This window comes from Halictus rubicundus, chromosome 2 (assembly GCF_050948215.1).
Source record: "Halictus rubicundus isolate RS-2024b chromosome 2, iyHalRubi1_principal, whole genome shotgun sequence".
Lineage (NCBI taxonomy): Eukaryota > Metazoa > Arthropoda > Insecta > Hymenoptera > Halictidae > Halictus > Halictus rubicundus.
In genome coordinates, this window is record NC_135150.1 from 16,490,259 (window position 1) to 16,562,347 (window position 72,089).

At 45.4% G+C, this 72,089-nt stretch overlaps 1 protein-coding gene across 1 annotated transcript; it reads left to right on the top strand.

Annotated features, from left to right (window-relative positions):
- Positions 1-3,641: 3,641 nt before the first annotated feature.
- LOC143362698 (uncharacterized) lies at positions 3,642-56,696 on the top strand. Its single transcript, XM_076803083.1, has 3 exons — positions 3,642-4,997; positions 52,449-52,618; positions 55,886-56,696. Exons 1-3 carry the CDS (start codon positions 4,046-4,048, stop codon positions 56,207-56,209), a joined length of 1,446 nt encoding a protein of 481 aa, XP_076659198.1. The 5' UTR covers positions 3,642-4,045; the 3' UTR covers positions 56,210-56,696.
- Positions 56,697-72,089: the final 15,393 nt, after the last annotated feature.

A 72,089-nucleotide genomic window follows, 5' to 3' on the forward strand; every position in this document is an offset into this window, starting at 1 on the left:
AAAATCTCTAGTGGAAGCTGATCCAAGATTAAGTATACAAGAATTATCGAGAAGCCTTGGGTTCACATGGTCAACTATACAAAGGCACCTACACGAAATGGGAAAGGCATATAGGCAAGGAATATGGGTACCGTATCAATTATCCGAGACCAACAAGAATATTAGTCGATTAATTTGCACTTCATTGCTATCCAGATTTCGTAGAGATCCATCTCTTAGCAGAATCGTTACCGGATACGAAAAATGGATTCTTTATGATAACATAAAGCGTTCCAAGCAATGGCTTTCTGCAAATCAAACCGCAATATCAACCCCTAAACCTAGCTTATCACTTAGAAAGGTGTTACTGTGCATTTGGTGGGACTGTCGTGGCATAATTCACTTTGAGTTGTTGAAATCTGGAGAAACAGTTACTGCTGAGTTTTATTGTCAGCAATTACAATGGCTGCATTCAGAACTATTGAAAAAGAGGGCATCTTTAGTCCACAGAAAAGGTGTAAAACTGCAAATTGACAATACCCAGCCCCATACAGCGAAACTCACTCAGGAAAAAATCAAAGAATTGCAATGGAAAGTTTTACCGCACCCCCCGTACTCACCGGATGTTGCTCCCTCTGACTATCATCTTTCCAGATCTCTGGAGCATTATTTAAGAAATAAAACATTCACTTCTGTAGAAGATGTAAAGTGGCACCTTGACTCATATTTTGCTTCACGAATCCTGGATTTCTATGAGGGATTTCTACGGCAAACTGTCCTTGATAATGATGGAGATTCTATAATAAATTAAGAAATAAAAACTTGAATTTACTACAAAGTTTGTTTTATATTTCAAAATAATTGATCACTTATGGGTCCCCCTAATATATTCATGTTTTCTTGTATATTGAAGTACTATAGTATTGGAAGTGTAACAACCAACCAAATAAATACTCAAAATATGAAATGTAAATTGTTATTTCGTTTAGTATTTTTCTCTAGAAAGTACGGTGCCGAAACCACAAAGTGTCCAACGATTGCTCAATTAATTTTTACTTTCATTTCATTTCTTTTTCGTTTCGGTTTCCGCAAAGAGCGCGTACAAAACCGTACGTTCGCATAAACACGCACGATCTAAAAATACGTTACTATTACGTTGCTTGCCTTTATACGAACGTCCGATCGTAAATAATTTCAGAAAGATCGGGATAAGGGTGAAATTTATTTCGCCGGTAAAGAACTTTCGCGTAATAAAAACGCAGTGGAAACGGGGTTTTAAGGCTTGTTAGCGGAAACGTTCGCTCGCGTTTTACGGCACCGAAAAAATTCGAGAAACGCCTGAAGAAGAGGATAGCCTCGGGGGTTTCATAATTTTCGCGGGCGTCGGAGTAAATGAACGCCCGCGCGGGCGGATTTCGACGGTGAAATATCGGAGTATTTAATTCATCGGCGACCGGGTCGGCGGACTCTTCCGTGTTCCCGAGAGGTTCCCGAAGTTCCCCCGAACCCGGAAGCTCGCTGGTAACACGGGAAAAAGCTTCTCACGGATTGCCGGTCGCGTCGTCGATTATTAATCGAGGCTGGAAGTGAGTAAACTCGGTTAATTGGATAAGCAAACTCCGAATAAATGTTCGCGTGATTACGCCCGTATCCAGTTATCGACCGGGGGAGGGTGGTGGGGTGGTGGGGGCCGAGACGTCAACCGAGAAAATTTCCACCTCGTTTCCTCGGCCGGTAATTTATAAACGAGTGGTTCGCGTGACTCCGCGGACTTTCTGCTCCGGGCTTCATATTTTTCCGCTAATCGCGCGCCGCTCTCGGCCTCGCGACGCACGAAACTTGCACACCTCCTCGAGCTGCATCCCGGAAAAACCGTGATAAATCACGATCAACGAGCGTTGCGACACTACTTGCAAAATATTATGATCCCGCGCCGATGCTTAAGGACGAGCGGCTCGATCTGATCCTTTCTACTTTATCGCCGCAACCACTGCAGTCGTCCCGGTGCTCGACAATCGCGTAATCCAGAGATTAGGTACGATTTTCGTCGCAGGTCTCTGTTGATTGCCCCGCGCGCTCTAATGCGATTCAACCGGTAATCCTCGTTAGCCTACAGGCTCGCGCGAGTTTCGAAATTGTTGTCCGCGGACTTCGGAAATGGAGCAGGTCGGGCAATTTTAATATTCAAAGGGAATTTTCTAGTTTGCGGACCGATTTTTGCAAGGTAGAATCGTTTGGGTGCCGTTTGTGAAGGCTGAAGTTGAACGGAAGTTTATTTCCATGAACATTATGTCGTTGAAGACCGTGCTTGACAATGCTAACCCTTTGCGTTCACAGGCCTTCAGGCAAAAATTTGTTTAATTTTTTCCTTAAAATATTTCTTTTATTCTAACACTGATTAAACAGTTCGTTTAGCTGCCACAGATTTTTCTCACCACCTAGTATAATAAACACTTAGATCTGGGAATGAAAGACCCGCAATGTCGACTGCGTTAATAGAAAAGACCAATAATTAAAAGTTACCAATAGTTAAATGATCCAATAATTTTAACCAAAAATATTCTCCTCAGAGAAATTTCCGCTTCCACTTTCTTTGAATAATGAAATTACTTGCTTCACGAGGCTGACGTCGGCGATGCGCCGACATTTCTCCTCGAAGAGTACAATCCTTCGAGGCCAAGGATTTTCAGAAACACCAACATTTTTTTCGGAAGACTAGGTCATCTAATAAAGAAACTGTAAAAATTTTTCGATTGTCCGAGTATCTTTCGCCCAACTATTGAACGAGCGTATAGGCTCTTTCGAATTCAATTTGAAAGAGCATAAAAGTGTAGTTGGTCTATGTCGAGTCTCTCGGAAGGCTGTGCGTCGTATCCGATCGACTCGCGTCGAGTAAGATCGTCCAGGCGTCGACGTCGCGACGCCCCTGTGGCCATCCTCCGGGGCTGGGCGTGTCCGGATGGGCGGAGTCGCGACATGCGCGGTGTACGGCAGGCCGCACATGGGAACCAGTTCGGATTGGTGGGTTGCAGGATCGGCCGGCGATCTCCCAATTGTTGTGTCTGGTTTAGGTGTGACGGTGGTGCCATAGTCGCCAATGGAGCGCTGGTATCCACGAGGGAACGTCGGCCAGTGGTGGAGTCTGCGGTTCCATCCACGGTGTTTCTTTCGGATCGGAGCGGGAGAAGTGGGCGTGTCGACGAGGGGGAACGGCGGGGACGCACGAGGATGCCCGAGCGGCTGTTCCAGGTGCGTTGGCGCGAGCGAGAGGGAAGACGGAAGGTCGGCGGGGCTGAGCGGGGCAGCGCCGAGCAGAGCGGAGCAAAGCGTGGCGGAGCGTATTGGTGCGAGTGAGACGGGGACGGGCCGGGCAGGTCAAAGAGAGAGGGCAGGCGGCTCGTAAACGCCGAAATCGGCCGAGTTGCTCCTCGGCGGGAGCCCAGTCCTTGCTCTCAGTCCCGCTGTGAACGCAGCAAGGAACGCCACGGATGTTTCACCCTCCTTGTACGGTGCGTTGGAGACGTTGACGTGAGTCGTGCCCGTCATCGTCGTCGTCTTCCGTTTGCCACGACCGGACGCACACAGGAACCACACGCCACGCAGTCGGTCGTTTCCGAGCGGGTTCGCGGCGGACGTTAATTTGCGGGTACACACGCCGGGTCGTGTCCCAGGCCGTCGGTTCGTTTTCAAAGTTCAAAGTCGCGCCGTACAGAGACAGTTATCGCTAGTGCATCCGTCCAGATTGGGATTTTGGAGCGGTACACACCGATCGCAGCGAGCAGTTACGCGCAGTGGCTTATCTTATCGGTGTCACGTTTCAGAACACATGGACTCGGTGCACGTATTCCGTGGCGGCCAGTGAACACGGGCAGTGTATTCGCATAGACAGTGTAGCCGTTCAGTGATAGAGTGCGCGACATTCCTTCGAACTATCCGCAAAACATTTCATTGGGATTAGCAGAGCGAGCGCGTTCGATCGAATCCCGAAGCGTTCCGCGCGAGACATGGTCGTTGCGTCTCCGGTGGTAGAAGGTTGAACAGCAGCTCGTACCCAGTCGATCGCACGATGATGAACGCTTTCCTGGACGGCGTGTCCTCGCACCCGCACCACCTAGCCAGTCTCGGCATCAAGCTGTCGCCCGGCGGGGCCAGTACCTCCGGTGGGTCCTCGGATGCTGGCGCAGGTGTCCAGCCGGCCCCCGGCGAGGCTCCTTCGCAGCAGCACCACCACTTCCACCCCCAGGGTTACCCGCCCCATCATCCCCATCCGGCGTCGCACATGGCGCCGCACATGGGACACCACATGAGCCATCATCCCGGATACGCGGCTCGCGACTTTCTCCTCAGGAGGGAACACGAGTTCAACGCGACCGCGAACCCCACCACCCCCGAGAGCGGTCTCGGACTGTTCACCCCGTTGCACCACGACGGCACCGCCGCCACCATGCAGCAATTCCCTCATCATCCGAGCCAGCATCCCCTGGCCGCCAGCCACTATCCCGGACACTATCCCCAGGACTCGAGGCTGCCGCCCCATCATCAGTACCTCGGCGCTCCTCATCTAACACCCGCCTCCATACACCACCAACAGCATCCGGCTGTGAGCCATCCGAGCCACCATCCCCATGGCGCGTTCCTCAGGTACATGAGGAGCAACGGGACCGGCGGCGGCGCGACCGGCGCCGTCGCCGGCGGCCAACGCCAGGAGATGTCCTGCATGTGGGTGGACCAGGACGCGCCCGGACCCGGAAGGAAGCTGTGCGGCAAACTCTTCAACTCCCTCCACGACATCGTGACGCACCTAACCGTCGAACACGTGGGCGGACCCGAGTGCACCACGCACGCGTGCTTCTGGCAGGGATGCTCGCGGAACGGCAGAGCCTTCAAGGCCAAATACAAGCTCGTCAATCACATCAGGGTGCACACCGGCGAGAAACCGTTCCCCTGCCCGTTCCCCGGATGCGGCAAGGTGTTCGCCAGGTCCGAGAACCTCAAGATCCACAAGAGGACGCATACCGGTGAGTAACCCTCTTCTAGAAGCTAGCTTAAGCGGTAGAAGTGCTCCCAGAAACACGTGGACGTTGATGCAAGTCCGAGGCTATGACCCCGAAGAAGTTCTCCGATGCCGGTTGGACTATGTCCTAAGCATTTCATATCTAAAATGAGAGTTTAAGTGACGTTTAGAGACCCGGGTGCGTATAGCACGTTACTTCGCAATTTTTTAATGGTTTATGGACGAGGATTGATTAATAGCGACTTCGGTAGTGAACCTACAACTCACCCTCAGTAATGTAATTTAGTTCCGGTAGATAGAGTGATGAGACGTCCTCTGTTGATCTTTGGACATGTCCTTTGTGGATCAAAAGTTGAGCTCCGAAATTAGATCCAGGCTCTGGGAACCCAAGGCTGTTGTTTAGGACTTGTAGACCCATATATTCGAATTTCTACAAGCAAAGTCCGGGTCTGTTTGGACCCAGAGTATCAACATCGTTATTCAGTATCTGGCGAATTAATTAAATGAACAACTGCTGCACTAGGAAAAATATCTACAAGAACAGCTCCAAAGATGTGTTTTGAGAAATTGTAAACATCATCAATTATGTGGTTGTAAGAATAATAACTCTAAACATCATCAATTATACAGTTATGGGAATGGTTCGCCGTGCGAGGGTTAACCCCTTGGCTTGCATTATCGAGTCAGACTTGTGATGAAGATTCTGAACAGAGTCTAATAAATATGTATGTTATTAATTTCCTTTAAACCGAAATAAAATTCTATTTTGTTGTAATTGATACATAACCTCTGGAGAAAACATAGGCATACAATAAATATAAACTATCTTCCTTTTTTCTATGAAATTCTGAACGATGCAGAATTTCTGATCTTTATAATCACAAGATAAATAGTAGTACAAGGGGTTAATTACTCTATGGTGTAGAATATTTCTTGAAGAGCCCATGGCCGTGTTTCGAAATGAGTATTAGACAAAACTTTGGAGAATAATTTAGCGCGTAGGTGTCCATTTAAATTCGAATTTCTGCAAACAAACTTTTTAATTGTACTCCCAACCATAATAACGCTGGAGAATCCTAAAATCGAAGTTTCAAGGGATGTTTCAATAAAGGTATAAACATTGACTTAAAGTTGAGTTTGAACAAGTCCACTCCTCGGACCTAAGCGAAAACAACGAAGAACATTTTAATTGCACTTCGAGATTAAGTCTTCAAGGGATGGCCTGTAAGACGGACACTTGGGCGTCGCTTCGAGTTCGAGCGTTCCCGGGTAAAATCACGAAAAAAGAGCCGTTTAATTGCCCGCTGATTCACGATACCGTCCAGAGGATTCCAGTGTCACGCTCGAAAATTACAAACCATTCCGGAGCGAGTTAAGGCTCGCAATATCGGGTCCACGGAGGTTAATCTTCCCATCTCATCAAGCCGGTGGGCCCTAGGCCCCCCCTGCGCCTTGCGATATCTTCTTTCAAGCGGGCAGCAGGCCCGAGGAATGCCACGAATTCCCTCGAACTCGCGTCCGAGGCCCGTTTAAACCCTGTCACTCACTGATCTGAATCAGCCCGGAGGCTGGTTTCCACGAACGAACGAACGAGCGAACGGGGGCCCGCTGACATGTTCAACACCATAACCGAACCGTTCCTAGGATCCTCGAACGGCTAGATCCTAGAAATTTCGCAGCGCGTCACCGACAGATCTCACGCTCCCCGTGCCCGCGGTCCCCGAGGTAGCTCCCGAGCAATTTCGGGGACCGATTCCGGGCCAGTCCGAGTCTCCGCGAAATTCGTCGGCTTCGAGGAAGGGATGGATAAACAAGTCCCGCGTTCTTCATTCGCTTGCCCCCCTCCCCGTCCCCCGGGAATATCCGCTGCACGGGGCCCGTTTTCGGTCGACGAAACGCCCCCGGCGCCTCGAGCCGTTTCAATATAATCAACCGGCTGTTTACGATGACAAGAATTTTTCGGGACGCAATTAAGAAATTACCGGGCCATATATCGTGGCGTTTTATGCCCGCGTCCCCGCGCGCGGACAATGTATTCACGTGGTTGCACGGGGCCCCGGGTCCCGAGAGGGGCCCGCCGTTCCCATTGCCCGACGCGACGGACAGACGCCAGGCGTCCGAAGATATCCGGGCCCCATGCTCCGAGGAGATTCCATTCGGGACAGTCCGCTACTAATTTCACCGTGTAGTTTTATTGTCAGAGCCGGTCTTCTCGGTGGCGCGCGCGAGATTCATCGGGGCCCTTTCTCCTTTTTTCGATTTCCCGTCCCTGTCCAACGAGAATCCGGAGACCCACACCGCGCACTCGCGCGATTCCGTTTTAACGGCGACAGTAAAAACCGGGGGACCCGTAAATCCATTAGCTTGTACATCTGTCGCTCTCTCGCGCGTCCTCGGACGTTAAACGACAGTGTTTAGCGGCGCGATTCCGCTCTCGACCGTTCGATTTGCATTTCTATGCCGGGCCGGGAGAGGGTGAAAGAGAGAGAGAGAGAGAGAGAGAGAGAGAGAGAGTACGTTTCTGCTTTACAAGCTAGTTACACGGACAGCCTCGCGGAAAATCGAGGCGACGCGCCGCGTCCCGCGGTGATCTACGCCGATCTTTGCCGCCTCTGGTTTTAATAAGCCCGTAATCGATATAAATCAACACCGCGCCGAGACCGACGTTTCCCTCGGCCGTTTCATCGGCACTGCGGAAAAACGAGAACGCAATTTCGTGCCCAGGCGGTTAATCACTTCGAACGATGAAATCGCTCGCCGGTCCTAGGTTTGTTTCCGTTCACACGGACCTGCAACCGTCAACCAGCCACCCTTTGTACCCGGGGCTGTGTGTGCCGGCCGCGATTAAGCTGCGATTCCAAGGAAAGAACCCGTCTTCGCGTACCCACCTCCCGAGGAAAGTTAGCGGCAACTGCTTTTGATGGAGGATCCTGGAAAAGTTGGAGAGTTTGCTCTCCAGGGAAATTGGTACAGCTTTGCTTTATTTAACCCTTGCGGGCCAACTTGTTCCCTCTCACTTCAGAACTTCCTGCGGAATGATACACATTCGATTGAGCCCGTGCGAAAGTGGTGTCAGTATTTTCCAAGTAATATCATTTTAGGCTGCGTAAGACAAACGTCACGTTTTTCCGTCATTTCGACGGTACTGTATCTTATAGAATTTTTACTTAGAGTTCATCAATAGACTGCGGATTTTATGCATTTACGACAAAGCTGAGTAGGTGTAATTTAAAACAGTATCCACCATATTAAACATATTAACACATTCGCGACCGGCAAATTTTTTCCGCTTCTAATACTGAGTACCGGCGAAAATAATAAAATTCTGAAGCTGGTTGCCGCAAACTTGTATCGCTAAAGCAAGGATTAATTAATTTATTAAACTAATTAATAATTTAAATTTAAATCCAATCCCATTAATGCGCCTAATGTTGCCGCATTCAGAAACGAAAATTGCAGGACGTGAATTCACGTCAGCGGTCGCGAATGTGTTAAGAAAGAAAATAAATTTCTATTTCACTTCAGCTTGTTGCAGTTCAGGAAATTTTTATTTTGCATAAACATCCGCAGTCTATTCATCATTGTCCAGTGATTTCTTGACTTGTGGTATTTTTGCAGTAGACGGCTCAGTTATTTTTCCATAGGTAGCGCTGCCATAGGTAGAACAGTTGTAGTTGTTCCTATGTGTCATATAATTGTAGCATTTTTATGACTCTAATGAGTATGTCAAAATTGATTACATCTGGGCCTGTTATTAGGGGTAATACACACATTAGAGGTTCCATAGGTCATTCTTTGCTTCCTAGAATTTGACGATAGAAAAATACCAAAAAGTCTACATTATCAACAGATTATGGTTGCATCCGTGACATCATACAACGCTCTTCGTACCGAAGGAAACCGATGATCGTCGTCCGCAAAGGTTCAAAAGAATCCTAAATATTCAATACCGGAAATAATATAACACTGCAGGTTATAGTCCCGGAAATAAGAATAACAACGAATAAGATTAAATTTTAATAGTGAAATAAAACGCATAAATAAGTTCAGAGTGTTTGCCTCCAAAATCTTCTTGAAAATATAACTCGATGCAATAGAGTCCAACAAATGAACATTGACAATAATTTTGTGATACTTACAGATATTCACATGAAGAACATATATTAAATAACATACCACAATATTGAAGAGCATACCTTAAATGTACGCCTTGTATGTACGTATTGTATTCGTAACAGTTTGCCGTCGCAAAGATTAATTGTTCCTTTCCAAATACGGGAAAAAACACACGCAAGCGACTGTAATTGTTGGCAAATGTTTGTACATTGTCAGTCCACGCCATTCCGACGTGTGATCTGCCGCCATCTTGGGGGTGATGCCACCTCGTTCGGTCTTCGGAAAATGTCTCCTCGCTCGGGAAGCTTTCCGAATCGAATAGATCAGGATCCCAGCGAAACGTTGGGCAATGTTTGCAATGTTTGCAATGTTTGACAATGTTTGCCGGCATAAGGAATTTTTGATCGAGTGTCGTAGGGGGCGGCAGAGCGGGCAGAGGAATCAATTAAAATCCATTTAGCAGCGTGTCGGCGAACGAGAGAAACCCTCCAGCAACCCCTTTCTGGATAAATTGGCATTTTCAAAAAAAGCGCTCCACGCACGGGTTGACGCTTTGTTTCCGGGCGTTCCCCGTTCACGCGCTCGTACGCTCACGATGCCCCTTTATTGCCTCTCTTCTCTCTGTTTCTCGGTTTCCCCAGCTTCTCTCTCTCTCTCTCTCTCTCTCTCTCTCTCTCTCTCCCTTCCTTTCTCTCTCTTATCCACCCTGCGTTTCAGCGTTCGCGCGACGCACAATAGCGATCCGACAGGAATTCTTTGTTTTATCAAAAACGCGAGGACAAATATTTTGGCTCGCGCGAATTAACCGGTGTTTCGTAACAGCCCGTCGTCAAGGCAAATATATCCCATCGATCGCTCGAGACCCTTTGTGTTGAAAAACTCGAATTTATATATCGAATAAATTGAAATTTCCGTGCTCGTTCGACCACTCCATTGTCCTTAGCCGGTGCCCAATAAGCAGGTTAATTTACCTAATCGAATTTCAACCGAGGCATTCGAGAACCCACATGATTTATCCGTTTTCTGCTCTAACTTTTCATTCCCGTACTTCACGTGCGTTTCGGTTCTCTCCAGAAATAAAAATAATTGTTATGAAATTGACTTTATCTTTTCTCCCACGATTAGCGATGTCAGAAACATCTTTCCATAGGGAAATGTTCGAATAAGGTTCTTCATTCGCGACTTAAACAAATCTAGGCTTACCGTTATTATAAAGCAACAAATTCTTGAGTCATTTGTAAGGATTTAATCATCATTCAGTAATATAATTGCAATGTAATTTTAGCGTGGAATTTTATTGGGTTCTATAGAAAATTTACTTAATTTCGGTTTTTTATTCGGTTTTTTTTTAAATTATCGGTTTTATATTTTAGAATTATTGAAACTATAAAAATACATTTATGGAAAATAGTGGAATAAATTTCCTTATCCGAGCATTTATCATATTGAAAATGACGGACAATCTCGATTTTAGGGTTGCTATTTTTATAAGGCAATATTTACCAGATACTGTTAATGCTTGGCAGGTTTAGTGTTAAGAAATGACTGACTGTTTTGACTTGCAACCATCTTTACATTAACACTACCGACAAAGTCAAAATTACTGGTTCCCAATTTTTTCTTTTACAATTACTGAAGTTATAAAAATGTTTTCATCAGAAATTTTTGAACGAACTTCTTCACTGAAGCACATATTAAAAGTTGTGTGAATGGGCACAGTCTTGTCACTGTTACAAAGCAATATACGTCAGTCGCAATTATTGCTCGGTAGATCCAGTGTTAAATTGTTGTATCTTTATTTTCGGGCAGATTCGAATCATTCTAGGAAGGTGTTTGAATGGTTTGTTCGATGGCAAGGAGCATTTCTCACGGAAAATTTTCAATCGGCCGGTTACACCACCGTAGAAGCCATTTACCCGCACGGTCCCCTTCCTGTATCTTCGTCGACACGCTCGCCCCTACTTAACGCTTATTCCACAACAACCCCCTTTCCGACTCATCCGGTATCATCCCCTTATTCTACGCGTCTCTAACCCTCCGAAAATCCTGGCCAATGGCGCGCGAGCCGTTGGGGGAGACCATTGTCAAACCGACCAATCGTCAACGTTCTCGCGAACGACGCACATGCGAGAGAGGATCGTCCTGAACGTGTTACAACGCTATTCTTTCGGATTCTTTCCCTTTTTTCCCTCTCTCTCTCTCTCTCTCTATCTCTTGTCTCATCCTCGTTCGGCACGCAGGCCAAGGTGGGGGACTCTTTATAATGCATATCAATTTATGCCTAATGGCTAACGCTGTTACGAATCGGGTCGCATCTGCGGATTAACAGGACACGTCTCCCGGTCCTGTTCGAAACGCGTGCTCAATTGTTCCGCCCCCGAGAAACCGATCTTCCCGAATTAAAACAGATCTGTGACCCCCAACTGTTCCGGAGCTTGAACCTTTTCAACCCAATGCGAATCTTATCTCAGAAAAAATTCATGGAAATTCGTGGTTCAAAGTCCAGTAAAATTTCTCTGTGAAACACAACGTGGAAAATAGTTTGTTAAAAGTTTAACCGAGTCCATGTGATTCGCGTGATTAAAAAATCTGTATGTAGACCTGAAGTGCACTGACAAGGGACGAAGTGTAATTTTAGGTTCAGGCTAAAGCGCAATTTGACTGTGAAGTCTGCAAGGATAAAACTAGTCTCGTTTCAAAGCTTCGAGCTTCTACTTTTATCAGCCGTCATTCGTTTTTGCCGAAGACAATCTTCCATGACGTGACAGGTGGAAAATGCTAAGACAAGTTTTTTCTCGAAAATCAACTGGAACGTCTCTAAAAACATTAAACAATTTTTTCCGTAAATAAATCTTCCGTAGATTCGAAGATTGAACTCTTCTCTTCGCGATGACATACAAAAAACGTAATACGTGATATATTTTAGTCGGTTTTATTGTCTACCGAAGGTGTACAGCCATCTTTACAGTGGCATCGGGTACACCCGTCATTTATGTTCCATGAAGCAGTGAAAAAAATTCGTACATCAATTCTGAAGGGGTTGTAGTAAGGGGGAGGCTTCAATCTCCAAATCTGTGAAAAATTCATCCACGAAAAAAATGTTTTCAATGTTCTTACGGAGGTTTCAGTTTGTAGAATTTTGTGGGAAAAATGGGTGTTCGGGTACTGAACTGCTAAAAATTGTTACATCGTGTAAAAATATCTTCGAGGAAAATGAACAACGGCGTGCGAAAGTAGAATGTTCGAGCTTTAAACTAAGTCCAAATTTACGATTATACGATTGTTTCTCTTTTTTACGAATTTCAAACAGCTTACAAGAGAATTAAGTTCTAACTGGAATATAGTGTTTTGTAAGAAACCAAGAGGTTACGCGAAGGCAAAAGAGGATAACAAATTTTTTAAATTGTTCACGTATGTCAGGGACGGTGCAAGCAACGCAGGGAAACCTAAGATATGCGAGAATAGTCGGGACGAAATGTTTAGAAAAATCCAGTCCACAGTGGCAGGATCAGTTTGTAAGTCGGGCAGCGCGGCGTATTCGGGATGGGCGAAAAAGCGGAATCTGGAGTGACAGAGGAAGCGAAAGAAAGAATGGGTCGGGGCGGAGAAAAACGAGGAAACGGTGCCAGGAAGTGCGAGACGATATTTGCTCGGGCAGCCACCGGCAGGAAATCGACGACGATCGACAATGCCGTAAAGCTCCGGAGTCCGTTCCGGGGAACATTGTAAGTCTCCGGGTAACTAATGGCGGCGGGCCGTGCGATCGGAATCGAGATGCATGATCGGATTTATGCGAGACCAATATGGAGGGCCCGTGGCATTATTGCGATAAGCCCGTGACGTCGACAGAAACACGCTGGAGCCACGGCTCGAAATCGGGTCTCCGCGTAAAGCGCTTACAAATTATTTCGTCGATAAACTTTCCACGATACCGCACCGTCCTAGCGTAACACGGCCAATATATAATCGCGATAGCCATCGACCGAACAACCGCTAAATCCTTCAAACACAACCACGCCGAAAAATCCCATAATTTAAATTCGAACCCCCTAACTTTCAGGTTTGGACGCTTAGGAAATCGCGCCACTGCGATTAGCATTCGGCAATTGTACAATCAATTTAACGTTCCGGACAACCAACCTTTTCAGAAATCCAGAAACGTTTGAATCATCGGGCCGTCGAATGATCCGGTTACGCTTGGAATCACATTTGTTAAAAATATTAAGTTGTTCTAAAAGTTTGTGTAGTTTTTAATCAGTGTGACAGAGTTTGGAAAATGAGATATTAAAATATACTCGCGGTTTTTGACAATTTTAAGCACATTGGGAAATTATTGGGGAAACCTAAAAAAAAAAAAATAGATAAAAAAGCAGTATGAAATATTGAACTATTGAAATATTGAAACGAGTATATTTGGGTATACTATTAAAAAGGGGATATTAGGTTACCCCAAATATTGAAATATTGAAATATTTGGGATAACCTAATATTTTGATCAATATATTTAACAGTAAATATAATTTTTTAATTTCATGTGCTTCTTTAGAAGGCAAAACAAGGCTTAGAATTCTCGTCGACATTTTTACGAATTCCTTAGTTATCTATAATTAGCGGAGACAATTGAATCCACTGTAAGAAGCTTAAATTTTGTCGAATCGCGCTCGTAGATATTTGCAACTTTAAAAATTAAAATTCGAATAACCGAAATATTGTAGGTATGGGAGTTCGAACGTATGAAACGAGAGTTCCTCCGACAGCCGGGGTCCGTTTTCGAGAAAGGGTTACAATGATCGTCACGTGACACAAAATCTGTATCTGGTGATAGTCGTACCGACGACTTCTCGAAATCTCTCGGCCGGGAAGATCGATCGAGCGACAGAGGCCGCGCAACTCTCGATCCGATCGAGGGCCCCCCGATCACGGAGATAAAACTCCGTGGAAGAAGCATCCCGACGGGCAACAACGCGCGCGCAATATTCTTCGCGCTTTCGAGCATGATCGATCGCCGTGCGCGTTTAACGTCGTCGCGCGTTAAGTTTCGACACACCCGGCTATTATAGAATTGTTCAATACTTTCAATTATCTCGGCTGCAAATCGACGCGGCGAAGTCACGGCTCTCGATCGAGAGCCGTTTCGCTTCTATCGACGATCGAAATTCTCGCGAGGACGAGAGGTAACTTTCTCGAACGAAAGTCGTTCGCCTAATTTAGCGTCGACGGATTTTAAATATTCATAACGTCTCTCGGTCAGCGGACAAAAACTCCGGCTATTTTGTTTTCGAAATGGAATAGAAGCGGTAATTATTCGAATATTCATGCTTTCACGTCTGCCGGACTGCAAACGCTATAAAGTTTTATAAGATTTTTACGAGGCTCAAGAAGAACGCGTTGTTGAGAAAGACAATAAAATTCTTTACGCTGAGATTCCGCATAATTTTTTGGTTTTATGCCTGTCCGAAATCCGGAATTTGCTGAGCTCGATCTGACGTTTTCCTGAAATTCTTTGGTCGGCTCCGTATATTTTTTAACAGCAAGTGGATTCATGAATCAGGAGTAATATAATACAACAATTTCTGTTGAGATTATTATTTTCAATATGGTACAAGAAACTTGTCAACCTTTTCGGTGCGTTTTGCAAATGTAGTTGTTTGTACCACCACTGGCAAAACCACTAGAAAATATTCGATCAATATTTTGAACATGACTGTTAAACAAATTATTTTGGGCGTATATAAAAAATGAATAATAGTATACTAAATAAGTTAGAGAAATATCGTGTAAAAGGTGATATTTTTAGAAAATGGTAATCAAAATAGGAATTGTTTCGTTTTCTGCTAAATATTAAATAACAAGCTGTTTATCTGTCTGAGAAAATTATAAAGAAATCTCAGTAGTGTCACAAAGTAATACAACACTTTTTAACATTTCTACCGGTGAAGTTGACAATAAGCATTGCCATAAAAATGTGCCGAATGCATGGGGGCAATTAAACCCTCCCATAAATCAGTGTCTAATTTGCTCACGCTGCGATAAAATAAATACAGGGTTTTCTCGATATATGTCCAAAACACGGGTCTAGCCAGGGACATATATCGGGCAGGAGATACTATTTTGATGCACGCCGAACCTAGAAAAGGACAGCGAAGCTTTAAAGGCCTCGGTTAATTACCCCTCATGGGATATACTCCGCTACAGTGGGGATAGGGACTTTTATCGGCTAGGCATTTGTGACATAAATCGAGTAAAGACTGTACATTCATTTTTACATTACTATTTTCTTGACATAGGAGAGAGTAGCTAAATTTGAATCCTAAGTTGCACCCCCAAGTATTTTGAAAAGGAAAAATATTTCAAGAATTTATGACAGTATTACTTGATTAGAAATTATGCTTTGAATCTGGTTGGGCATATCAACAACAAGACAAATATTTGCAATGTTACCAGTGGTTCTAATCTGCCCTATGACGTGTTGTTTCGTTGCGTTGACTTTCGTAAATACGAATGAAAAAGTTGAAAATATGAATGATAACAACGATAGACGTATGATTCGGTATAATTTTCGCGAGGGGTAGTAGAACGAACGGCGGTGTTTTCGATGAGGCGACAGCGAGGCGTCCGTATGAATTGTCACCGCGGGAAACGGCGGGGAAAAGCCGAAGGATAAGCCTTGCGGGTCGATAAGGACGAGAGATGGTCGTTCGCGCGTGCACCTCGAAAACCAGCCGCCAATAAAAAACCAGCCCGGGTTGGTGTTTATGCGGCGGCTTTGTTGTTTCGCCGCCCACACCTTCATCGATCGGGCCCCGACACCTTGTGCTCGCTCATCTTCGACAGCGAGGAACACGGCCGGAAATGCGTGCTATAGGATCCGTCGCGACGGAAAAACGGGTCCTTCAGCTGACAGGACTTCACTCTCTTTCTCTCTCTCTCTCTCTCTCTCTCTCTCTCTCTCTCTCTCTCTCTCTCTCTCTCGCGAAATCGCAGATGCAGAATCGCGATAGCCTCGATCGGGTATACGTTCAATTTATTCTCGCTCCGCGACTGCAAGTAACCGCGTTGAAAATAATTAAACGGTCAGCTGGTCGGGCAAGTTTATCACCGGCCGTTCCGCGATCCAAAAGCTGTCCTGTAAATTACACGCCCCGGAATATTTCTGCGGTACAGATACACCGTGCTCCCTCAGGGACCCCTTGACTTCTCCGTGCTTCTGCGTTCTTCTTCGACGTGCATCTCCTTTTAACACGATCAAAAAGTTGTTTCGGAAGACTGCGTAGATACACCTTCACCTGGCAGTGCAAGTCCTTTATTAATAGAATGCGGATTATTATGAATTTACGACGAAAGATTAGGTGTAACTTAAAACGGTGAAAACATTAGACGAATTTAAAAATACTGTTGTATTATTGTCGTCGTATTAAGCGTATTCGGAATGAAAATAATTTTGTATTTCACTGCAGTCTGTTGCAATTCAAGTAGAAAATTTGTACCGTGCATAAAAATCTGCATCTTTATTGAATCTTGCAGTATGTAAGTCTCGAGTATGTGATTCTTATTGTACGTTGTCAGAAATTCTTCTTGTCCCAAGGAACAGGATAGAGATAGTAATGTCTCGAAATATTAATCTTTGTTGATGAGGACTTTTTCCTAGCACCATGCTATCATGAAAACTTTTAACTACATTACGTATAATCTTGATAGTGTATGATACAGTGAAAAGTGTTCTTGATGTGAATAAAATTAGACGTGCTGCTGGATTGTTTTTGTGAACATTCTGTACACTATTTTGTATAACGTAATTACTAGACTGCAGATTTTATGCATTGAAGATCCAGGTCAGATAAAATACGAAACTGTCAAGGTATTAGAAGAATTCAAGGGTATTATTACATAATGTTCAACTGATTAAATTTATTAAGAGAAGAAAGATGTAATTCTGAAATTGACGTACCACCGATACATCGTTCCAAATCAACCAAAACTATAGGGACACCATCCCAAAAATCTATTTTACGCCAGGTTCTCGATGTCCATAAAAACGTCAATTCGCGGTAAACATCCGCAATGACGGTAGCAATTTTGAGCGAGCTGATCCCGGTGTTCGTAAGAATCGTTTCCTGGGAGCTGTTCAAGATTGGACGGCGTCTCATTCCCGAATCAATAATAAGCCGAGAGCGCACCACGCGACCGGACACGCGTCCTGTTTCCTTCTGGAGGGCGTGGATTTGCGAACGCTGCGGCACGGTAGCGGGGTCATTAAAAGAGGATTCATGCGTTCGAATCAGCGGGCTCTGTTCTTGCTGCACCGCGAGCGCCCTCGGGCCGGCCCGCTCCGGCCCGCGCCGGGTATATTATTTGAAACTGATTTAGACTGAAAGATTTGTTGCAAAAGCAAGCTGCCGAGAGTGGGCAGGCCCAGTCGTAGCCGCTGGCACTCTCTCTCGGACCCGTCGTAACCGTCCTAACCGCTTCGGAGTGTACGCCCTTCAACCTGTCGATGGACCCTGTCCGCGAGCGAGGCTAAAATCCGACGGCTCTATCCTGCCGCATAGCAATTACCTCGCACAGTCGACCCTTCACTTCGCTAACTATTTTCACCTATTAATTAGAAACACGCTCAAGCCTCTGCTCTTTCGCACAGTTAACAGCCAAGAGTAGTCACATGACTTTTGCAGAGCCAGCAGGTCGGTAACTGCTGTATAATTTCCGTTCACAGCCTTCAGACACAGACTTAAGATTCGTCTTAGTCTTGATCCGACGGGTCTTAAGTCTGTGATCTAAACTTGTCACATTTTTTGCTCTGTATAATCGATATCATGAATTCTGACGCGAGAAACGTGCTTCAAGTTTTTGGCTTTAATTCGCAGAGAATCAAGACAAAATGTAGCTCAATTTGTAGCTGGAGATATTTTCTAGCGTGCGCTACTCTCGATTTCATCCAGAGAACTCATCGAATGGCGTAAAAATGCTTGGATTCCACGGCATGCACATCTTCAATTTTTTGCCTACTTCTAACGCTTATATTACTAAATATCTGCATAATCTCGTCAGCTCATGACCATCGCGCGCTAGATTGAACCATCCTCATTCGAATGAGCCCTTTCCCAGCGAAAAATATTCTCATATAAGGACGAAAAGTTGAGGAGCGTGAAACCATTTTTCGTTTATTTCTGTCGGTAACGTGGTCACTCTACCTTATCCCGAATCCAGTCACACGAGAATCTTCCTAAAAATTTTGTAAAAATTTGCTGAGATAGTTCGAAGTATATAGGGTGTCCTAGAATCGGTGGTGCAACCGAGAAGGGGGTGAAAATGTAGAATAAAATTTTTCATCCGAGGCTTCGAAAACAGAATAAAATACGCATGTTGTTTGACAGGAATCATCCTTCGCGTCTGATCATGATCAACCAATTCCACTTTCTGCATACACCAAAGCACGCGAATCCGACGGATCTTTGAAATCGATTTTCTCGAGAACGAAGCCTCAGATGAAAAACTTTTATTCCTTATTTTCCATTTGCTTTTTCATGTTGGATCACCCCCTCGTCAAACGTTCGAAGCAAACTTCATGTTTGCAATTATCTTGCAATACATCTGTCAAGAGCAGTATACAGAAAACTTTGCTGGTGTTACCAGAGACCCTAGAGTACCCATTCACGGGTTAAGTGTCCGACACTATCCCCCCCGATTCCAAAGAAAAAAAAAAATAGGATCTCGGACCGAGTTTCGAGCGGGCCGATTGAAACTCGATACGTATCGGTATCTCACTCACGCACGTCCCCTATCCTTCGTTCAATTGAATTCACAGAAGCCACCTTTACCGCTTAAGTGTCCGTATTCGGTTCCGATTGCGGACACTTAATTGTGCACTACTGTATTAGGTGGTCCGGTTGGTTTCCTATCGATGACCTATAACTACAAATTTTCTTGAGGTATTTGGAAAATTAGCGCGTCGTTTCGAAGCTCGAACGGTTGTAATTAATGTTTGACAAATATTTGACAAATATACAAAAATTCTAATAGACTCACGATGAAGTCGAAGCAACCGGAAACATCTTATTACGCGTCTCGTCTCTCTGCATGCTCAAATTATTCGTTCGAACGCGTTTTACGTCTCCGCGAGCGCGATAAATGCACAAAATCCACGGTCGGCTGCGCAACAAAATCTAATTAATCCCGAGCGCAGTGATATTACCGTAAGAACCTGTTCGGATTTCGTTCGGAGCGGTCCGCGTAATTGCGCTTTACACGACTGTTACGAACGCGTAAAAACCGGCGCTCTAATAAAAGGAAAATTAATTAAGTCTTCGCGGATGGTCGGGGATCGAGATCGCAGACAAGCAGGAAGTAACAAAGAGCATTTCTTTATCTGAGGATCGCTCGATCCGGTTTTTCAGATTGGGTTTACGGGACTCGACAAAACGACGCCTCACCAAGTTTTTAATTTAAAATTACTTGGACAACTATTTAATAAACTTCATGCCAAATTAGGAACCTCAAAAATTCCGTAAAATCAAATCAAGTTATTTAATGAAATAAAAATTGATATTCTGTAGTCCTCCAAATTTGCATTTTACAGATCCCAATCTGGTACAATGCATATATTAACGTAAAAATTCATTTTAAAACCTGGACAAACAATTCCGTCACCCACATACGGGTGACATGTCGGTCAACGTGTTAAAGAAAGAAAGAATCTGCTGTACCGTTTCCGTTCCTTGCAAATGACGCAGACAACTTTCATTTCGCATAAAGACCCGCAGTCGTCATTCTTGTCATTTCTATAAATTAATGTGAAACTAGCGCTCGGTGGATCTAGTGTTAATGAAGAGATCGCGGCGTGCATCCGAGAACTGAAACGCGGTAGGAAATTGTGCGCGCTCGGAGATGACGAGACACGCTGTTACGTACAATGTTAATCGTTTCGAGCAGATAAACGGAAAGCGGGGGGAGGGAGGGGGGACAGCTTGTTAATGAACACGGATCACAAGGAACGTCGTTCTCCCATCGGCCGAAGCCGGAAGCGACTGTTGATACAGTTAATGGCGCGCGTCGGGTTTGATAGACAAGCAATGGCGATCGGCGGGCGACGAGGGAACCATGGACACGCGGGGCCGATGGAACGACAAACGCGAAACCCGCGGAACAACGATAATAGATGCCCGTTTGATTGGCTTCTACAAAAACAGAACCGGTTAATTATTCCCGTGGACTCTCCTCGCGCACCCCCCCGTTCGGCAATGCCGGCCAGTCAGCTGAAAAAATAACGAGGCCACGCGCTTCCTTCGCTCCCTGCCCACCGGCTATCGATCACTCGACAGAAGCGATTCCTCTCGGTGTTTCGGCTCCTGAACAGAAAACACCAGCCTGAAATCGTTCGCTTCGCTTCGCGGAACGATTATCGATGGAATTAATGCGCTCCCTGAAGAGCGATCCGCGGGGATATTTCAGTACCTCGAAGAAGAAGAACTCTCTTCGACGGTTTACGGGCGAGACTTTCGTCCTGGATCAAGTACTGTATGCGTGTCTGGTTACGAAAAACACCTAATTGGAATCCCCCGATTCGGTTCGGGGAACGAACAATCGCCGGAATTAATGCGCTACGTGGAGGACCGTCGACGAAACGTGTCTCGGTGTTTTCAGGAGGAAGAACTTTCTTGGATTTTAATAGCGAGCGCCGTTGATCCTGGATCAATTCTGAATGGCCGCCTTATGAAGAACTCCTAATTGGAGGCTTTGGTTCGCTTTGTGAGACGAACAATCGCTGGAATTAATACGCCACGAAAAAGAACTTTCTTGAAGAAAAACATCTAATTAGAGTCTTCAACGAAATATATTTTAGGATTTATAAGAAGAGGAACGGTCGAATTCGTTTCACTGATATCTTTCACCCCTTTGCGCTCGAATGACGAATCTAAGGCGACACTAACAAATACCATTATTTCAAGCAATTTTTACTGTAGTATATTTGTACCTGAGACATTGGTAAAAATTTAGGTGCTGCGAGTACAAGCAATAAATAGACTTTATGCACTTATGGTGAAAATGAGAAGGTGCAATTTCAAGCAGAAGACAGATCAATTTAAGAGTCAGAATGTATAAGTCCGAGCTCATTAAAATTATTAAAAGAGCAATGCTTGCATACGATTTTTATTTTCCATAGAAATGCACAGTCTAGCAATAAATTACAAACGCACGACAGAAAGTTTATCATGCGCAATGGAAATATTCAGAAGTCTTGATTTCGGAGTTGAAATTACTTCGAGTGCAAAGGGTTGATTTCTACCGCTCACTGTACAGTGATTTCTCTGTATATGTCGCCAAGGCCTCCGTGATAAACGTCGCGGAACTATCCCTACTACCGCGAGGGCCCGCGATGCTCGAGAGGCCTCCGAGGAGTGTAAACATAACGCTGACAAGACCCTTGTTGCTGACATATATCGAGAAGTCTACTACTGCCGACATTTACGGAAAGGCGCCTCTCGAATGAATTGTTCCTGTCCGAACGGTTTAGTTTACAAAGGAGCTTGTTTCGCCGAATTTTTTTAGCGTCCTTTCAAGCGCGGATCGAGTTGGAAAAATGCGGGAAAGTTGATGATCGGTGAAATATCGTGAATCGGCATTCCGTGGCGGCGTAATCAGAAATTCGAGGGGGCTGGAAATTGATTCAGCGAGAACGCTCGGTGGCCGGTAGCCAGTTTGTTAACAAGAAAGTGAGCCAACTTGCCGAGAGTATCATCGTGCCGCGGCGTTTCCCGCAAGTCACTTCGACTATTCGCGGGCGCTTATGAGAGCCACAGGGAGAGAGGGAGAGGAGACCTTGCAAGAACTCGCGCGCGCACGCGGTCAGGTCCCCGGGGCTGAATGAACGGCTCGCGAAACGGTCGACGTGACAAACAGGTTTCTCATTAACGCTGCAGTTTGACGAGAAGCCTTCGAAACTGCGAGACGCTAATTACGAACTAACGCGACACGCGGCTACCAGCCACCGGGCTCCGATACACCGGAAACAATTGGAAAAGCGAGGGGCCACGCCACAGTGTGCTCGATCGCTGAAATCAGAGATTTCTTCGGAGCTTAATTAGCAGCAAGTTTGAGGCGATCGGAGCAATTATGTGAAAGAAAAATTGAGATTTTTCAGCACAATAGGATTTTATGCGTTTGCGGTTAGAACGAGTAGGTGAAATTTAAAGCAGCAGGTAGATTAACACTAGGTTTATGAAGCACTACAAATGACTACAGTGAATTCTCGATATATGTCAACCACAAGGGTCTTGTATCGTCCAGGAGACACATCTGAGCTGTTTTATGTTTACACTTACGAGCTTCGTTAATTCTGAGAATGAGCGGCTTTGAACTTATGACTTATGGTCTGTTGTTCGAAGGTACCTGTAGTCACAGTGATTCTTCGTCTATTCACCTGTGCGAACTTCTTCTTCCGGTAGACCCTAGTTACGTTCACTAAGAAAACTTCTGCAGTTATTCCAGTATTAGCATTAAATTCTTTTTAAAATAACCGCATACTCGAGTCGACAAAGTTCGAATACTGCCGGGGCCTTGACCCTTTGCACTCGAAGCTATTTTAACTCCAAAACGAATCATTTCTTCCGACCTAGAATATTTTCCTTCTATATATTTCTGTATCATGTTATTCATACGAAAATGGTGCAATTTACTCGTACAATACTGAAGTGTTTAGTAATTTATTAAATACAAACAAATATGTAAATACAAACAATAATGTAAAAAGTAGTTTGAATAACGATAGCAATTTTTAGTGGCGCCTTACAGTCGCCATTCGAGTGCTAAGGGTTAATAGAAAACACGAAACAGTTCGATGAACATGAAACAGTTTCCATCGAACGCCGCGCTATAAAAACTGTTCCCAAACAAAGGAACTATAAATCCCGGGTAAACAGCGATCGCGGCGAAAACAATTGCGACTACTCTTCGAATAGACGCGGCAGAGCGGCCGTACGAGGATCTGTGAATGATCAAAGATCTTTACAGCGGAAGGAAGTATTATTTTACCGTGTCGAGACACCGACCCTCCCTATCTTTCTCTCTCTCTCACTCACTCTCTTTCGAGTTTCCCTGAAAAGTGGATTAAATCTGTCAGAGCGGGTTGTAATCTGTTATCACTGGCGTTGGTTCTCTCGCTGACGTAAATGCGTAGGTGCAACGGAGACGGTCCGCGGAACAAAGACGAGGCGCGGGGGGTTGGAAAAAGAAATCAAACATTTCTGGTTATCCTCCGCGGGATGGGCCGTTCGACAAGAAAATAACTCCCCGGGACTTCTCCCCGCTCCGTGCTTCTTTTTCCCGTAGCATCGATGCCGGTTCCGATCGAGGCTCGTGGATTATGGCACCGGGGGAAAACAGCAGCGAGAGAATTAAACGCTGCTAAGTGACCGTGTGTTATTCTGTTTGCGGCCGGAGCGTTACCGTACTCGAAAAAAGCTCCGCCCGCCGCGGGTCGCCGATAATCGCCGGCCCGCTTCCGTTAACACGTGATATTTTCCTCGAGCTGTCTAAACCGCCAGGAATCTGCCTCGCTACAGTCCGCACCAGAAACCTGACGGACGAAAACAGATTTAAATACTTTGCACTCGAAGCTGCTTTAAAACCATGGCATTTCTTCTAACCCAGAATATTTCCTTTTATGCGTATAACGTCTATTACTCGTAATTACAACACTGACATTTTTATGAATTTCTTAGATATCAATATAGCGTAAAATTTGTTTTAAATTATCGTGTAGCAATTTTTAGTGGCGTCCCAAATTCGCCAATCGAGTGATAAGGGTTAAATACTTTGCAATCGGAGCTGTTTTAAAACCATGGCATTTCTTCTAACCCAGAATATTTCCTTTTATGCGTATAACGTCTATTACTCGTAATTACAACACTGACATTTTTATGAATTTCTTAGATATCAATATAGCGTAAAATTTGTTTTAAATTATCGTGTAGCAATTTTTAGTGGCGTCCCAAATTCGCCAATCGAGTGATAAGGGTTAAATACTTTGCAATCGGAGCTGTTTTAAAACCATGGCATTTCTTCTAACCCAGAATATTTCCTTTTATGCGTATAACGTCTATTACTCGTAATTACAACACTGACATTTTTATGAATTTCTTAGATATCAATATAGCGTAAAATTTGTTTTAAATTATCGTGTAGCAATTTTTAGTGGCGTCCCAAATTCGCCAATCGAGTGATAAGGGTTAAATACTTTGCAATCGGAGCTGTTTTAAAACCATGGCATTTCTTCTAACCCAGAATATTTCCTTTTATGCGTATAACGTCTATTACTCGTACTTACAACACTGACATTTTTATGAATTTCTTAGATATCAATATAGCGTAAAATTTGTTTTAAATTATCGTGTAGCAATTTTTAGTGGCGTCTCAGAGTCGCCAATCGAGTGATAAGGGTTGAATACTTTGCAATCGGAGCTGTTTTAAAACCATGGCATTTCTTCTAACCCAGAATATTTCCTTTTATGCGTATAACGTCTATTACTCGTACTTACAACACTGACATTTTTATGAATTTCTTAGATATCAATATAGCGTAAAATTTGTTTTAAATTATCGTGTAGCAATTTTTAGTGGCGTCTCAGAGTCGCCAATCGAGTGATAAGGGTTGAATACTTTGCAATCGGAGCTGTTTTAAAACCATGGCATTTCTTTTAACCCAGAATATTTCCTTTTATGCGTATAACGTCTATTACTCGTAATTACAACGCTGACATTTTTATGAATTTCTTAGATATCAATATAGCGTAAAATTTGTTTTAAATTATCGTGTAGCAATTTTTAGTGGCGTCCCAAATTCGCCAATCGAGTGATAAGGGTTAAATACTTTGCAATCGGAGCTGTTTTAAAACCATGGCATTTCTTCTAACCCAGAATATTTCCTTTTATGCGTATAACGTCTATTACTCGTACTTACAACACTGACATTTTTATGAATTTCTTAGATATCAATATAGCGTAAAATTTGTTTTAAATTATCGTGTAGCAATTTTTAGTGGCGTCCCAAATTCGCCAATCGAGTGATAAGGGTTAAATACTTTGCAATCGGAGCTGTTTTAAAACCATGGCATTTCTTCTAACCCAGAATATTTCTGTTATGCGTATAACGTCTATTACTCGTACTTACAACACTGACATTTTTATGAATTTCTTAGATATCAATATAGCGTAAAATTTAACTCCACCGTCCAGATGTCAAAACGTCAAAGCACCCCTCCGCTCCGAGAATGCACCCTAAAATCGCACCTCTCCGAACCGATCTCGAAAAAGCAAGAATAGAGGTAACGAGATATCGATAACATGCTTCTCATGCTTCCCACCGATTTACCAAATTGAACCTGATTGAACACCGGCGAATCCACCGACATCAAGGATCAATCGAAATCATCGTTCGTGATTTTTCGAAGAAGCTTTCGCTAGGAGCAGTTGCTTCGAGCTCGCCAACAATGAGGGTAACCGAAGACAGGGTGAATCACTCGGTACCCGACGTGGTACGTACCCGAGCAACGGTAGCGTACCCGCGGAATAATGCGTTTTCGCTACGCGCGCGCATGCTGAAGACGTCCGCGCGGACAATGACGATCATCGAGAAAATATCGAGTGTCCGTAACACTATACTTTCGAGCGGTTTAAATGCCAACAGCATCAACTGGGGGGACCATGCGAAGGGGGGAGTGGGACAGAGAGAAGAAAGATAGAAAGATTCCACTTGCCCCTAGGGGCGGGGAAGTATGGTTGGACCACGCGCTTCTTTTCGCGCGCACCTCAATGCCTCGGGACATCAGATATATCCGGATCATCTAGTTCGCGAGAACTTTCCTCTACCGTTCCCCCCGAGCGAATAGGCGTATCGTTTACCCTAACACCCAGCTTCCGTGGTTTTTGTCGGTTTTTCTCCTCTTTTGAGCCTTGATGTCTCCTAGAGTCTCCTCTGGCTGAATCTCCTCCCCTAACAGCGCCCAGTTGCGTCCCCGTTAGTTGCTATGTCCTGTTTGCTTGTAAAATTGTTCGGTTATCTCCGGGTACCTTCTTCTCATTTATTTGCGAAAATTAAGTTCGGTTCTTGACGCGTTTTTATATTCGTTAGACTTATTAGAATTATTCGAAGACGAAATACGTTTTGGTCTTCCTTTTCTATGGAAACTTTTTATTTCGCATAAAGACCTGCAGTGTAATCACTGGACTGCGGATCTTCATGCAAAATAAAAAATATTTGCATCGATTGCAAGACACAGGAGCGAAATAAAAATATCTTTCTACTTTGAATTAATTTATTAAGCTAAAACCAATATTCCGGTGGCCTTAAATTTTTTTCCAAATTTGTTCATTGCTTTAAATTGTGCTTACCCATTTGTGCATTTATGACAAAAGACGAGTCGGTGTAATTCAAAACAGTGGAAAGATTAAAAAAGTTCAACAATGTCGAGGTACTATTTTTAACATGTAAAAATTATTAATGAGGAAAATAAATGTTTACTTGACTCCTATAGATTGCAATTGATGTATACGAATTTTATTTAAAGATAAATAAAGATCCGCAGTCTAGTAATGAGTCATACGTAGGTCTTCAGAATTAGAGATTGTTTATATTAAAACAATTTCCAAATAAGACCACAGCTACGCCGAATGATTCTGATTCTTTTGTGATATATTCACGTTTGCAGTGGAAAGTATTGATTTGGCAACACTACATATTTTTATATAATATATTTACAATATATGCAATATATTTTTCATACTGTGGCTGCAATAACCTGATCACTATTCAGTCATAGTACTGTGCGCTCCTGGAAAGACGTGACCTGGAAGGAATGCGGGTCTGATTGGTGCTAACACATAGTTTTGCTATCAGGTTTTAAATTTTGCTATTGTTATACGTTTGGGACCCTCTGATCCATGGAGATCAATTTGTCAGCGCATCTGTTTCAACAAGGACCAGACCTCCAGGGTGTGGAGATGAATATTTTCCAAAAAAAGATGCAGTAGTTCAAAAAATTTGGGAACCTTCAAGCCCTAGGGATTTCGTCACTGCGTTTAAATAAAACGCAGTGCATTTGAAGTTAGGAGGCTACGAAGGTGCCGCGGAGTTAGGCACCCCGGGACACCTTGAAATCAGAGCATGTCGCTGGGATCCCTTGTGGGAACCGAGTAGGTGGATCGTTTCGCTCTCGAAAAGCGGCTCGCTCCGCCTATCGAGGTTATTCCGGTCGCGCTTTCTTCGGTTTCACGGTCGCACACGACACGGTTATCGATCCTGTTCGAGGAGACATCGACGCGTCCCCCGACACGGCCGAGAGACCGTGTCGATGGTGTCAAGAGGTCGTATCTACTCTGTTGTCGGGATCGGCGGAGGTTTGTCACTGGGCCCCGCGCCGCGCCTTTTTCCCACAGTGTGTTCCGTTCGTCAAATCTCGGGGAGACGGTCAAGTAGAAGAAGAAGCAGAAGAGCAAGAAGAACAAGAAGGGTTCGGGCGGTTGTCTCCGTGGTCTGGTAGGAAAGGTCGAAAAAGGGGGAGAAATAAATAAAAAAGGAGAGGAAGAGAGCGTGTGCTGGGAGTGGGCACCGAGAGGGAGAGAGAGAGAGAGAGAGAGAGAGAGGGAGAAGAAGGAGGAACGAGGAGGAGAGCGGAGAAAACAAAACGGAATTGCGGCCTAGCTGCGGTGGATGATTTAGGGGGCGAGGGTCGCGGGTCGAGACCGGGCTCTGGAATGCTGGACCCTCTTCTCTCCTCCTCTCTCTCCTTTTCCAGCCTTCATCTCTCTCTCTCTCTCTCTCTCTCTCTCTCTCTCTCTCTCTCTCCGGGACCCTCCTCCTCTTTTCCTCCGCGTTTGGAATCGCTGGCGGAGGAGGATAAAATGATAAGGGACAAGGATAACAGATAGAACATTTACATAGGTCGTTAGTGGCGGGCGCACGCAGGGACGATTTCACGTGTAGGTTCTCCTTCTCTCGTCCTCTCTCCCGTGACTTTTGGCACTGTTTCTGACGATCGTGGGACCTTCCCCTGCCTCGATCCTCCATTGTGCCTCTCGCACGGATTTCCGCGCGACACGTTCAACCGATCGACGCCACCGATTTATCGGGAACTCGATTTTTCGGGATCCCCTGGGAAACAGGGAAATTCGAGATCGTCGATTGACCGTTCCTGCGATTGTGTTTGCGTCTGCATAGAAAAATTTTAGGCGATTCGTCGACTGGGTTCAGTGCATAGCGTTCACTTTTATACAGTTCTGAAAAATATGCGAGACAAAATAATCTCATTACAAATACAAATACAAATATAAATTTTTCTGCGTTGATTGCAAGGCACTGGAAAGAAATATTTCTTTCTTTCTTTATTGATTTTATAGAGATTTTACTGAAATGGATTATGGATATTGGTGGAATTTAATGCAGCGAACCGGTTAGAAGAGTCCAAGAATGTTGCAATATTATTTTTAATTTTTTTAAACTCAGAATTTAGGATTTTAATATACTCTCAAATTCTGATAATCTTCTTACTGTTTTATATCGCATCTACTCATTTTGTTTACACGTAAAATCAGTTTCGCTTTGAAATGTAGGATAAATTATATAAACACTATCTCGTGAATATTATATATATTTTGGACACATAATATATTGAATATCAATTTATTATATTACAAACAAAGTTTGCCTATTTAATATCATTCTCACCATAGTGCACACTGCAGAAATTACTGGAAACAGGTTGCGACGTTGCAAGTAGCATAAAACAGTTTACTGTGTTCTAAATCTAACTAAATAAAACTGTATAATAAAGACACTTCCAATATTATCTATTTAATAAAAGTCGTAGGGAAGAATTTCTTTCGTTCCCTCGAAAGAATAACAGAAATCACTGCAAATTTTCTTATACTTATTGTGCATTTAACAAATTTCCAAGAGATCGAGAAAAATATTGCACATAAATATTTTCAGTATTTTCAAAATTTTCAAAAATCTGTAGACTAATGCATCTTGCTCGCCGAATTGACATATAATTGCGGAATTTATGCATTTGAAAAATAAGCAGACGCGATTTAAAGCAGTACACAGATTAAAATAATCTAAGAGTCCGAATATACAAGTCCCAGCTTATCAAAATTATGAAAAGAACAATGTCTGCAATTTTTATTTTCCACAGAAATCCACAGTCTAACAATTCGATCTCAGCTTATTAAAATTCTGAAAGGAATAATAAAACTTCAATTTGACATCTGCTTCTCGCAATCGCTGCAAATAATTTTTATATTGCTTAAAGCAAAATAAAACCGCGGGTGTACGTATTAACCCTTTGCCCTCGAGTGGTGACTCTGAAGCGCCACTAAAAATTGTTGTGTCATTCTTTCGAAAAAATTACAAATATTACAAAATATTTGTCACATAACAAAATTTGTATTTAATAGACCACTAAACATTTAAATATTCTATGTGGAAATCGGATCAGTTTCGTATTAATAAAATATGAAAATATTCTAAGACGGAAGAAAAATTCAGTTTTAGCGCCGAGTGCAAAGTGCAAGAGAGACGAGTGCATTAGGGCTGACGCACTACGACGCCGGTCAATTCCACTGAAATTCCCGAGGCCGGTGTGCAACAATATAGCGAACGTTACCTTCGAGGGCGGCGGGTAGAACAGGAATAATTCCCGCGGGACCGTTCGGGGCTGGAATACCACGAGTATCGAGAAGGGCAGGAATCCGAGGAATGCCACGAATCTAGTTCGTAAAGAACACGCTTATCTAGATCGCGGCGGGTACGAATTATGGCCGGGGGCCGGATCAATTATGTAAGTAGTCGACGCCGGGCATAATTTGTCGTCCGGCGGGCTGGCCGTTTAATTAATTTCGCGGCCGGATCGAACCGGGGCCCCTGTATCTGCAGAATCGAAGAAGAAACTCGAGCGCGGCTCCTTCTGTGCACGGCCTCCCGTCCCATGGGGATCTCCATGGGAGAGAGAGAGAGAGGAAGAGAGAGAGGACTGACCCGAGGGGTCTCGTCAAAAACCATAGGAATACCGGGACGTCAGAAGTCTGCCTCGGTATTCTAATTTAATTTCGTAACCCGACGCCCGTGTGCCTTCGGACAGAGAAATTATCAGGGACCGGGCATTATAATTTTCTCGTACCGGATCCCGACACGTATCCTCGACGGAGGACTCATCGTCGAAAATGTTGCGCAACCTCAGCGAACCGATGGGGGACCATGGAAGTCACGGGAAATCCTCGGGACCGTTTAGGCAGTCAAAGATCCGGAAAACACGATCTCAAGCCGGGAGATTACGATCGAGAGCGAGATCGTACACGTGTTTTGAACACCGGCGAGCGCGTCAGCGTTTGCGTTGCCAGGATTTATGGCACGCCGGCGTACAATGAGTAGAATGGGTTGTTAGCAAAGCGCAGGAATCAGTCGACGGGCGCGTATAGATGCCGCAGATTGCGTATTGTTCGCCGCTAATTAGGATGCCTCGCCCGGACGACCAAGTTACAGCTGGTTCGTGCGAAACTCGCGGGGGAATTGTGAAAGACACGGACACGGGAGGCCGTGCCGGCCGTCCTGGCCGAGTCCTGAGGGAAAGGAAGGCTCGTTCCTGTTTCGCCAGGTTTTTTAATGTCCCACGCAATCGTTCCGATCTGTGCAGGACTCCTGCGTTTAACGCCGTTGACCGCCTTGTTACTCATATTCCGGGAGAAAAATTATTTCTCGAGATAAATTCATTTTTGTGGGGATAGGGTACTCTAATGATTGAAATTTAACAGGACTGAATAATTACAGTACGACCTCGATTATCCGAACTTCAGACGATTCAAGTCTCTGGTATCCCAACATGCTTGTGATTAGCTCAATCTAAGGAGATCCACTATTCATTGTAGAAATGAATAAAAATTGAATTATAAGTAGATTGTGGATTTTTATGTAAAATAAAAATGTTCTGCATCCGTTGCAAGAAGGAGGAGTAACATAGGAATTTCTTTTCTCCTTTAATAATTTTAGTACTTTTTCTCAGTACTTTTAATTTTTCTACTGTTAGAAATTGCAGCGAATCGTTTTTGTCGTAAATGCATAAAATTCCTAGTCTTATAATCGTAGTTCGTATAATATTAGGAACAGTCACTTGTAATTATATTCGAACAGTCATGTTTCCCCGTTCGGTTCGGATAACCGAGCTCCTACTATGATCCTAAATCTCAACTTCTCAGTTTTGATTCCAATAAGTAAATTGCATCGATTTTGCCTAATTTTCATAGTCGCCAACGTGTTAACAACACGAGCTTTGTTACCACTATTTTTCCGTGGTGGTTTTAACGATCTCGCGTGAGCAGTAAAACCGAATTGTTATTGTTATTGCGGAGCGGTTAGTACATACAGGTAAATAAAGAACAACTTTCCATGGCGAGGATCACGGAAGCATCAATCATTCGGGATCGCAAAAACACTTAAAGACACTATCAGGAAGTTGGGGAGCGAAAAGTCTCGGTGAATAAAATTCCGCCATGAAACGACGTGCGAGCACGCCAACCGCGTATCAACGATTGCGAGGCTCGTGTCGAATGGACGCGAATAAATGGAAAGCCTGTTGGGGGATGGTGTCGGGAAACTTCCGTGTTTCTTTCCCAATTAATCCGCAGCTCCTTGACTTGTTCACCTGCTCGAAACACTCTCCTTTCGCTTCAGGATCTCTAGCTTCCCTCTGGCATTTAGTTTGTTTCTCCAAGAAGGGATCCAACAAATCTATTGTAATTTCCCTCAATAAAATTTGCGCTCATATTGTAAGACATTTAGGAAATAGCATATTAACGATAACAACAGTTGGGTAATTACAACAAGGACGTTTCGATAGTAAAGTACAGTGATTTCTCTTTATATGTCGCCGAGGCCTACATGATAAACGTCGCGGAATTATCCCCACTACCGCGGGATATACCCCGTGAGGCCTCGGACGCCAAGGAGTGTAAACATAAGGAGGGTATGTCTCCTGCACGATACATGACCCGTGTTGTTGACATATTAGGGGTAACCATAAGTAATCAATTATTTGCAAAGAATTTGTTTTGCCTTTAGTTCTGTACCGATCGTTGAAGAGGAAACACGTATTCTTTTACAGTTTTCGGTAAAGCAGCCTCTGTTCAAAATATTCTAAAAAGTATAATTTTTTGTACAACTTTGAGTCATATTTTGCTTCACGAACCCTGGATTTCTATAAGGGGGGGGGGTTGAAAATTTGCAGGGAAGATGACAAACTGTCCTTGATAATGGTGGAGATTATATAATAAATTAAGAAATAAAAACTTGAATTTACTACAAAGTTTGTTTTCGATTTCAAAATAATTGATTACTTATATGTCCCCCTAATATATCGAGACTTAAATATCACTGACAATAATCGTTGATGAGGCGACATTAAATTGAAGGAAAATAAAGCCTCCATTATTGGAGGGCCTAGATTGCTTTTGAAAAAGTATGAAATTCTGATGGAAGGGGTTCGGAGGGACAAAGGGGAGCTAAGTGAGCAAAGGGGGTGCAGTGCGGGGGCGTGTGCAGGGTGAGAAAGAAACGAATCGCGGCCGTCCGCGTTATATTTACGAAGAGTCCCAGCCTCTAATGGTTTCGATGCGCTCGGACGCGCGCGAGCGGGTACCTGTGGGTACCTGTCCGGCCGCGGTGCAGTTGTGCAGTTGTGCACGCGTTCGCCAGCTATCCTTCATGCGTTCTCGCGTGTTCGGGCTCGCGTCGATGCACGCACACTGCCCTATCATTGCGGACGCGAGGGGGTGGGCGAGGGCCAGGCCACGCACACGGCCGTGAATTATGCCTCGCGCGAGATGTCAAATTGCTCGCCATATCGTAAAATATACAACTCCTCGCGCTGTGGGAAACATTATGTTCTCCCCCACCACGCGCTACGGGCCCCATCGCCCCCTCCCTCGTCCGCTTCAGCCGACGATTGGACCCCTTTTCTTGGGGCCCGCGCCTCTCACCCCCAACGACTCGCGATTCGCCCCGAGTTCGCGTTTTTTCTTCTGTTTGCGTCGGTGTCAGGACCTTCAGAAAGTTAGCACCGCGATTCTGGGGTACGCGTTTGTTCGTGGATTCGACGATTTTTTAACCTAATCTCCGAGTATACTCTCTGCCACGACCGCGTGTGTGTCAGACTGCGGATTTTGTGCGTCTACGATAAAAGACAATTTTCACTTTGCATCAAGTCTAGTTATATGGAACAGAGGAAAATGAGCAGTTTTGTGTAAATTTTGAAATTGCTTTTACATTTCTGTCGCGATAGTAGGGCACGCGGTGGAAGAGATTATGTTTCTGTTCGATAGAGGCTGTTTTCAATTCGTTCACAAAAATTCGTGTTTGTGTAACAATTAATCGTTATATTTGGACAGCGGAATTTTCTGGAATTTTACTGGTCCCCATCATGTTCCAGAAATACTATATATCTTACTCTCTAACAATCTTCTATTTCGGATCGGTTTATAACATGAAAGTTTTTGGAACGATAAGCAAAAATGTTTCCCCAGAAACATGTAATTCTGTAGTTGTTTCGAAATTGTGAAGCATGATGTAAAATGCAGTGCAATCTAGTGATCAATTGACACGATAGGAAATGGAAGTAACAATCCTATAACGTTCATGCAGAGGAAGACTGTATCAAAAAAGTAGCCTAATCAAGAAGGATCGTACGCCTGAGCAAATAAGGACGGATCGCTCGAACAAGCGAGATCCAGCGAGAAAATCCATGACCGTTCCAATTAACACTCGGTACACACAAGGATAATTGCTTCCGGATGATTATCGGATTCATTGGACTAGGTAGGCTGGTATCTCTCGGTCTCGGACGAGTTTGTATCGTTCGTCGGTCGATGGAACGCCGGTTCGAGGCCGATTACATCTTAATTAAAAGGCTAAAGGATACCGGGCTGCGAGTCGCGAGGACGATTAGAACGAGGATCGATCGACAGACGAGTGTCGAGGCGAGTCTGCTTAATAGCTAGTAGGCTAACGCGCTGCATAGCGGAGCTCTTAGAGTCCTGGAACGCGATCTGATTTAGCAATCTTTTCGCCACGCCCTGTGTCTAATCGTTAGAGCTGGCCGGGGCCTGTTCATTAATAAGCTGAAAACTGGCCCACACACGAAAACGAGCCGGAGAGTGCCACGTCAACATTGGGCTGGAGGGCTCTCCTCGGGACTTTCTCGCGACCGGAGCCACGAGAGAAAGGGAGAAACGAAGGGCCGAGGGAACTACGAAAGTCTGTAGTCGACGATCCTCCAGCCCGGGCCGCGTCGAAATCGTCGAATCATCCGCCGTCAATAAATACCGATCGATCTTGCGCCAGCATCTATTAATGACTAAACGTCGGCTAACCAAATTAACCGTGACTAAAGTGCGTTTAATTCGGCGCTGCGGCTCCGCCGGCTGCATTGTTTCCAATGGGTCAGAACACGTTCGTCGCGTTGCCTTACTTTTGCAGTGAAATCGTGAAACGATTGCAATCTCTTGTATACAGAATTACGCTGGTACCAGCACTGGTACTTGCACTCTGTTCAAGCGGCGTACAAATCAGGTGCAAATGTCTCTCTAACACATTTACTATTGGGTTGCCCATAAATAACATTGCTGTACTATTGGGTTGTACTAAAAATAATTTGAATAAACCGATAATAATATAACAGCACTCTCGAATCCTTGTAATGTCTTCGTAGCTCTGTATTATATGCATTAATTGCTGTCATAAATGTATAAAACATGCAGTCTAACCATAGCATACTTGTTCTGGTTAATCTAATCATATTCGTCCTTAAGTACACCGATGTGTCTTTCCATAAAATCGAATGACTCGTTTACACTGTAATCCCTGAATGCAAAATGTCTTATCAATCGTGAAGCTAATAAAACATCTTATTAAACGTGACTCAATTGAACCAGCATTTTCATCAGCAATAATAAATTGCCAATAAAATCACGCACGTAGGAAGCTTACAGCGAAGCACCAAAAAGTAAACGATCCAAAAAAAGTGAACACGAAAAACGCAGTTAAAAAAATCGCCGAAAGACTCGCAAATCGACTGAGATTCCAGCGACGACGCCGCCGCCGCGTCGTGAAAGATCCGCGGCGTCTTGTACCTCTCGGACGAGGCGGTAAGCATGATTTAAAACGATTCTGAATTATCGCCCACCCCGGGCATCGTGGCCGGTTGCCGTCGTGCCTGGCAGCAGGTCCTGGTCACTGTCTTCCGTCCCTTAAGAAGGTTTAATCCTGTCGGACGTGTAAGCGTCGCGTCGAAGAAAAGAAACGTCCGCATCGCCAGCCGGGGAATGTTCGATAAAGCGTCGGGTCTGGGGCTGTGCGCGGTGCCTCGATGTATCTTCCCCTCCCCCTCTGCTCTCGTTAGGCCCCTCCCCTCGACGGTCTTTACACACGGTGAAGTGCCCGCGAGAAGCTTTCCCCGCCGCTTAATCCCGGCCGCGCGTAAATCACGAACTTCCTTCTTGACGGCTGCGGGGTTACTCCTTTCCGGGGAATCGGAGGAAAGTTTGCCGAGTGGGCTCTCTCGGCTCTTCGGGGTGCGAACTTCTTCGCGAGTATCGACTCCCTCGACCTCGAAATTCCTCGACGGAGGAGGGGACACTATACTCTGTCCACCGTAAGAATAACCTCGCTTCGGATCGGAGCAGGGTTACTAGACGATCTGCGAACGTGTAAACAGTGAATTCTCGATATATGTCATCAACACGGGGCTTTTCAGTGTCATGTATCGTCCAGGAGACGTACCCTGTTATGTTTACACTCCTCGGCGTCCGAGGTCACCCGAGCTTATATACGGTGGTGGGGATAATTCCGCGACGTTTATCACCCAGGCCTTGGCGACATAGGGGTACCCATAAGTAATCAATTATTTGCAAAGAATTTGATTTGCCTTCCGTTCTGTACTGATGGTAGAAGAGGAAACACGTATTCTTTTACAGTTTTCGGTAAAGCGAAATATTCAAAGTATTCTAAAAAGTATAATTTTTTTTACAACCCTGTAAAGTGGCAGCGTCCGTACCTTCCGAGGATCTTATTCGTTATTGCATACTTATTATATATTATATAGAGAAATGCTTCCCCCTCTGAATGTGGCTCGCTTCTCTTTCAGAGACTGTATGCTTAGCCAACCGCTGTCAAATGTGACCGTAGGCGTGAGAGGGGAATGTGAGGGGAATGTGGAGAGGGGGCGTACAGATATTTTCTGGTAAAACTGGATCTGAGAAGGTGCTACAATGTCTGAACCCCCTAGTTAACTGTTTACGTTGTCGTCAATGACGTCTTTGGTTTGGGCGGTACTCGGTGGGAGACCGGTAGGGGGATAGCGTGACGCCTAATCGTACGCGTCAGATCGGTAGGCAGTGGTGGGGGATGCGCGAATTAGGCGAAAATTGGTCGAAGCACGAGGTTACTCTTGCCGTGGGCAGAGTTGGGCGGATCGGTGTCCGCGGTTCGTGTGAAAATGCAGCGGCGACAGGACGCTGAGAGGCGAGAAAGCGGCGACACGGGGCCCGAAACGTAGCACAAAGAGGGCAGCGACACACAAGGCCCTTATAAACGAAGGCTGTCGAGGGCCCGAGAGCGACAGAAGAGCGCCTAAGTAGCCGTGTACTCGCGCGCGGTGTGCGCCCGGCACTCGAAACACAATTCGTTCCGGTTCTCGAAACCTGAAATGCTAATCTGCGGACGTTTTCTTTGACCGATTACTCCCCCTTATCCTCTCGCTCTTATTCGCCATGCTCTCTTTCTCTCTTTCTCTCTATCCTCCAGTGAAAAGTCCACGTTTTCGCCGACACGAATCGAGAACGAAAAGTTCCTTTCGGAAAAATCCTCGAGCCGGACAATGGGCGGCCTAACAAGCAAGTCTATCTTCCTCCGACTGGTGTCCTAGTCGCTGGCTCTTCTGCCGTTTAGCACCGGTGCACAAAGATGCGACAAAGCGGCCGCAACCCTCTTTCGTTTCTCTTCAAGTCCGGTGGAGGGGGAGAGAGAGAGAGAGAGAGAGAGAGAGAGAGAGAGGAGGGAGACCCGGGACCGGCAAAATCTGTTTGCTGTTTTCTCTGTGGCCCGTGCAAAAGTTGACGAGACTTTCAGTGGCCCTTGAATGGGGGATAAGGGCGCGGCGCGGCACCTAATACTCTACCCCTGAATAAGGGCTTCGAGAGCCCTCGAGAACGCTGCTCCTCCGCGCGTTCTCTGCTTCGGTTCTGCTTTGCTCTCCGGCGCTGTTTGTGTGTACCTGCGCGTCGAGGGGCACGCTTCGATATTGGCGTTCGACTTGCTCGCAAACCGTTTACCATCGGAACCACGGTTAGATGAATCCATCCGATACGAGGGACACGCAAGGGTGTCGGAGGGGCCAGCATGGCCGCAGATATTCGGACGCCATTCTCTGACGAGTGGCCACGAGGGATCGATACGTGTGCCCGACGACAAACTTCTCGGTTTCCATCCCGCGAGAAGATCTTTCTTCTTCTCCTTCTTCTTCGTCTTCTTCTTCGTCTTCTTCTTCTTCGTCTTCTTCCTCTAGACCGGTGGAGGGCGACCACGGTGCCCCTTTCGCCGCGGGGACATTCAATTATGGTAGATCGGTGCAAAGATAGCCGGCGCCGTGACAACTATATACGCGCGGGTCAGTGTCCAAAAAAATGCCACCTTCCACGAATAAATAACGAGCAACTTTGCATACGGGGAGACCCTCAGGGCCGTACCGGTAGCGAGCCCAACGAGCAACGCTTTTAGGAAATCCCATTTCGATGGGACAATGTGGACACTATCATGCAAAGCTCGCCGTGACGACTGATTAGAGTGTTTAGTCGGTCTCTATCTAATCAGTCACTACTGATTACTGGCGTCGAGACGATCGGCGTACCATGTTTCTTCCACCCCTATCTTCAAGTTCTTCTTCCTCTTCTCTGTCTTCAATTTCAATTCTGGGTTGTAAGGGAATACGTAGAATCATTCGTTGTACACTTTCTCTTCAACCTCCAACTTCAATTTCAATTTTGGACTGTAAGGTAATAGGTAGAATCATTGTACATTTTCTCTTCAACCTCTACCTTCAGTTTCAATTTTGTATTGGAAGGTAACGGAGTTAGGGGATGACCGGTAATTTTTTACGTCTGTTCAGTTTCATTTGTAGGGAACTCACATTAAAGCGAGGGAAACATTTATTTCGACCGTTGAAGTATTCCCGATGACAAATATGAAGAAATGGGGCAATTCTTTGTCAATAGAAACGCTTATTACGCTTTTCGAAAGGACCTTTAATTCTGTGTATATAATAAAAAAAAATTGTATCCGATAAGGGATGTAATACTTACACGTGTTTACTCGATACAAGTACAAGAAACGGGGTTAGCCAGTGACATATATGGACTAGGAGATACTATTCTTTGATCCACACAGAACGTATAAAAGGACAGTGAAGCTCTAGAGGCCATGGTTCATGGCCCCTCACGGGGTATACCCCGCGCCAGTCGGCATAGTTCTAGGACTTTTATCGGTTAGGCGTTTGTGACAAATATCGAGTAGACGCTGTATTAAGGAGGTGGACCTTAACCTTTATGTCAATAACCGGGTACCCATTCCCTTAATATTTTCATTGACCAGTAGCAAACTTATCGTAGATTTTTACTGGCACAAGGGTTAAGAGGTCAGCATAAGGACATGAGTGCGAGGTTTGATAGACCCTGGTTGTATCGCTTTGAAACAGGATTGCGCCGAGTTTCCGGGAATCTTCGTCAACCCACGGCTGCCTCGGCCACAGAGCCGGTGGCATTCTCCGTTGACCCGAAATTCCGATCGAAGTATCAATTTCCGTGCAATCATCTCGGTTCCCGAGGACCCTAAGTTCCCCCCGTCGGAGGGGTTTTTCTGTTTTCACGCGGCCGAAACGGGAGGAGAACTCTGGTGTACCCCGACCCTGGTAACTCTAGATGGGCAGAGCGGCATACCGTGGCCCATGGCGCCCCTATCTTTTATGCCGGCAGTTTCTGAAAATCTCCGAGTTTGATCTGACTGTGGCCGCGCTGCTGGTGGAACCGGGACGGAGGGAACAGCGGCCCCGAAGAACGACAGAGAAAGAGGAACCAGCTGGAAAGGGAAGATTAGTTGCCAGCGACAGCAGCAACCGCAGCAGCAACACGTGTGCTCCGTGGCCGGAGTTTACATAAACACGTATAAACGTCGTGTAAACCGACGCGTCAGAGAGAGACGGCTATGGGGAAAAGAGAGAGAGAGTGAGAGAGAGGGAGAGAGGGAGGGAGAGGATCTCTGGACGAGTCCCGAGCGAGAGAGTGGCTCGCAACGGTAGCATCCCGACTCAGATAACGGGCAAGGATATACGACTCTAAACTGCACCTACGTGCAGGACACTGGGCTACCGAATTTTTGAGAATCAAGATACCCTCGCGATTTTTCGGAACGACCGACTGGACGGAAGACAACATGCAGCACTGGCGGACAACATTGACCGATTGCTTTCTTGTCCAACGTGTTCCCTCTCCTTCGCTTCAAAACTTGTTACAAAATTATACAGTGATTCTACAGAAGTTAGACATACCCCGTTATGTTTACACTGCCTCTCGAGCTTTGTGGGCCCACTCGGGTATACCCCGCAATAGTGGGGATAATTCCGCGACGTTTATCATACTGGCCTTGGCGACATATACAGAGTAATGATTCCCCCTCTACCACTCCTCGGCATCCGAGACCTCTCGGGCTCCGTGGCCCCTCACGAGGTATTCTCCGCGGTAGGGGGGATAATTCCTCGACGTTTATCCTCTACGCCTTGACGACATATATGGAGAAATTACTGTGTGGCTCATTTATATTTCCGTGGGTACCTCCTATTCAGAACAAATAAAAAACTCTACAGTTTTACTTACGTAAAACAAATAATTGTGACATTATTGATGAATGTCCGTAAAATAAGGAATTATTATTATATTATAAATTCAATATCTAGTCTGGCTCAAAATAGGACCACAGAGGGTTAATTAATACTCTTATTAACTGAAAAGCTTCCTCACCCTGTTCACCAGTGTTCAAAGACAAGCTCGACTTCGCCAAACCAATGATCAATAAAGTCATAAAATTCTTCAAAAACGAAACCATAGTTCGGCTATTTTGGAAATATTTATCCCATCTGTAAGCACTTAAATCCTTAATTAACCGTGCAACGTCACAATCGCGCAATGGATAAATCGATTGTTCTCAAAGAAAATTGACTGAGAACCTTCAAAAATGAAGTTTCGAGGTTCAAGACACAGGAAGAAGGAAGTGGAACTGTCGCAAGAAACTATATCGTCGCCCGAAATTTAACAATTGTCAGAAACGAACCTCGTATCACGTCAAAAACAGAGTCCGCGTTCCGCCGATCCGATGAACCGAAAGTTCCCATGGAGCATCCTCCACCGTGATCGATCCTCCGCCCTTCGAGGTCGTTACACGGGGAACATCTCGCCGGTATCGCGCTAGGATCGAGATCCAGATCCCAGCGCGATTTTCCGAAGGCTTTCATAGATCGATCGGACAGAAGGATCCGGCCCGGATCTCGCCGTGGTTTCGTTCGTGCCATCCTTTTGTCTTATCTCGACAAGATCCCGGTGGATCCCGTCCGACTTTCCAATGGAGATCGAGGATATATCATCGGCGAGAGGCTGTTACGTGGCGAGGATACGGCGCGCAGCATCGGACAGAATGGAACGAGGGAACGGAACGGAACGGAACGGATGGGAGGCACGGACAAACACTCGAATTACCACGGGAAAGGAAACATCTGCCGATGGCGCTCTCCCTTTCGGAGCCAACATGGCGGAATGATCGGGCGCATCAACCGGTAGTTACGTTTACCCACGGATTTGCGGTTCTTTTTTTCTTTTTCTTCTTCTTCTCTTCCTCTGACGACGGTGGTTGTACGCTTTTTACCCCTGCCTCCTCGACTTTTTCCCCGGGGCGAGTTTTCCGCCAGACTCTCGCCTCCTCGTTTTGCGAAGCCATCGCCGCGGAAGCGTTTCCAGCCCCCGATCATCCTTGATTCCGAGGCTTTGTCCGGCGCAGGTTCGCGCGGCTTTGCCAGACACTCGTGTAAACTTTCGTCTGACCTCGTCCATCCCCTATACCTTCCACGGGAATTTTCCCGCCAGCGAAAATAGCAGCACAGCCGAAAATAATACACGCGGTGAATTCCTCCGGATAGCTACGCTACTGGGAAGTCCGTCTTGCAATAAATAACCGTGCTGTTTTACCTCTTCTTATTCACCACTCGGAACTCTTACTTTGTTACCGTACAGTTTGTAATTTATAGACTGCGGATTTCTATGCGAAATTACAATTGTGTGCCTTAGTTACGAGACACCAGAAACTACATACGTACATGATTTTAATCTGTCGGGACTGATATAATAGTATTTTTACATTCTTTAAAACCAGGTTCACGGACCACTAAAAATTACTATCATAGATTATTTTGTGAAAGTGACTAGAATTTATCTATCCAAATTTTTAGCTATTTTTTCTTTTTTATGGTATAGGTATACCCAAAGAGATTTGTTGAATAATTTCTCATGGATGCATCCTTACAATCTCGGTAATTGTAACTTAAAAATATTAGAATCCCGGCCCGTAAACCTAGTGTTAAATGATTTTCTGTAAGTAGAAACGTAAGAAAATTCAGTCCGATTATTAAATGAAGATTGTTTAACAAAATACAGAAAGATTTTCGCATTCTACAAACTAACCTCTGAACCTACGTTCGGATGAACACCAAGGACACAAGGATCGTAACAAATACACAACAAAGGAAAACATATTTCATACTGTAATAAATTTAACCCTTTCCACTCGAAGCCATTTTAACTCCAAAACAATGGAGTTTCCTCGTACAATACTGACATGTTCAGTAATTTATTAAATACAAACAAATTTAATAATGTAAAAAATATTTTGAATGATACAGCAATTTTTAGAGACACCTTACATTCTAGTGCTAAGGGTTAATCGGTTGGTAATAATGCAATAGTGTTCTTCTAATACCTCGACAGTTTTCATCCGGTCGTTTTTGTTATAAACGCGTAGAATCCGTGGTTTAGTGTACCGAGACGAGATAAAATTAATTCGTCGGTAAGAATCGGTAGAGATCGTCCGTGAAAATTGAAGTCACGATTCCCGAGGTGCCCAGAAGAGTACAATTACAGAAGCGTGTACACAGAGTGTACATAGTGTTCGTAGTGTAGGTAAGGCGAGCGGGATAGTGCGATTACAAAAGGCGAGAGAGTCGTGACGCAATGAATTGCGCGTAGCAGACACTTCCATTTTCGGGCAGGCGATGATTATCCAATCACGATCTGCCGGCCGGGGCCCCGATTCTAATTCCCGAGAGGCCCGCCACGGTGTCCGATGTGCTCGTGCAGCTTTCATTAAATCGCGACGTTCACGTTTCGATCCCGCTTTTATCCCGCTACGGAAAGCTCATCGATCATAACCGGCGATCGTCCGATCTCACGAGAGACCCCTCTCTCTCTCTCTCTCTCTCTCTCTCTCTCTCTATCAGCGTCTGGATCTCGACTTTTGCCACACGGGGACAAAAATCGCGTCGGAGGCGGACGCTGAGAGGGAAAGAGAGAAAGAGAGAGGGTGGGAGAGAGAGAGAGAGAGAGAGAGAGAGGGCACGGTGCAATCAATTTACAAAACGCGAGCCTCCCCGAGGGTCTTTATCTAGATCCAATATCTCGGGGTCCTAATCCGTGCCAAGATCGATCTGCGGCAACATTTTCGGATCTTATCTCGCTGCGGGACGGGATCGACGCCGAGGATCGACACGGGGATGATTTCTCGGTTTTCACTAATGTCGATCGTGTAACAAGAAAATTATCCACACGAAAACACCTACACAATAGAGGGGCCTGGTTCGGAGAGGGGGCAAGGGTGTCTGTGTGCAAGAAGTTTGATCAGAAAGGTGATAGACTGCGGATCTTTATGCAAAATTTTTCACCTGAATTGCAACGAGCTGAAATCAAATAGAAATTTATTTTCTTTCTTGTTATGTTTGGCAGATTGAAAATAATATAATAGTATGTTTAAATTTTTCTAATGTTTGTGCTACTTAAAATTACACCTAGCAATTTTTGTCAGAAATGCACAAAATCCGCAGTCTAGTATTGGTAGCGCGGTTTTATCTTGGAATAAATGAGAAAATCAACGTGGGGATGATTTCGCCCTGCTTTTACTACTACTGAATGCACAATGAGAAAATGATCCACAAGTATGCACGGACTGTGTGCAAGAAAATTCAGCATGAAACTGGCTCAGTATTCCAGAAACAGACTTCTTGATTTCCACTAATATCAAACGCATAACAAGAAAATCATCCACACAAGGACTATAATAGAGGTGGTAGACCTGGTCCAAAGAGGGTGCAGAAATGTCTCCATGCAAGAAAGTTCACCCCAAAATCTGAGGTGGCTCAGTTTTCCAGCAACGTGAATGACTTCTTGGTTTCCAATAATATCAAACGTATAACAAGAAAATCATCCACATAAGGACTCTGCTACAATGGAGGGAGTCGACCATATTCAGAGAGGGTGCAGAAATGTCTGCTTGAGGGAACCACCCCATAAGAGTGGGGAAATCGACGCGAGGAAGCAGGAATGATTTCTTGGTTTTCACTAATGCCGAACGTATAACAAGAAAATTATCCAGACGAGAACCCGACGATAATAGAGGGGGCAGGGGTGTCTTCGTAAGGAAGAAAGCTGGTGGGAAGAGGGTGGGGGCAGCTCGGTTTTCTGGTACGGTTCGCAACAATGTCCGACGGTCCGGGACCTGGTGTCCTGCTCGAGTATAATGGTCGCGAAAAATCATCCATTATCCTTCGACCGAGGAAACCGGGGAGAGCGAGCCTTCGTGAGGCCGGCACAATGGCGAACGCCCATATATCACTCCGGAGATTTTCGGAAAACTGCGGCTCAATAAGTCTCCTACTAAGGGGCATTCAAGGAAAGATGGAATTCTAGATTGCTTTTATGCTGCAGCTCTCTTCAAGGTGCGAACCGTGGCGCGGCCTGTTCGCGCCGCTCCTCGAGGCCACGCTCCGACGGAAGCGGTATCGATAATAAATCTTCCGCGGGTGTACATTGTACGAGGAGCCCGCCGCGAATTTCCTTTAAACGCGCGTTTCGCTCGCCGGCTCCTTCCTCTGGGAGACGATCTAGAGGAGGATCTATTAATTCGAGCAACGGGGAACACCGACCGTTTCGATGATTGTCTTGTTGGGAATCAACACTTGCCGCCCGGGGCCATTGTTGCGCGAACAATGCCTTATTACCGCGCCGCTCGCGGCAAATGAGAGCCAATCGCCTCCTTTAAGCCGCGCGTAATTAATTGAGACGTTGATGGCCAGCGCGAGCTGCTCGCATGCTCTCGAATTATGCGTCTTATTCTATTACGCGCATTTCGTGATTGAAACTTGCATATTGGGACGACAGGAAGGAGTATGATACTTTGCGTAATCACGTGACTTTTGCAGAGTCAGCAGGTCGGTAACTGCTGTATAATTTCCGTTCACAGCCTTCAGCCACCGACTTAAGATCCGTCTTGGTTTTGATCCGACGGGTCTTAGGTCTGTGACCTAAACTTGTCACATTTTTTGCTCTGTATTATCGATATCATGAATTCTGACGCCAGAAAGTGCTTCAAGTTTTAGGCTTTATTTCGCAGAGAATGAAGACAAAATATAGCTCAATTTGTAGCCGAAGATATTTTCTAGCGCGCACTACTCTCGATTTCATCTAGAAAACTCATCCAATGGCATAAAAATGCTTGGATTCCACGGCACGCGCATCGTCAATTTTTGGCCTACTTCTAACGCTTATATTACCAAATATCTGCATAATCTCGTCAGCTCGTGACCAGCGCGCGCTAGATTGGACCTTCCTCTTTCGAACGAGCCCTTTCCCAGCGAAAAATATTCTCATATAAGGGCGAAAAGTTGAGGCACGTGAAACCATTTTTCGCCTATTTTTGTCGGTAACGTGGTCACTCTACCTTATCGCGAATCGACGGAGTCTTGGCTTCTTGTTTTATTCCTGAATTTTTGCTCTGTTTGATTTACTAACTCTAAACCCACCAATCACAAATATACAAAAGAATTTACTTAAACTTTGTACGATTTTCATTATAATACGTGCTTAAATAAAGAAGTCAATTCAGTAATTTCCTATAAGTGTAATAATTGCGGCAAAGAAAACCGGTCATTTCACCGTGGTGGGTTTAGTGTTAAGGACATTTATAAACGACATAGAAAGCAAGACTATTTATTCAAGAGACTATTTTTTTTTTTCATGTGTTAGTTCAGTATCACATTTCCCTCGCATTAGTTCGTAAATCAAATTATAATTTTGAATCTTTTAGTTGGTGCACACCAAGATATTTGTTTCGGGGTTGTTCCATGCATTATCGTTTTTTATTTTGCATGCTTTTGGAATACCGTACAAACGCACGCGTCCGTGCGCATGTGCTCTCTCCTCCGTCTCTCTCACTCCCTCTCTCCCTCTCTCTCTTTCTCTGCTCTCTGTCTCTCTCTGTCTGTTCGATCCCGGCCGTAGCCAAAACGATTATAATAACTATTTTATCCGGCGCGGATCTGGGCCATTGTGCCTCCCCATTCTGAAAGTCATAACACGGTGCCTACACTGCCCTTCGGGAACTGCTCTTCGGGGCTCCCTTTCTCGCTGCACCACGCTGCAACCCGGTGCACCATGAATCTCGAGTTTATATACGCGTCCGTGGTTCTCCCCTTGTGTGCGCTCTCGCGGTTCCCAGTCCCCTCACCAACACAATCCCGTCCTGTGAAACACGCACGCGCAACTGTGTTTCGAATTTGTATGGACGTATTGTTGTCGGGGATCTTTGAAATAAGATGACGCGGCCGGAATTGTCGTCACTGGTCAAGATCGGGGCTAATAAGAAAATTAGGTGGATTAGAGACCGGGAGAATAAACGATTCGCGCTACCCCTCCTGTTTTCGTCAAGCTGATTTTCCTTTGTTCGGCACGTTCCTTCTGTAATTATCAACTTATTATCCTTCAATTGGTTAAATCTTCGATTTGAAATTTATTCATTTGCTAAGGATTCATTATACTCTTCAGAGGCGTCTGTGAAGTATTTCTCAGTGCAATTTCGACTTGTCTTTTCGTTCTCGTTTGAGGAATATACAGGGTGTCCCATTTGAAGTGAATCACTCGAATATCTTTGAAATTATTAACGATACCGAGAAATGTTTTGAATAAAAGTTATATGGTTTTGAGAGGGGAATAATTCTATGTTAATGGTTTTTCTCTGGGTGGTCAAGTAGAGGGCATACGAAGGTCACTTTCAATATTTTTAACGAAACCATGTACTTTCTAATACACCAATTGATGTAATTCTTCCTCAGACCCCATAAAAATATGATCAAAATCAAAATGAAAAATCAAAAGGGCAGATAGAATAAAATTAGGAAATTCGCTTTAATTTAGAAACAGAAATCTTAGTCCCCTCGATCAGTTAAACGATCATAGCCAGTACTATGCGAGTCTGGATCCTCACCAAAAAATTCTGCGGGAATCCTTCCGCCGGGTTGGGAGTCCTACGGAGCGGAGTCTCCCTCGGCGAAGAATCCCGCAGGTAAAGGAGAGATAGACGGGAAAAGAGAGAGAGAAAGAGAGAGAGAGAGAGAGAGAGAGAGGGGGGCTCTCGGCTCGTGAGTGTATCAAGCGTGTATCGAGGCGCGTCTTCCTATAGGGTTCCGGGGGCACGCACACGCGTGCGTTCTTCCTCGCACACGCGCGCCGGGGGCAATATTTCACGGCATATTGTTGCCATCTGCACACGCAACCCCGACGCAGCGCACGACACACAGGACACAGAGGACGCAGGACGTAGGAGAGACGCGAGGCTTTTATTTATCTGCTATTTATTTGCCAACGTGCTCGCTACCGAAGAGACGGTCCCCGTGGCGGGCTCACGACCCTGCCGGGGACAGATTTGAAAAGTTATTAATCGTCCCGTTTTCGGTCGAAGGAGACCGAACCGCGCGCCAGATATACTCCACATATACGTGTGAGTGTGTCGCCTTTGTGCCGGCACCGGATAACCAGGCGTCGTTGGCACCACGCTATTCGAACCGTAGTGCGAAATTGGCTGCAGGAGGGGGAGGGGGAGGATTCGCCAACGAGAAGATGCGAATCGGTGGAGACGATTCACCGAGGATCCGTATCACCCAAAATATTAAGTATTGCACTCGAAATGTTTTAGAATGCAAAGTTCGCGAAGTCTTTTCATCGAGGTACACTGATTTCTCTATGTCGCCAAGGTCTCGATGATAAACGTCGCGGAATTATCCCCACGCGGGGTGTACCCGAGAGGCCTCGGACGCCGAGGAGTGTAAACATAACACGGGTATGACTCCTGGACGATACACGACGCTGGCAAGACCCGTGTTGTTGACACATATCGAGAATTCACTGTATAGGGTGACCTATTCAGTGGACGAACACTTGAGCTGTGTGTCTGTTGAAGTTCGTATTCGCAGATTTCTATAAAAAGACCGTTGTTAAGACTATCTTACATTCCAGAATGCAATTCTAATAATATATGATTGTTAGTCAAGTTTTATGAATGAACAGAGGCAATCCAGGTGCATGTTAATTCATAGATCGCAGATATTTATGCATTTGTGACACCTAAAAATTTATGAAATAGAAGGAAGCATTTGTAGCATTAAAATATAACCAAATAGATTGCAGATCTTTGTGCATTTGTGGCACCTGCAAATTTATGAAATAGAAGGAAGAATTTGTAGCATTAAAATATAACAACATTCTTCCTACAATGAACCGTTTAATCAGCGAATGGGATTTTTCTCGAATTTAATTATTAGAAAATCAACTGTGTAAATTGGTAATTGTCTAATAATTACACAAACATACCATAGGGCAGTCAGACTAATAAGGGTCTTTAACTCTGCTCAGACGGGGTGTGGCAAACCCCATTAGATGTATTACAATGGAAACGTGTAATTACAGATAGCTCTTGCATTACAGACAGTTTGAATATCACTCTGTTGATTAGGGACACTAACAGAAGCTTTAACTTGTTAAGCATTTCTTGCAAGTGCAAGAGTTGTGTATGGTTTACAGAAATGGGGTGTATGGAACCCTACCTGAACAATAATTCTTACCTGATCAATTTCGTTTCACAACAATAGAAGCGTCCCACGAATGAGTCAAAGCTGCACGTGCAAATTTCGCTATTACGAACAAAAGCATGCAAATCTCTCAGTCTCTAGCAGGTATAGGTGCCCCGTCAAAGGTTTGAGCCGAGCCTAATTTTCGAGGAAAGTGGCTAACGAAACTTGTGCACCGCAAATAGTCCAGGAGCGAAAACTCTGGCACAGAGAGAGATTTCGTATTCATGAAACTACCTGAGTAATGATGATTTCTTACCTGAGTAACGAAGAGTTAAAATTACTTTCGTTCCTCGAAGGAGAATACATTTTCCTGCAAAGTTCTCTATCTGAACAAAAGCGTGGAGACCCGGCAGGTACCAGTCGAAGCCGAGCCTAATTTTCGAGGAAAACGGCTAATGAAACCTGTCCGCCGCAAATTGTGCAGCAGCGAAAGCTCTCCGTTATGGTAGCCAACGGGAGAATTTGAAGCATAGTCATGTGAAACGTCAGATAAGCGGGCGCGACACCGGCGCGCGGTAACCGCTATCTTTTCCAGGTTCATAAATATTTAAGACGCCTTCTTACGACGGCGCGGTGCCATAAGCGCCCGCAGTCCACGTCCGAGCGATTTAAATATAATCTGTGCCGCGGTGATACGTCACGGGAACATGGCAATGTTATCGCGCTTTTCACACGTGAGATGAATAACGACCGTCGGGCCTCGGGCTGGCCCGAGCGCGAAAACTTACCACGCTTCTTTGTCGGTATTCGCGTCGACGTCGACTTTTCCACGACGCGATACCGGCCCGATCGCATTAATAAACCAGCCTACGAGCCGGCAAAAAGAAAAAAAAAAAGAAATAGCTCGCTCCAGATACACTGCCTAACGGCCGTCGGTCACAGAAAAGAAAAATCAACGAGCGTGCACCTTTGGAAACGGTTCCCTCGTCGACTTAAGTGGATTGAGACGCTTTAACGCCTCGACTGCCAGCCCCCGCTGCTTAAAAAATACCGTGAAATCGTAGTACAGTTCGCTTACGCCAACCGCCATTTATATAGGACAAGGCACGAAGAACGGAACCTAATCGAATAGCCTCGGTCCACCTCGATTAATCAACACGGCCGATTAATTCGACCGCGGGACGCTAATGTATTCCGAATAACCGGAATCCGCTGTAATTTGTTCGAAGAAATTATAATGCAAAATAGCCCGTATGATTGATCTCCTTGTATCGCGTCGTTCACTTGGAAAAGTACTCGATTCTTAACATTTAACGATATTCCGACCCGCAAAGAGTAGATGTACAGTGAATTCTCGCTATAAGTCCGTTGCGAGGTTCTGGCGAGGTACTCTTAGACGAGATCTGAGGTTCTCGTCGAACGTTGCATTCGAAATGCACAGAGCACGCTGGAAACGCAAATGTCACTGTCCGTATGTCCTAAATAGACTGCGGATCTTTATGCATTTATGGCTCGTGAAAATTTGCAGACAATGCTATAATACAAAATTCGATAGAATTTAGTACGATTTTTATTCGTTTTGGATCTATAGAGGCTGTTCCCATGAAAAATAGGATTTTATTTCTCGTTCCATTTTTTGAAAAATTCTCTGCAAAAATTGGAAATTGCATGAACATTCCCAATCTAGTCATAAACCTATGATAGTGACAAGAAGCCTTTCTCTGACATAACGTTGCACGTAGAAACGGACAGCGAAGCTCGATACATCGAATTCACGATACATGTCAACAACGCGGGTCTTCCCAGCGTCATGTATCGTGCAGGAGACACACCCGAGCCGTGTTGTGTTCACACTCGATATCCGAGGCCTTTCGAGCTTCGTAACCTCTCATACACCGCGGTAGATGGGATAGTTCCGCGACATTTACCATCGAGGTCTTGGCGACAAATATAGAGAAGTCACTGTATATCGTATACCCCGCGGTGGTGTAGTTCCAACGACTTTCAACCGGGTAGCTTGCACTGACTTACAACGGGAATTCACTGTATCGGTCGTCAACGACCCTGGCTGGAGATGAAGAAACGAGAAGAATCCAGATAACACAATTTTCTTGGCGAGGCACTTACGACAAATCTGACGCGCTCCAAGCGCCCGAAGTGACAGTCCCCGGGGAAAGGAAACGATGCAGCAGCGAGATCCCGGGGGTGGTAAAACCTCGGCTCTCGAACATACGGATCCCATTCCATCTTGGTCCTCGTTTTTACGTTCCGCTAACGCGGATCTCGGATCCGAGCCGCGAACTGCTCCCTTTTTTCTTTTGGCCGCGGGACGAGGGTGGAACCAGACGGGGAAACAGAATGAGAGCCGGAGGAAGATAGGGAAGAAGGCAGAAGGGCGAAGTTGGCCACCATTTTACCCATAAAAAATCCGCCAAGTTTGCGCTTCCTGCTTCGCGCGTCTCCGCACTTCTCGGCGAGAGCGCTGGTAGGAAGTCCCGGAAAAGGGTGTCTAGAGAGAAAGAGAGAGAGAGAGAGAGAGGGGGGAAAGGGGAGGGGAAGGTGTGAGCCGACGGTAAAATATATTCCAGTCAACTTCCGGTGGAAATAAATAAGAGTCACGCCACACGGTCTCGTTGCGCCCCGACGACGGCGGCCATTCGTGTGCAGGGGAGCTTATCTCTCGATATCTCTGCTCCTCGCCCTAGGCGAAGAGGAGCCACGAGGAGAGTGAGATAGAGGAGACGGGGGGGGGGCGGGGGTGGGAGAGTGGGAGAGCTCCGGAGAAAATGTTCCACCGGTGCTCATCAAGATATATCCGGGAATCACGATGAAACGGTCCGCGATACGATGTAATCGCGTTCGAGGGCCCATTGTAACAGCCGCCGCGGGTCCTTTTTCCACCGGCCTGCCCGAGGAAAATATTTTTCCGGCCTTTCCTCGCCACGCCGATCGCCGCTTTCGCGATAATTACACGCTGCGAAACGCAGAAAGCATCCGGCAGGAAACGGCCCGAACGCTCCTGCGCGTTCGCAACCGCGCACGGTGGTCCGGAACCTCAAGTTCGCCCCCTCTCACCCTAAAAAAAGATCCATTTTCTCACGGCGATGTTTATTCATGTATCGAAAGGTCCATCACATTTGGGAATGGTCAAATTTGCAATTGAAACGAGCACAAACGTGAACATGACCATAAGTACCATTTTGAGGGTACCATTTTCCAGCCACGAAAGTTGCTGTCCTTTTTCTTGCCGATCGCGTGACAAGCTAAACTATTTTCTATCCTTCTATTTTCTTAAATCAAGAACGCGGTTCTACGTTACAAACACACACCTTGCGTTCGGTATCACTGTTCATAGTCTATTAAAAATTAATGCTCGTCCAACGATTTTCGTTTTACGACCGAACAATTTCTTTCGGTCTATTAATGTCTACTGGATCTATAAACACTATTGCGTTCATTATCTTCGTAAGATTGGCTCTAAGTAAACTGGCATTCGCTTAAATAAATTAAAAGTGAGTAAATTGGATAAGTATTATATATTTTCATGTCTGATCAATTATGCGACAATGAAGCTTACCAATTCAAGAGTCATGGACGCCTGTGTTCACGTAACGCTAAATCTACCGTGCACAAAAAGTGACATGTATAACCTTCTAAAAGAATACAAAAATTTATGAAAATTTCGTAGAATTTATTGTAAATACTCGAACAGCGAAACTTGTTCATTCCACAGAAGCGGCACTGCAACCTTCATAGTCGTCAAATAAGAAGCCAGTTTAGCGTCAAAAGCCTCGTTCTGGGCCATTATGTGGCGCGTCATAGCGTATCGATGCAGCGTACGCTGTTTCTGTGCCGATAACAGGCTTCGCCGTGTCTCGCGCATTGTTTGTTTTGCCCGGCGAGACAGAGAGAAAGAGAGAGAGAGAGAGAGAGAGAGAGCGCATAGATCAACGTCCACGTTTTCATCGCATCGGTCTCCAGCCGATACGGGGGGAGTACCGTTTTCAATTATCGCTGTGTAACGCGCGTGTAATTGCACGTCTCAATTACAACGCCATTAATTCACGTCCCGGGTTTTTCCCTTTTTCTTTCTGCAGGAGAGAAGCCGTTCAAGTGCGAGTACTCCGGCTGCGAGAGGCGGTTCGCGAACAGCAGCGACCGCAAGAAGCACAGTCACGTCCACACGTCCGACAAGCCGTACAATTGCCGGGTTTCCGGGTGCGACAAGTCCTACACCCACCCCAGCTCGTTGCGCAAGCATATGAAGGTACGTCGAACCATACGATCCGCAGCTGCTCCGAACAATCCCCGTATCTCCTGGTGTTCCCTCGCTCGTTATCCTATCGACAACCCTACACGTTCTGCTCGGGATCCACGAGACGCATTCGTGATCTGGGAAAACGTTTCGGAGGCTTCAACAGCTTCTACCCCCCCCCCTCCTTTTTAATTGCTCGTAAGTTCATTTTGTCGTTCCCGACGTTGAGTGGAAACAGACGCAGACACTTGTTCCAGAATTTTCATTTGTGAAAATTATGTTCCGTCATAGTTCGGTTCATTTGTAACAGGAAACATTTTTGGGACCTAGAAAACGTGTTGAAAGCATTAACATTTTCAACCCCCTTTTGTTACTGTTCATAAGTTCTTATTATTAGACAGCGTTGACATTGAGTGGAAACAGATTGCGCAGACACTTGTGCCAGAACTTTCATTCCTGGAAATTACGTTTTGTCATAGTTCGGTTCATTTGGTGGAACAGGAAACATATTTGGGACCTAGAAAACGTGTTGAAAGCATTAACATTTTCAACCCCCTTTTGTTACTGTTCATAAGTTCTTATTATTAGACAGTGTTGACATTGAGTGGAAACAGATTGCGCAGACACTTGTGCCAGAACTTTCATTCCTGGAAATTACGTTTTGTCATAGTTCGGTTCATTTGGTGGAACAGGAAACATTTTTGGGACCTAGAAAACGTGTTGAAAGCATTAACATTTTCAACCCCCTTTTGTTACTGTTCATAAGTTCTTATTATTAGACAGCGTTGACATTGAGTGGAAACAGATTGCGCAGACACTTGTGCCAGAACTTTCATTCCTGGGAATTATATTTTGTCATAGTTCGGTTCATTTGTAACAGGAAGTATATTTGGGACCTAGGAAACGTTTTGACAGCATTAACCTTCAGCCCCCTTTTTTACTGTTCATAAGTTCCCATTATTAGACAGTGTCGACAGTGGAAACAGATTGTACAGACTTATGCTGATCATTTCATTTCTGGGGTTCACATTTGGCACAGTTTGATTCGTTTATGAGATCCGAGCACATTTGGGATCTAGGGACATATTTTCGAAGCATTTCCATCCACCTCTTTTGAATTTTTTTTTTAAACATTGAATAAAGACATTGAATAAAAATAGATTACGCAGGCCTAGCCTGAAACTTCTACTTTTAAGGTTTGCACTGTTTTCCGGTTCAGTTTATGTTGTAGAAATTTTGTTCCCGTTGCCTAACTATTTGTGCCATCTAGCAAATATGTAGTGGATCAATCCAAGTAGAAGTACAATCTCAAGAAAACAGTATCAGAGTGAAAATTGGTACAGTAGTGCATGCTGTATGTGATCGAGAAGAATATGGCACAATCCGATTTGGCACAATCCATTTTGGCACAACCCTATTTGGCACAATTCTGTGTGCCCGGATCATATGACGGGCTTATTTCGCTCGGACCAATCAGATACGCACTCCTCCGGGCTGATTTCTTCTCAGTTGCGTACAGTACACACAACTGTACCACTTTCCGCGCCCCGTTTGAGATGGCAACTGACACGCGTACTATAGCTGGGAAAGAGTCGGTCGTTTTCTATCGAGCACAAAGGTGTGCACAACCTGCGAACGCTTGCCCACCGTTTCAATTATGCTGATTACTTCAGCATTACTCCCCGGGCTTACCACAACGGAATCGCAGTAATTTTCTCGTTCATGCGCCCCATAGTTTCCACCCCTCCAGGCGGAAATTATCTCGCTTCGTTCCGTGAAGCATCGTACATCGAACGTATCGAGGTGTGCCATTTCCACGTTTCGTTTCACGCTAGGCGAAACGTTGGTAGACACGAGAGAAAAAAGGGGCAGAGAAAGATGGTCGATGAAAGAGAGAGAGAGAGAGAGGGGGGGGGGGCAGGAGAAAAAGGCTTGTGGGAAGAGAGGACGTCCAGGGATAGTATCCTGGCGCAAGGTTCATGCACGAACGGCCACGGAATCTTAATAGGAAATTATCTGTGGCACACCGAGCGGACGGGAGGGGCTAGGGGGTGGCAGAACCGTCCAAAAGCCAACTCCCGAGATACGTGCGCGATAGGTTCTTCGGATAGGAGCCGGCTCCTTGGTTCTCCACGCTTTTCGCCGGGGCCCCGTGATTCGCGGAAGGCAGTCGTCGAGATTTGCTCACTGAATTATGAACGAAGAGGACCCCGGCCACGGGGAACCGAGACGGGAAACGACAAGGAGCCTTGATCCACACCCCTCCCTCATCCCCCCACCCTGAACCCTCCTCTCTCTCTCTCTTTTTCTCGACCATCTTTCTCTCTTCGTGATCCCCGGCGACTTCGGCTCAGCCAACGCGGCGACGACGACGACGCGTTCCTTTTTGCTCGCGATGTCCGGTTGATCTCCGATGCGATAACTTACGACGATCAAACACTACAGCGCTTTCGGCCACGAGATCCGCGATCGCCGTGGATCATCCCGCGCGAGGTATTGGTTCGCTTGGAAAGGGAAATTAAGACCGGGAAGATCTACCGGGGTTAGCTCCTCTTGCTTTGATGTCCTCAAGGCCATGGATGAGACTCCTCGGTGGATTGTTATAGGGACTCTGACAAACAATAAAGAAATTGCCATTGGTGTTCTCATATCCATTAAGAATGACCCATGGGCCATGGACTTTTAAAAATTATCTTACAATCATCTTTTCTAAGTAATCACCGGTATATAATTTGTTAATAACTTCATTCAGCCGAATCTGTTGTCGATTGAACCCCTTGTCTCAAAATTGAATTCCAACGTTTCAGATTGAAACATACTACTCTTCACTTCGTCTGATGATGATGAAAAACAAAGTAATTTGCGCTGCTTAGGTGCCAGGAGACAGCTTACAAAATGTTCAATGAAAAGTTGATAGAATACGCAGAATGAACTCTGGCGATACAACTGAAAAGGGGCGTAATCATACCTAAAGAAGAAGTTGAAATAGGTATACATAAAGCCGCGGTAGAAATATTGTTAAAGCGAGGGGTCGAAGACGTGGCCTGTCAAAGATCTGAAGTCGAGGAAACGTCGTCGCCGAGACCTGTCGAGATGATTGAAGCGGGCCCCCTGTTTCTAACAATCTCCGTAATTCCTACATAATTAAGCAAATTCCCGTCACCCCAGCGACCCCAAACTCCTCCCCATAGGGGGGTTCCAACAGTATCAACCCCAAGCAGCTCTCGCGAGAGAGTAGGCAACGAAAATCTAACGTTAGGCTCCGCCTCTTGTTTCCAGGTGCACGGCATGACCCTGGGCGAGGGCAAGATAGGAGGGGGCTACGAGAGCGAGGGTGAAGAGAGCAGCAGTAGCGGGGGTAGCCTGTCCGTGACCGGGCACACGGAGTCTCCTCAACCACCACCGGTCGTCCCGACGTCGTCAACAACGAACCCAGCGTCGAGTCATCCGTCGAACCGGGGGCCCGAGCTGACGGAATGGTACGTCTGCCAGCCGCCGACGGTCGGGCCCCAGCACAGCCCTTTGCCAGGCCCGCCGCCTCCGCATCATTTGGGCCCGCACCACTTCAACCCTCTGATGCACCACCAAGCGACCGCCTACTAGTTCCAACCCCCTGGATCATCATGGATTGTTCACGCTGCGTCCACCGATCTCCATGGAAGTCCGCGTTGCCACAGGCCGGACGAGCGACTGTGATCTAGAGGACCTGAGGACAATCGACCTCGATGACACCAGCCTAAATCCCAAGGGCACCAGCGACCAATGAATCCTCCCTTCCTCGGAGGATGGGTCGAGTGTCTTGCTTTGATGCGATACAGGGAAGAGATGAACGACGTTCTCGTCGTTAGAGGATCATCGGATTCGAGGAGCATGCTAGAAGAACCTGAAGGACTTTGCTACTTCTTTTCGAACTCGTTTAGCGGACTGCAGGAACGTTGACTCGTTGCGAATCATGCGACACGGAGGGGGAAGCGTTCGGGGCTGCGAGCAGGGATTCACTTTGAAACCGTTCGACGGAGGTTTGCTTCGAGTCTTTTCTTGAACCGTTGTGCTTTAGTCAGAGCAGACTTTTAACCTTCATCCGTCCGTCGCGTTAGTTTGGCACAGTTTCCAGTATTCACAAAATTTTAGCATTTTTTGACGTTATATTTATTTTTAGCATTATTCGACGTCATATTGATTTTTTTCCATTATTTGGCATCATTACGTTTTAGCATTATTCGAGGACAAATTAATTATAGAAACGAAGGGTGGATAAGGGTTAGGACCATCTCCAGGGAATAGTTTGCTGGTTAAACTTTACAATGACCCTTTACCCCATTACAATGACTTCACTAGAGATCTCTTTAGAATGAATGTGTACGAGAAAACCCTAACCCTAGTCCGTCTATCGTATTCATTCAACACGTTTCATTCTTATACTGAATAAACATTATACTCAGCAGATCGTTTTATTAAATTTAACTTTGGGTTTTCATTAAAAAAAAAAAAAAAAACGAATTTGCATAGTTAGGTCTTCAGCTTTCTACCAAATCGATGTTTACCATGACAATTTAACAAAAGCTAAATGGAGCTGGGAAAGACGGATGGACGATGGTTAAGAACAAATAAGTGTACAAATTAATTGGTGGCTCTGCTAGCTCTTCCAGTCAATTACAATTTTATTTTGAATTTGAGTCTTTCAACCACCATATTGGAGGTTCATTGATTAACATGTGAGTAGAGTGTATCTCAATTGTTGCAAGCGATCAATAAGTGCACGAAGAAAGGGTTACGAATTACAGTGTGGTTCGGGTACTGGTCTATATTTTTGTCCGAATACGTGGCCATGAGTTATCCCCACCAACTCAGGGCCCTCACACAGGGCACACGCCCCTGTTAGATAAGGCCCACGCATCATATTGGGATTTAACTTGGAGGGGTTAGGCAGGTCCAGGTCGATAACCATATGTCCGGACGCCACTGTAATTTGTACATCTAATATATATTTATACATCTAACAAGTTTTTCCTCGAACCGTTTCATAGTTCCCTAACAATTGCGAATAAGCTGTAGCGCAGTGTCGCCAGATGAGGGGAGGGAGCACGAATCGTGGGGAAAGAGTTACCCCCTCCCTACCAGTATCGGAGTACGCGCGACAGAGACGGAACGCGTCACGTGACCGGGCCGTGGCGTGGGGGATAGCGCGGTGGAAGGGGAAGTTGGAGTGGGGGGACAAGTCTTGATCTGGCGACGCTGCTTCAGGGTTCTCGCAGCCCCGAGGGTGGGGGGAACCGTTCAGAGAATAGAAAGAGTGCTCGCGACCAAAGGTAGCCCGCGCTACGTTAGTATTTATTGTCATGTTTCACGTTCGAATTTCGTTTGAACGGGCGGACGAAGAGGGGAGGGGGGACGGGTTTCTATCGCTGACAGCTCGAACGGGAACGAATGCATCACGGCGTTAGCATAAATACATCGAGGTTCGGGACACGGGAGAAACCAAATAAGAAAGTTTAGTTACCTCGGATCGAGGCGGCGCTGCGGACTGCGACTGTAAATACAATTAACCTAAATCACCGGCCGGCTGTTCGCGAGCGTTCCGGAGGTGTCACGCGCGTTCTCGATCGCGGAAAAAATTGTGCGTTGTCGGGGATCGTTACGGATCAACCGGGAACGGTCTCTCTTGTTCGAATATGGCGGCGGTGTCGTGCCTCGGCTCATCGAATCTCGCGAAGCGAAACGGGACCGGCAGGACGAGGACACCACTTTGTAATTGTTCCTGCGCCACCGACCAAACCACCGTTCGTTTCTCGCGGGGAAAAAAAAAAATAATTCGCATAACACTGTCGGTAAACAGTGAATTTGAATCTGCTACCCTTAAGCGGACTTCCAAGCAGGGTCTTGGAAGCTTACATCTCTATTTGTTCATGTAATATTGGTTTTCATGGAATCGATAAATGGAAGTATGAATTCTCACCGATGTTGAATAAATATTAATTTAGAATCCCGTAGATACTTCAGCAATTGCTTTAAGGGTTGATGCTCTTTCGATTCTGCAACCTTTAAATGTACTGTCCAGGTGAGTTATACACTCCGCCTTCATCGATTCATATAATATTGATTTTTATTGGATAAACGAAGATCTAAATTTTCACAGGCATTAAATAAATATTAATTTAAAATCCCGTAGATACTTCTGCTTTAAGGGTTGGTACTCTTTTGGTAACGCAACCCATAAATGAACTAGGTTTACAAAAGTGCTACACCTCTATCGATTTATATAACACCGATTTTTATCGGATAAATGAAAATCGAAATTTTAATACACCAACCCTCGGTCGTCCTTCAGTTTTCTGAATCATTTCGTAGAATCAAATTAATGTAAGGATACGATGGAAAAATAAACAATTCGCTTTGTAAATCCCTTGTTTAGAAACAACGTTATACTTCGTCGGAAGCGGTGACATGAATTTGCATAAAGGGTGGACGAGGGTTGAACAAATATTTATTTAACGCCAGCAGTCCTCTTAAGGGTGGATACCCTTCGGACAGCCCTTGTAGAATTTCGCGAAAATGTTTCTGTGAACCTCATTTTCTGAAAAATATTTGTAAAAACGTGCGTCTATCAGGAGAACGGGGTAAACATGCTAGAAGGTCCGTCCGAAGTTTCTGAAAAGAGTTTTAATTTACGCGGCAGTGCGAGCGAAGCATAAAATGGCCGCTAGAAGGTCAACGCGGGAAATTCGAAGTTAGGAACGCCGAGACGTTAGTGTAAATATATTAATAGGCGAAGTTGCGATGCGACGAGTAGGGTTGCGAGGGGACGTCGCCCGAGAGACGTCCGACCTGTAAGATATGTGCTACGGATTTGTTCTGATGTGTGATATCCTGTAAATAGCCAGAATAAAGAGAAATGAAAGGCGGGAGAAAGGAGGTAGAGTGAGAGGGGAGAGAGAAAGAGAGATCTAGATAGGTAGGGAGCGAACACGGCGATTCTAACATTATTGTAATAATTATTATTTTTCGTTGTGTATATGCTTAGGTTGCCGGTGGGGCGAGAGCTCCCGATCCACGACCATGCCTGTATCATATTATAATATTTGTTTTGCAAAAAAGATCGGAAATATATTGACGATGCGGTATATTAGAGAAACTCTGACTGATTTATTTGACGCGTCGACCACCTATTCTTGTTGTTCTCGGTGCCGGGGACAAAAAACCGGGGATTTAATTACGAGGACTATTCGTCGGGATTTTAAGATTCGTATTTTATGCCAGCAGTCGTCGTCGTCGTCGTCCTCTCTGTTCGCTGTTTTCATTTCCTTTTCTTCTTCTTTTTTTCTGTTTTGTTTCTTTATTCTCGTCTGCTTTTTGTTCTCGGCTCTCCTCTTTTTTCCTTTTCTCGGGAGAGGGCCGCCGGATGGAACGATTCATAAATATACGGTTTTAATGTCGTATAATTGATTATTGAAAAGCTGGCTTCGAACGATGACAATGCTACACGCGAAGGAGCTCCACGGACCCCGTGGACGACCTTTTTCGTACCCGCGGAGGCGGTGGATACTTTATACTTGTATTGTAACGGAATTTATGAACGATCGAGATAATAAAATGCGACGAGGAATCCGCCCGGGCCGCAGTTTCGGGTGAATATCGGCCGACTAAGCGTCTGCCTTGATCTCGGGCCCGAGATTACGTCGTATCAATAAATAATAACTTTAACGTGTGGAAATTAACGTTCGTTTTAGTGCGCGCCGCGTATACCTGACTTTACGAGAAACAGAGACACCCGGGACGGTGCTAGAGCTGAGTCCACCAGTATTCCTAACGATCACCGACCATACTCGATGTCCGCTATACGTACAGGTGAGATCTCTTATTGTTCGTACACCTCGGAATCAGCCGTCCTCCGAAACCCGTGTTGCATAAACCACCGAGCTCTGCCAGCCACTTTACACGGTACTAAACAGTCGAAACGATCCTCGCAGCTGCGACAAATTTTCCATCTGCTACAAGCTTACAGTTTCGGAATCGTCTGTACGGTAGAACCTCGGTAGTTGCACTCTCGACGCTTTCCGGCGGCATAGTCATTCAACGTGCAATATCTTGGGCAAGAAAAAGCGTACGGAGACCATCGACACGTCATTTTAAAGGCGGAACCACAATCTTCGAATCTTCTACGATGGTTGCATTCACCAACAAAATTTTTGGACGTCTGTACGAACGTTTGAATTTGTATAATTGTAGATAGAAGATCTAAATGGTAGGTATGCTCGGTTTCCCTCGCAAAGTGTAACAAAACAATTTTTTCCCCAAAATGAAAGTCTCGTTGGGCTGCATGAAACTCATTTTACTCGAATATCAATCTCCACAAAAGATGGAAAACCACAAAAAGAGTAAATTGAGCATGCACAAAAAGTGAAACGTCTTATAGAAGGGAGAAGATCGAGTTTACTTAAACTTTGTACGATTTTCATAATAATGTGTGCTAAAATAAAGAAGTCAATTCAGTAACTTCCTACGAAAACTTTGTTACAATTTCGATAATTGTGAAATGGAAAACCGATAATTTTGATCATGGTAGGTTTAGTGTTAACACGCTAAATGCAAGAAATCAATCCCAGAGATTCTTACAAAATCAGTGTAATTGAATGAATGAAACCGAACCTAGAAATTTACAATGTATTACAGGGGATGCTGTCTTAACCCTTTTGAATGCTAAGGATCCTAATAAATGTCGGTTTATCTGGATATCTTATAATAAAAATTGATTTCTAAACCTAGTCAAAAATCACTGTCAGTCATATGTGACTGACGTAGCAGTGAACGTGTTGAACGAGCCTGAAAAACTTACCTGAAAAGTAGAACTTATTAAAAAATTAAGGGCCGATAAACGAGAACCATGGCTCTCCTAAAAAAGGGTACCCCAAAGGACGGTCCGTGCTCGCGAATAGGGGGAGCAGAGTCAGAAAATTGTAGAGGTCGAGAGCTCGCCTAAACGACGGACTAGGTATGCCTGTTGCAGGCTCCGAGATTCCTAGGCGAGATTATAAAAACAGTTTCCCCGCGGGATTATAAATATCGTAGGGGGGAACGGTGGGTCCTTATTAAACGGGCCCCCGATGCTCGAACGTAAGCAACGTCCCCTCCCCTCTCTCCCTCTCTCTTTCTCTCCACGTATTGAGCGACCAACGGGGTTAGGGGGGAAGGGGAATACAAAAAGTCGATCGAGAAAAGAAACGCGTGTATATACGGGGAGGAAGAGAGGCACACGGTTTCTCTCTGGCATGGCGCCACAATGTGTCTAGGCACCTATACGCGAGAGAGAACGGGGTTCGGGGGGGACAGAGGTGGAAGGGCAAGGAGGAGATAGGCATCGGGATCGAGGAGTGGACGCCGGGCCATTTTATTGCTCGATAAGCAGATGAATTCGTCAGATAATTTCCTGGCCCGGATGCAGATGATTTTATTAGCTGAACCCCGTACACGCACGCTCTGGGAGGGACGAGCAAGGAATTTTTCAGTGCCGGACACCGATTGAGATGAGACACGGGCCCGGCATCAGATCCTCGCCCGGATAAAGGGACGCGTAGATCTCTCCGGTGTCTTTGCATCGCCTCGCGTGATCGATGATTTTCCCCCGGTTTTTGTGTGATGAATCCTCCACGCCCCCCCGCCCCCTCTCTTGCGCTCGGACTGGGCCACGATCGTCTCCAACTTGTTCATTTCCAGTCCAAAAGGAACAGTATTCGAGGTGCTGTAGTCAGAGTTCTGTGACTGTGTGCAAATGATGTATTATAAGTGGTTGCATTGGTTTGTATAATAAATCCGCATTATTATTCTTATTGCATTATTATTCTCCTAGTCGAAGCAAGAAATTTTTCCCTTCTTCGGGTACTCGCGAATTAATTTAGAAAAATGCGAATTCGTATACAGATCAGCAATCTAGTTGTAGACTGATCAGTGTTCGTGCCTATTGAGGTGTTAGTATAGTATGATTGCTCAGTGTCTATCATTTACTGATTTACTTCTGTACGAAACAGTTTCTCCGACTGAAATGGCAAACCTTAACCCTTGAGTGGTACACTGGGGTCGCCCATGACCCTAATAAATTTCTACACAATAACCTCCGCCACTGTATTCTACTGTAATCGCAAATATCAAGTTTCCTTACATTTTCATTGTTCAGTATGAACCCTTTGCACCCGGCGCTATTTTCATTCTGAAACTAAATTTTTCTTCCGTCTTAGAATATTTTCATTTCATAATATTTAAATGTTTAGTGATCTATTGAATACAAATTTTGTTATGCACAAATATTTTGTAGTATTTCCTGTAATTTCTTTGAAATAATGCCACAACAATTTCTAGTGGTGCTTCAGAATCACCACTCGAGTGCAAAGGGTTAACCCTTCGAGGACGACGGCCGATTGTCACGATTGATAAAGTATGAAAGTGTATCCAATAATATTTGATCACGTGCAATTATTTTTTAAATATTCGTCAGTGTGTCGTACTGACGCAGACCCTGAAGGGTTAGACTTGAAGGTACGAGAAAAGGGGCTGAGAAAATTTCTACAAAATTTTACAAAGCCAGTAATACGATACACTTCTTAATCTAAGTAGAAGCACTGTACCACTTCGGGGTTGAAAAGAGCTTGACGAGGTGCTCGGAGATTAGGGGAGTCTTCACAGTTTGTAGATTCGTGGAAAGGCGTCGTATCGTCCCGGTGCGAAAGCGAGCGCGAAATTGCGGGTTGTTTGCGGCAATTACAAGCGCGCCAACTCGCAACTAATTATCTCGGTAATTACAACGGTTTTCGCGTGTTGAACGTCGCACGCGCGCACCACGGTCAAGGGTAGGTTGGCTGGCGGCACGCGTCATGCGTGCAAGCGTGTAATGCACGCGCGTAAGTACGCGTTTCTTCATAAAGCCCTGGCGAAACCAGCGCGCATCACCGCCCCGGACTGTTCGTGACCGTCCGGCATTAATTATGGTGTCGTGCCCTTTAATACGAATCCCGGCTTTATGAGCGGATGGAAATATGGACGGAGAGAGACGGGGAAGGGGAGAGAGAGAGAGAGAGAGAAAAGGAACGAAGTGGAAGAAGGCGAAGACAAAAGGACGTGTCCGGCGACGGAATTATTTTTTCGCGTCGGCTCACCGTTGCGATGGAATCTCAGCCAACGGGGACCACCGCCGACACCAACCTCGTCCCTTCCTTTCTCTTCCCCTCTCTTTATTATTTTTCGTTTCTCCTATTCGCGCCGGGAACGATATTTATTCGGCGTTCTCTGACGAAGGTCCTAGGCCAGTATGCAGCCGTCGTGATTTCGGGTGAAACGACGACTACGACGACGACGACTACGAGAGAAAGAGAAAAAGAGAGAGAGAGAGAGAGAGGGGGAGAGAGTTTGATTGCCGGCCCTGGACCGTCGACTTGACTGATTGGATGGTCCCGGGCTCGGACATCGAGCCACGGTTGCGGATAATATTCGCGTTCTAGGCCCCGATTCGACCTGCATATACTGTAACGAATCTTGTCGAAACGAACCGCGGATGGATTCGGACACGAACCGAAATGATCAGAGACTGTCATGTCCGCGCACGAATTAGGGGCCCGGGATATTCTCGACTTCTACTTCTACGGGGTCAAGGTCGACCGAAGGTGTTCCTCAGTCCGTATGCTTCACCCTTGGACACCGGAGTTCTGGTCTCATTTCGCTCAGAGTATCCAAATATTCATTTATTCAGTTTCTGGCGAGTTGATTAAATGGACAGCTGCTGCGTTAGGGGAAACAGAAGGATTGACGTGTCTAGGAGAAGGTACCTTCAAAAATATGTTTTAGAAAATTGGTAAATAAAGCAGTGAATGGTTCTAAACAGCATCGATTGTACAGGGTCTTTCGTAAATGGTGGGCGAAACTATGGGAATAGATGACTGTTGCTTAGAGAAGAAAAAAATGTATATCAACATAGGTCCGGGAAAGATTAGTTTCTGAGTTGTTGAAGTTTTTGTGCCACAATTCTCGTCACATCGTGTTAGAGGCCCGTTTAGAGCCGTCAACAATGTTTTGGAAGTAGTCGCCGGTCTATCTTTATGTTTTCGAGGTGTATCACTCTTGTTTACAATTTAGACTGTTTTGGTACGGGGCTCAGTGAGACGACGAGCATAAGGCTTGTATTAAAACAGGAGGGAGACATATTGAATATTTTTTCTGAGACGATGTGACGAGAATTGTGACACAAAAACTTTAATAACGGATTGTTTGCGGGACATTTACGCCGCGTAAGAAATTAAACATTTTTAGAAATCGCTATAACTTTAAAATAACGCTATAAATAACGAAAGTAGTATGTCAATATAACAAGCATTAGGACTCTACTCCTAAAGTTTTGCCTACCATTCCTGGAACACCCTGTATAGTTATAAGAATGGTCAGCCGTCTGAGGGTTAAAAGTGAGAAAATTTATGCAGAATTTTAAACATTTCCTATAATGATACTTCGTAATCTGAATAAACACTATATCACTGTATATCACTAGAACTACCAAATGACTTCCACCTAATTTTTTCTTCTATAAATAATGAAGCTATAAAAATTTTCTAATAAACTTCTCTACCTACGTAAATATTTATATAAAACTGGTACGAAATCTAAAGAAATGCAACTTTATTGTTACTATAAGGCAATGTATGCCAATTGCGTTTATTCCTTGGTAGTTCTAGCATTAATTGAACGCAAACACTGTAGTCTACGCAAAGAGGAGACGCCGGGTGACGGTACATACTCTGATCATGCGATAGAGATGTTTGAAGTCGACGATCACCTAAATACCACGCGTTCGAACAGGCAAACATTTCGCAAGAGGGAAACAGCGTCGGCTGAAAAACAGATTTCCTCGGCGAATCGAACCGCGGAGCAACCTGAAGCATGAAACGTGGAAGTATCAATCCGTTGACGACCCGTCAGCCGGGTAGCGAGAGACCCGGGATCGTTCATAGCGGAGCTTGCGTAACAAGTGACAAGCGGGTACGCAGAGGAATTTATCGGCGACGCTCGAGGATAGACGGGGCCCTCGGCGAAGATTTACAACGTCAATGGAAAAAGCTTGGCGGGGGAGTGCAGAGGCAAAGAGAGAGAGACAGAGAGAGAGAGAGAGAGAGAGAGAGAGAGAGAGGCGCGTGAATGAAAATCGAGAGAAAGAGGAGCGGGGTCCGAAGTCGTTAGCCCGTCGGACACAAGATCGGCGACGCCACTTCCGCAGAAACGACGTAAAACGATGTAAGAGGATTAAACGGCACGGCCGATTGGCTTCCATTACCGGTCCCGTCCAGGCTGTAAATCCTCCATAAAGCTATTGATAAATCACGGTGCAACATCGCGCGGTCGCGCGCGACTCGCCTTAACGATCCGGGTCCGGGTTACGAAAACGCCAACAAAAGGCGCGGCTTTTTACCTCGTTTTAATGGAAACCGGCCTGTGCAGCGTCCGAGCGGGTTCCCCCGGGAGAGAGTAGTCTTAACGGGAAACCGGGTTGCGTTCTAAACAACTATTTACGAGGTTAAGGGCCCTCCTCGGTTCCCGATTAATCGGAAACCGTCGAACGGGGAAAGGCTCATCGATTACGGAGGAGCGATTTTATAATCGGTTAACGAACGCGCGCACGCCTCGAATCGGTTCGTTAATTTACCGATCGCGATGCGCCGAGTGCGTTTCGCGAGCAAACTCGTTCTTTTCCTACTGGCTGTTCTTTCTTTTCTTACGAGGCTAGCCGTGTTGCTCTTGTAAATATCGATCGATCGGTTATTACCGGTTCCGTGGCCGTGGCTGTTAATCCTCCGGGAGGCGATTGATAAATCACGGGGAACATTGTAGGTTCGCGCGACTACGCCGCGCCGGACACCGGGTCCGGATTAAAAACCGGCGGATTTTTCGGCTACGCGGCGATAAATCGTCGGCCCGGGACCCGCGGCCCCGAAGAATCGCGCGCCCGCGCGCGTTCAGGTCCGCGAATAAATTACCCTATTGATGGTTCCGTGAATAACACAATCGCGAAGGTCCGACGCGGAGATTTATTGGTGTCGCGGACACTGAAAACCGAGCGTTTACCCGAAGAGCCGCGTCTTCCTCGAAGATGGTAGCGTTGTCGTTGGTGGCTCGTTGACCGTGGCTACCGATTTTTATCCTGGCAAGGTCGCTGGGCAGGGACCGCAGAAAACGACTCGAAAAGTACCTCAACGATCCTGGGTAAAGTGGCCCTTCAGCGTCGTTTATCGTGCGCTGTCGAAAAATTATTTCCATCAGCAATCAGTAGAGGATTTTATGCATTTTTCACAAAAATGAGGTGCACTTTGGAACAGTAAAAAGATTAAAAGAATTTAACCCAAGCTATTTTAACTCCAAAACGAAACATTTCTTCCGACCTAGAATATTTCCCTAGAAAATAGTGCAATTTGCTCATACAATGCTGAAATGTTTAGTAATTTATTAAATACAAATAAATTTAATATTAAAAAATATTTTGAACAATGATGCAGCAATTTTTAGTGGCGCCTTACAATCACCATTCGAGTGCTAGGAGTTAGAATCCGTAGATTCGCGATAAAGTAGAGTGACCATGTTACCGACAGAAATAAGCGAAAAATGGTTTTACATGCCTCAACTTTTCCTCCTTATGTGAGAATATTTTGTCGCTGGGAGAGGGCTCATTCGAAAGAGGAAGGTTCAATCTAGCGCGCGCTGATCTTGAGCTGACGAGATTATGTAGATATTTGGTAACATAAGCGTTAGAAGTAGGCCAAAAATTGACGATGCGCATGCCGTGGAACCCAAGCATTTGTATGCTATTGCTATCATCCTTTGACTCTCGGCAGAATCCTGCCTGTGATCTCTTCGATCCGTCGCAAAATCCTTGAAAGCCACTATGCAACCACTCAAGGACCTCTGTAGAATCTTGTAAGCTTCAGAGTCTCTACCAGGACCTCCACGTTTGCTTGGACTCGCTAGAGTACCCGTGATCCTTCGAGGACCTCCCAGGACCCCTCGAGCACCAAACGAAAATCCTTAGAACTGATTGATTAGCGAAGCGATTGATCGATAGAGTCGATCGTTAGAGCTTCGAGAAGTTGGGTTACAGTTTGAGGCACTTTCGAACGTGCCCAAAAAAAAAAAAAAAAATAGATCACGTATTTGAGCGGTTTCGCAGCGGATCCAGCACGGAAACGTTATTGTGTATCGATTACTCGGTTCGTCTCGTCGTTCAATAAAGCATTTCGAAGAGGATCGAGGCGGCCGGTGTTAAAAGGTTAAGGGCTGCTCCCGCGAAGTGAAACTGTGTCGTGTATTTCGAAGCCGGAACGCGGCGCTCCATTCAATGAATAATACGGCGGTGTGCGGGGCCCGTGGGGCCCCCTTTCGCGATGCACACCATACATACGACCGTTGGCAAGCAGCAACGAGAGCCCAGATATCCGCGGCTGTATGGTGTGCGTGCGCCCCGGTATGATCTACGGGGGTTATTACAACGGCAGCAAGCCACGACGCCGAGTGCTTACCGAGAATACAGAGCCTCTCTCTACTCTTTGGCCCCTGCCACGATATAACATCCTCGCCCCCGCCGTCCTACCAGAAATCGTTCAAGTAAATACAACTCGGCCGACTGCTGCATTCGCGGTCCCAAGACTCGTCGCGTATCTCGACGCTCGACTTCTCTCCGGACTAGCATACTCTCGCAACATCACGAGAAGATTCGCCAAACAAATTCTTTCTCAGTCAAACACTAAGTAGATCAATCAAATATTAAGTCTTCAGTACCTCAATCTAAAGCGATCCGTATACAGTGAATACTCCATGTATGTCGCCAAGGCCTGGATGATAAACGTCGCGGAATTATCCCCACTACCGCGGGGTGTACTAAACCTACACAGCACAAAACATATACAGTAATTTCTCTATATACGTCACTCTGACCAGAATGATAAATGTCACGGAATTATCCCCACTACCGTGTAAACATAACACGGCTCGGATATATCTCCTGGACGATACACGACACTGGCAAGACCCGTGTTGTTGACACATATCGAGAATTCTCTTAACAACACCATTTATTGATTTGTTGCGTCTCATTTTTGTTCTTCCTTTTCTTTAGCATTTTTCTCAGTGTTCCCGCTCCGTCTTTTCTTTAAAAATCCTACGCCTGAAAAAATTTTAAAACCTTAAAATACTGCGATATTCTTTTCGACTCGATAAAATTTATAAGGAAAGAAACAGGTGTCTACGCAGCTCCTGCATCTTGCAATTAATGTAGATAATTTTTCTTCCGCATAAAAAACCCACGGGTCTACTTACAATGTGCTATATTGTTTCATCTTTCACTCCACAAATCCTGCTCTCTCTTTCCCCTCCTCCCCTCCAGTGCTGCTTATGATCACTCTCATTGCCGCATCTAAATCTAGTCATCATTTTTCTTTCTTTTCTGTTTCTTCCTCTGCCTACAGTATTTATTGCACAAATCAATCAAGATCGACTCTAACATTGTAATTAAGTAATTGTTCTATTATACGAACTCGCTTCCCCGCTGAAATCGTGATAATAGATGACCGATTCTTTTTTCTTCCAACAAACCGTAAGCGAGGAAGCAGCTAGGCTCGAGGAAAAGACGCGCGGTCGATAATTATCTTAATTAAGCAGTATCCCGATAAAAATTTGTTGCAGCGATGACGACAACGCTCCAGCACTAACGTAACGTCGCATCGAGTTGGCAGGCGAGAACGCGTCGACGGCGCGGCGTTTCATCGGGCGGCTCACGAACGATCGGCGCACAATATTCCCCGTCACAATCGACGACGGGATTAAACTTAATTTACTGCGAGGCGGTGCGTTCATTCTCGAGGATCGCGTATCAGCGAGCAGCGTGAAACGAGGACAGGGGTGGCGCGGATAGGAGCGCGGGGAGGGGGCGTGGGGCGGGGGGTGTTGCGGCGTAGGAAAACGAGAGAATGAAACTTCGTCGAACTGGATGACCTGGCAGGCTAGCGGGCTCGAATATTGCGATGGTCCTTACCAATAACCGGAATTGCACCGACCCGCTGTGAGTAGTTTTCGTTATTCGAGCGTGAAGTATTATCGCGAAGGAGGATAAATGGAGGTAGGCCGTGTGGAAGAGGAATAAAAGAGGAGGGCCAGACGAACATTTACCCGTCCGCTCCGATCCGACGAATGGGAGGAACGGAGGCAGAGGGCCAGAAAAAGAGAAAGACAGGAAGAAAGAGGAACGAGAGTCGAATGAGAATGAGAGCCGGAAAGTGCAATTTGTAGTCGCTCTCATTTGTCACTGTATCCCCCTCCGGCCCCCCCTCAGACCCCCACCATTTCACCCTTGCTACCCCCACTTCTCGTCGTGCCCTCCATCCCCCTCCCCCCGCTCTCGGTCTACCTCTATTTTTTCCCCTCTTCTGCTCCTCTTCCTCCGCGAGACTCCTCTTTCTGCCTTAATGCGAATGCGTACAGGTACTCCCACCTTCCGTCCCTCTCCTTCTTTCGTTCTCTCTCTCTCTCTCTCTCTCTCTCTCCCTTTCTTTCTCCGTTCGTCGTTTTTTTTTGTTTTGACCGCTGCGCCACGTTTCTCGTATCGCTGCCAACCACGTCCCGACGCGGGAAGAGAATCTCGCGAGATAATAAGCTGATAAGGGATTTATAAATCCGCTCTATGCAAAACACACGAGCATCTGTCAGCCCCGGACGATCGTCGTGATTAGGGGTGTACAAGTGTCCGTGTCGCGGCCCCCCTTTCTTTTCGTGGGAGGTGGGCGTAATAAGAAAAATTTCCTTCGAGATTCCAGCGTTCGCAACGGGAAAAGAGCACAGTAGGAATTCTTTTCTCAAGCGACCAGCCGCGCATTCTTCGCCCTAGAACTTCGCACCAGAGCGAGATCGTCGATCACGCCGGTGGGGAAAAAAAAATATTGAAGCCCTCGCGATCGGTCGCTCGACTCGTCCTTGAAGAAGACGCGACTGCTGCGCGCAACGAGAACTATATACGTTGCTGTAAACATTACGTTCCGCGCTGTGTACCCTCAAACTTCATTCGGAGGGTGGTCTACAATTTTCTGACAACTTTGGGTGAAGGAAAGCGACCCTTATACCGCGTTTTAACCCCTTGTAACGCAATAACGACGCACGAAAGGATTTCGCAGAAAATTACTTTTTCTTGCTTACAAATTGAACAAAAAATTATATTTTATTGTAGGTACCTTCAGGGTTTATTTCCAAGCTGTAGTCTTTCTTTCCTCTCACAGGCAAACACACTGGCGTGCAAAAGCACTTTGTCGAAAGATTGCTGACATTTAAACTACAGTCGATTCTAGATATATGTCAACAACACGGGTCTTGCGTCGTGTAGCGTAAGGGAGACATACCCGAGCCGTGTTATGTTTACACTCCGAGGCGTCGGAGGCCTGTCGGGTATACCCAGCGGTAGTAGGGATAATCCGCGACGTTTATCATCCGGGTCTTGACGACATATACAGAGAAATCAATGTAATCCAAACTGGCCACTTTTAGTGTTCCGTGAACCTAGTGCTAAAATATCAGAGAATCATTCTAACAAGGTAAAAAATAATAGATTGGCATTCTTAAATAATTTTTTAACCATTCTACCGTTTTAAATTGAACCATTTTTTCTACAAATATATAAAATCAAATATATAAATATATAAATATTACGGAAACCATATCACAATCAAAAACAACCTGTCAATATCACTCGGCAATAAAATGAAAGAACTGCGGTAGGGGAAATAATTCCGCGACGTTTATCTTCCAGGTTCTGGCGACATGTATAGAGAAATCACTGTAATCCAAACTGGCCACTTTTAGTGTTCCGTGAACCTAGTGTTAAAATATCAGAGAATCATTCTAACAAGGTAAAAAATAATAGATTGGCATTCTTAAATAATTTTGTAACCATTCTACCGTTTTAAATTGCACCATTTTTTCTACAATTATATAAAATCAAATATATAAATATATAAACATATGGAAGCCATATCGCAATCAAAAACAACCTGTCAATATCACTCGGCAATAAAATGAAAGAACTGCGGTAGGGGAGATAATTCCGCGACGTTTGTCATCCATGTCTTGGCGACATATATAGAGAAATCACTGTATTGCGCAGCAGTGCGCGAACATAGAAGTTGTAATTGCCATAGCTGCGAAAGAAATCCTAGGACAAGTGGATATAAAAATCCAGACGAATAATTGAATGGAAATCCCGACTGTATAAAGCCCATGTATAATGCATGGCAACGTGGACTCTCGTGCTCTTGAGGTTTCCCTTCAATTCTAGGAGCGATCGAGCAATTAGAGGATCGAGGTTTAGACGATTAAATCGAGTTTCTTGGCCGTGGAAGCGTAAACGATAAATCGCGTCTTCGGGCATTTCCATCGAGATGCTGAAGGATACCGAACGGATAAATTCCGCGGGACACCGTGA

Bases quoted from the DNA above. Each gene is read 5' to 3' on its own strand.
- LOC143362698 (XM_076803083.1), top strand. From the start codon at position 4,046: ATGATGAACGCTTTCCTGGACGGCGTGTCCTCGCACCCGCACCACCTA. The intron at 4,998-52,448 runs GTGAGTAACCCT...TTCTTTCTGCAG, and splicing joins CCACAAGAGGACGCATACCG to GAGAGAAGCCGTTCAAGTGC. The intron at 52,619-55,885 runs GTACGTCGAACC...TCTTGTTTCCAG, and splicing joins CGTTGCGCAAGCATATGAAG to GTGCACGGCATGACCCTGGG.